Source organism: Pseudochaenichthys georgianus, chromosome 3, assembly GCF_902827115.2.
Source record: "Pseudochaenichthys georgianus chromosome 3, fPseGeo1.2, whole genome shotgun sequence".
NCBI classification, from domain to species: domain Eukaryota; kingdom Metazoa; phylum Chordata; class Actinopteri; order Perciformes; family Channichthyidae; genus Pseudochaenichthys; species Pseudochaenichthys georgianus.
This window is the reverse complement of record NC_047505.1, coordinates 22248629-22320717: the sequence shown is the minus strand read 5'-3', so window position 1 is coordinate 22320717 and position 72089 is coordinate 22248629. Positions and strand designations below refer to the sequence as shown.

Genomic DNA, 72089 nt, shown 5'->3' with positions numbered 1-72089 from the left:
ACTCAAGGCTCCAGGATGTCCTCTTCCCTCCACAACTTTGTGTGAGGATGCTATGTTGTCATATTGTGTTAACCTATCATCCACTTTAGCAGACATCCGACGTCAGGTAGCCGCAGCCTTGCCTACTCCTGCCACTGGTCCGCTTCACCGCCTTCAACCCGGCGACTTCGTGCTGATCAAGGATTTCCGGAGAAAGAGCTGGAAATCCAATCGTTGGCAAGGTCCCTACCAGGTGCTTCTCGTCACCCAGACAGCGGTCAAGGTCGCCGAGAGAGCTACATGGGTCCACGCCAGCCACTGCAAGGTCGTAGTCACAGGAAAGGAGAAACGGTAGAAACAGATGACAACAAGTGACGTGTCCGAGTCACCAACAGATGACAACAAGTGACATGTCCAAGTCACCAACAGAAACAGATGACAACAAGTGACGTGTCCGAGTCACCAACAGATGACAACACGTGACGTGTCCTAGTCACCACCAGATGACAACAAGTGACGTGTCCTAGTCACCACCAGCACCACACTTGCACTACATACACCAAAACACACTACACACAAGGTGTCACGAGCGAGTGCCAGCTGAGCGGTTTCATATGCTCTCTGGTTCCTCGTTTGTGTTATCAGTGTGCGAAGTCTGACTGTCCGTGTCACGAAATCGACCGAGAGAATACACTCACACACACCATGGAACATTTCCCCCTCGTGATGAGGGCTCGCCTGGAGAGACGACAACGCAACCGTGAGCAATGTGAATACTACTGGAGAGCCTGGACAATCATAGAATGGTTCCTCTGCATACTTGCCATGATAGTTGTGTTAGGACTAGTCCTATATTTTATGTATCCAGGGTCAGCACACAGCATGTCAGCCAAAATCGAGGTATCTAAGAGGTACAGCGGGAAAGGAGGGCAAACCATAAGGGTCGAGGGGCTGGGGAAAGCAGGGCGAACCACATGGGTCGAGGGGCTGGTCAAGACAGGGATTGGTAACATTACTCTAAGGGATGGAGAAGATAGCACAGTGCAGTTAGACCCGTGCAACGACATGCATTGCCCCGACCCTAAGAAACTGGGGGGGGCAGATGCCTACATTTGCTATGTCGAGAGTGACAGTCACACCGCCACTCACTGCTCGGGGGGCTGGACTTTTGTTTTATGGACCACCGCGCACACCGATTGGGGTTATACCTTATGGGACGACAAAACAAACATCAAAGGAAGATTGTCTATCTCCAAGGTCAATTCATCGAGCCCCGTTATCCTGTTGCAACTACAGGCTGCCCAGATATCCGACAAGGGTTATTTTGTTGTCTGTATGTATGTATCCGGCGCCGACCCGTGTGGCACATTTACATATACATCGCGCCCAAAACTCAGACCCCGGAAAAGCGTAAGCAACCTTTGACGCCACTGTTGACATCCATAGGTACATCTACATTTAATCTATACATAGACGACCATAGCAACATTGATGTGGGTCAGACCAGTAATGGGATCACCGGTAACGTCTGGTGGCACACTCTGAGATCATTCTTGCAGGCCGCAGGACAAAATGGGTCATGTTATGCATGCACTCTTTTCCCCCAGGACTCATCAATGTCCGTGCCAGTTCGTCCACGCTCTCTGACCCAGGTTGAACACCTCTGCGCGTTTATGGCTCTGACAAGGCCTATCAAGGGTGAAGACAGCGTAACCGAGTGGCGTTATGCTAGGCAGCTTCCCCCACCATGCAGTAATCGGTCTAACTCCTCTTTGCGTGCATCCACGCTTGACACCACATATGCAAAGTACCAACGCGTCAGCCATGTGCACCCCAGTCATTTGAGAGGGATGAAGCACAGCCTATGCATCCAGAGAGTTTACCACAAAACGTCTCTTACACCACCTTATTTTTTCCTAGGCACTACTACTGGTTGTACCCGTATCCTACGGAACACGTGCAGTTACGGTGCTTACAAAATCTCGTATTGTCACATATCTGGTGCCCCTGAGAGAATCCTTTCTAACGTAGCATTCCCTGATGTTAAACATATTTCCCTCCAACTGGCGTGGCCCAGTGATGCTGGGTTTAGCGCGCCACAAGATTACGTTTGGTTGTGCGGCGACAAGCTCTATCAAGTTCTGGCTCCCCTCTGGATAGGTACATGCACTCTAGTGGATTTGAATCCAGCAGTCACTGTACTCACGTCCTTAATGCACACAACACATCATTACCCAGAGTTCCAACACCCCGACCACCACAAGGTAAAAAGAGATCTGACGTCCGCTGGAGCTAAATTCATGGGTGGCCTGTTCCCATGGTGGGGTACAGTAAACAATGCCCATAAAATAGATACCTTACACGTCCGGCTAGAGAATCTCACTTATGAGACGACGCAAGGCTTCCAGGCATTGCCCCCATTCATAATAGCCTCTAGGAACATGCTCATGCAGCACCAATTCGCTCTTGACCTTTTGTTCGCCTCAAAGGGTGGCCTGTGTCATGTGATCGGTGACTCCTGTTGCACTTACATTCCCGACGCCACCAAGAACATCACTGACACCGTGCTGCATCTTAACAACCTGTTAGCTGACATGAAAGCTGATGACATATCCAACGCAGGTGGCTGGGACTGGTGGTCCTGGCTTACATCAGGCGGGTGGGAAGCATGGCTGGCTAGGATAGTGACACCCCTGGCGATCATTTTTGGCCTATTAATCAGTTGTACCTGTTTGATTATCCCAATACTGAAGAAGTGCGTTTCCAGCATGGTGTCCTCAGCTTTCGTTCAGTATACTACTATTCCATTACACGACAATCCTTTGCGCCACAGTGAGATAGACCAGCTAGAATCAGAAGAGTCTGATTCCGATTTATCAATATAATCATGTGTGTATCTCCTCTCTTATGCTTACATTATATTGGAGTCTGTCCTCCACAAAAACAGCCAGTTTTCTATGATATATTTGTGATGTGTTTACTTAAACCAGCGATGGAGTGTATTCATTGATGTGTTATATCAGTCTATCCTGTCATTGTTTTTTTTATTGATCAAGTATGATCAAAAGGGGAGAATGTAGTGGACATTTTTATTATATCGTTCTTATTATATCCTTCATATGCTTAAACCAAATGCTTCTTATTTCCTGATGTGCTTTTACTATTATTATTCTATTATATTCTCTTATGGGTTTATTCCCAGGCGCTGCAAGGTCACAGCTGTTTTGGCGACTGGGAGACTCATACACAGTCACGCAAGAACCGTTATGCTATCTGCTCAAGGCCAGAAGGTGTCTCATAACAATTTCGCCGTGTGAACACAAGAGTTATAACATTCCCACTCTTTTCATATATAACCTCTGCTTTTTCATTGTACTGCTCACTCTCGGGCAGACTATTTTATACTCCGTTCGACTTGTGACATATTTAATTATTCTATCGTGTATTTGAAGCTTCAAATAAATAACCAAAAGACAGCTTTTCTCGATTCACCATTTATTTGTTTTGATCACTTTGACTTGTACTCTCCAGCCGTGTTTGGGTCCTAGATTTCCATAACAGGCCGAAGAGGTGGAGGGCGCCGCGGGCACGGGATCTCCGTGACTGCACCTCTCCCTTCGTCTCACTTCTCTACTGAAATCTTTGAACGCACCGTGGCCCGCCCTCGGGGGAGGGGGGCCGCGCACGCCGTCACAATGCCGTCTCTTTGAACCGGACATTATGGGGGAAAGTGGAATTGTGGAGAGAAATGACTCTTACTCTGGGATAAATGCAATAGTCTTTACTGAATGCATTTTTCCCACACACACACACCTCCCTCCAGAACTAGAGTTTACAAACGTAAACCACCGTTCTCCTGCGGGGGTCCCTGAACGCACCGCGACCACTCTCACGAGGGCCGCGCGCCCACGTATTAACGCTGTATTTCCCATTGCAACGGTGAAATGCATTAATCGGAGCCATTATACTAGGCAAGGTGTGTTTTCTGACAACAGCACGTCGGCAATAGCGTCTCTTGAACCCGCACAGTGCTTTGACAGCACTCGGTTTATTCCACTCACGTGCACACGCCCACCTGCTGGCTCCCTATACTGGGGTTTACAGCAGGGGCGGGAAGTGTAGGACAGTGTTTCTTCCTCTGGGAATGGGCAAGAAGCAGCTACGCTGCGACTAATCCTCATCCCATGAGCAAAGACCCCTTCCGTAAACACAGGGGCTCCCAGGAGATCAACACGATCCTCTTTGGAAAGTGCCACGCGGCGTGATATCCCAGGGACATCACACAGCGGGCAGCGGTGGCGGCCTGTGATGAAGTAGGGGCGACCCTATATCACGTGAAGCCACCGAGCACCGGTCTCTGGGGGAACCGGGCCTGGGGCAAGGCCCATGGACCAAGCTACTTATTCGGCCTTGCGGCCCAATAATCGCTCTGACCTGGTGAGGCGGGGGCATCTCTCGCAATAAGTGAGTAGCCCACACATCCGCCGCCACGATCATCATCCAGGGAGAGTACAGCCCTGGGCGGTGGACTTCCATGGACGCCAGACCCGGAAGGAATGGCGAACGTGAATGGCACCGCCTCAGCCATATCCTGGTCCCCCAACCACTCGAAGCAAGGTGGTGGGGATCGGCGCTCGCTATTTCAACCAGGGCACGAAGGACAGGCCCGGGTCTCTAGCAGTGGCGACTCCCTGGAGGTATGATAACTCTTTCTTCTTCTTTCAAACGTCTGCAGTCTCTCGTGGAATCACTTCCGCTGCTGAAGAGAAAAGGATGATAGTCAGGAGGCGAGGCCTCCTTTTATACGGTGTGATGCGCGCGCATTCAGGTAGGCCCGCCCAGGGCCGGCTACGTCTATAGAAGTCTCAGTGGGAGAATGCTTGCGGGGTAAGAGAGTACCCATAGAGTCCAGTAGAGGGCGGAGCCTGTGAGAGATATAACATATAATAATAATAATAATAATAATGAGTTCCATTTATAAAGCACTTCATATTCAATGCAAATCCCGAAGTGCTACAAGTAGTGAGCATGAACAGTATAAATAAACATTAGACAACACGGTAGAATTAATTAAAAAGCAATACAAAAATAAAAATAAATAAAAATAAAAATAAAAGGGTGATAAAAATGTCTAGGCAAAGGCTCTTTTGAAGAGATGGGTTTTGAGGCCTTTTTTAAAAGCCTCCACGGTCTGTGGTGCTCTCATTTGGTCGGGGAGAGCGTTCCACAGGCTGGGAGCAGCCGAGCAGAAGGCCCGGTCACCCATAGTACGGAGCTTAGTCCTGGGGGGTTTGAGGAAATTGGAGTTGCTGGAACGGGTGGTCCGCAAGGAGGTAAGGGGGGTGAGGAGTTCCTTGAGGTAGGGAGGGGCAGTTCCATGGACACACTGGTGGGTGAGGACGGAGACCTTGAATTCGATCCTCAGTTCCACGGGTAGCCAGTGTAGTGCTTTAAGGATGGGGGTGATGTGATCATATTTGCACACCCTCATCAGGATCATATTACTGGACCGACTGGAAAACTGGGTGGGACTTTCGGAAACGGTTCTAAATTGGTTTGAATCCTACTTAAAGGACAGAAACAACTTTGTTTCTATAGGTAAATAAATACACATTTGAGATGACAAATATGACATGTGGGGTTCCTCAAGGCTCCATCTTGAGGCCTCTTTATGGGCATAGATATGTCTCATAATTATTTGTGTGAACATAAAAATAATTTGTGTGTAAATATGTGATTTGTAAATGTAAAACAACATCCACAAATGCATTTAAAAGATTTGCAAACTCACAAATACATTTGCAAGTGTAAAACGGATCTGCAAATACGCTAAATATGTTCACAAATAAAAAAAAAGATCAGTGAATATCTCTTTAACATTTACAACTTTCGATCAGGCATTTGTGAATCCATTTTGTATTTGTGGACCAAAAATGGGCTCGCGGATCTCAACTCTCTGTTCACGGATCTCAAATCTCTGTTCGCGGATCGTCTTTTTACACACACGGAATTTTGAGACATATTTTCCGCCGGTCTCGGCTAAAATCTACTCGTGTCACTCGGTTATTTTCGGAAACCACGTGATGGCCCGCTGATGACTACATTTCCGCATGATTTCAAAGTAAGAGCATGATGGTTTGTTTAATGCTCTGTTTTTGTATTATAATGAACAGCGGAACGTTAGATGCATTCTTCATCACCATCACCCTCATCATCATGTTATAGTGATACAGTTAGTTTGTGTTATTGGTTCAATACAGCATATCTCGAGCACCTTCGTTGATGTTGAAGTGCAGGCTATACGCCACTTCCGGGTCCCGGGGGAGCAGCTGGCAGCGAAGCAGCCCAGATAAAACTCTTTCTTCATTGTTTGTTGTGTATTCAGTCAAGCGGGTCAAAGTTACAAAGCACTTCACATCTTATTAATCGGCCTAATTTTACTTTACCAGTGCAGTAATAAAGTAATCTGTAGAAAAGCACCGTATTTAGGTCAGCCTTCATAGTAAGGCTCCATTACATGTTATAATATTCATCGTGTCCTTTCTACTGATATATTCCTGTCTATTGCTTTCATTTGTATTTAAAGTTATTGTGTTTATACTTGTTTCCACACATTTCACAATTTGGGATGAATGAAGTATCTATCTATATATGATATCCATCTATCTATATCTGTCTGTCTATCTGTCTATCTGATCTATTATTTTATTTTTCACATACACATTAATGCAACTATATAATCAAAAGTTTTAACACATACAGAGAACCTTTTAAAGCATAATGAGTACTTCAAATGTAAGTCCATTTGGCTAGTACTTACATACCTTTACTTAAGTAAGACTATAAAGGCAAGACTTTTACTTCAGTCAAGTATCTGAATACTTTGTCTGCTACTGGTAGTCCATGGATCCATTGCTCTTAATTTCCAGTCGTAAAGAGAACCAACTGTAATGTGTTCAAGTAGATGTCCTTTCCAAATGAATCTGATGGTAACATTGGGTCAATATTAGCATTAAGGTGTTCCATCTGTTGATCACTCAGAGGACTCCGGGTGACAGGAACAACTATTCCCAGTGTTCCTCACGCAGATGACCACTGGCCTCCCAGTCAATGTAGGGGATCTGTAATCTCTGTCACAAAAAACAAAACCGTTTTTAAAAATATGTATACTTTTCTTCCGCTGTTATGTACCGTTATAATTGTATACAAAAGAAGAATAAAGAAGTATCACTACATTCCTATGCATTAATATAATTACTTATATTGACTGTGCGTGGGCCTGGCAGTGGGAGATTAATTTCAGGCAAAAGTGTGCACAATCAACGGTAGGGCATGTATTTGAATTGTTTTAATAATTTATATGGTTATAAAATATAACATTGAAACACTGACGCAAAGAACAAGTATGTGGAATGTGTTATTAAGTACGTTTGCTTGACTACAGTCCAGTTCTGTATCCTACATAATAAAATATGACAATCGTTAATTTCTTTGTCAATTACTTTTATCAAATGAATATCCCACATTTGTTTTAAGCACTTTAAATGTTAGAAACAAATATTATAGGATTGATATAATATGTACAATATTTAAGTCCTGTACTCTGCAGGTACAGATAGATAGATAGATAGATAGATAGATAGATAGATAGATGGATATCATATATAATAATAATAATACATTACATTTATAAAGCGCTTTTCCTGGTGCTCAAAGCGCTTACGAGCAAGTAAAACAAAATAACAACAAAAGTAGAAAGTGCTAAGCTCGGAGGAATAAGGGCAAGGGGTTATATAGATACTTCATTCATCCCATCCATCCATCCATCTTCTCCCGCTTATCCGTGGTCGGGTCGCGGGGGTAGCAGTTCCAGCAGAGAGCCCCAAACTTTCTTTTCCCTGGCGACATCAACCAGCTCTGACTGGGGGATCCTAAGGCGCTCCCAGGCCAGCGAAGAGATATAATCCCTCCACCTGGTCCTAGGTCTACCCCTTGGTCTCTTCCCAGCTGGACGTGCCTGGAACACCTCCCTAGGGAGGCGCCCAGGTGGCATCCTAACTAGGTGCCCGAACCACCTCAACTGGCTTCTTTCGACGCGAAGGGGGAGCGGCTCAACTCCGAGTCCCTCCCTGATGACCGAACTTCTCACCTTATCTCTAAGGGAGACACCAGCCACCCGGCGGAGGAAACCCATCTCGGCCGCTTGTATCCGCTTGTATCCGCTTGTATCCGCTTTCATTCATCCCAAATTGTGAAATGTGTGGAAACAAGTATAAACACAATAACATTAAATACAAATGAAAGCAATAGACAGGAATATATCAGTGGAAAGGACACAATGAATATTATAACATTTAATGTAGCCTTACTATGAAGGCTGTGTATGTGAAAAATAAAATAAAAATAAACATTGATTGATGTGTCATTTCACTAATGTAAATGTTTATGGTTAATATTGACAAAACTTTTGTAGTGCTTTGTATACTGTTGGCTAGTTTAATATACACCAATGCATTATATTCTCATAAGTGGTTATCTACGTCTCTCAGAGAAACAGCCCTGTTTCCAGCATTGTGACTATGTATTTGCAAAGGATGATACAAGCAAAACAATCTAATCATAACATTAAATAAAGTTGTTGCATAAATGAAGTGGAGTAAAAAGTAAGAATAATTCCAGTCCTGTATCCTACATAATAAAATATGACAATCATGAATGTCTTTCTTTTTATGAAATCAGGATCCCACATTTGTTTTAAACACTTGCAAATGATATATGCTAGAAACCAATGGATTGATATAATATTTACAATGTAAAGTCCTGTACTGCAGGTGCTGGTAAAGAGCAATACAATGACAAAACCTTTCCAAACAAAACAACTAGTTGGTAGGTAGGTACGTAGGTAGGTAGGCAGACAGATAGACGGATAGATAGACGGACAGATATAGATAGATGGATATCATATATAGATAGATACTTCATTCATCCCAAATTGTGAAATGTGTGGAAACAAGTATAACACAATAACATTAAATACAAATGAAAGCAATAGACAGGAATATATCAGTAGAAAGGACACGATGAATATTATAACATGTAATGGAACCTTACTATGAAGGCTGACCTAAATACGGTGCTTTTCTACAGATTACTTTATTACTGCACTGGTAAAGTAAAATTAGGCCGATTAATAAGATGTGAAGTGCTTTGTAACTTTGACCCGCTTGACTGAATACACAACAAACAATGAAGAAAGAGTTTTATCTGGGCTGCTTCGCTGCCAGCTGCTCCCCCGGGACCCGGAAGTGGCGTATAGCCTGCACTTCAACATCAACGAAGGTGCTCGAGATATGCTGTATTGAACCAATAACACAAACTAACTGTATCACTATAACATGATGATGAGGGTGATGGTGATGAAGAATGCATCTAACGTTCCGCTGTTCATTATAATACAAAAACAGAGCATTAAACAAACCATCATGCTCTTACTTTGAAATCATGCGGAAATGTAGTCATCAGCGGGCCATCACGTGGTGTCCGAAAATAACCGAGTGACACGAGTAGATTTTAGCCGAGACCGGCGGAAAATATGTCTCAAAATTCCGTGTGTGTAAAAAGACGATCCGCGAACAGAGATTTGAGATCCGTGAACAGAGAGTTGAGATCCGCGAGCGCATTTTTGGTCCACAAATACAAAATGGATTCACAAATGCCTGATCGAAAGTTGTAAATGTTAAAGAGATATTCACTGATCTTTTTTTTTATTTGTGAACATATTTAGCGTATTTGCAGATCCGTTTTACACTTGCAAATGTATTTGTGAGTTTGCAAATCTTTTAAATGCATTTGTGGATGTTGTTTTACATTTACAAATCACATATTTACACACAAATTATTTTTATGTTCACACAAATAATTATGAGACATATCTATGCCCATACCTCTTCTCTTTAACATCTACATGCTACCACTGGCTCAGATAATGAAAAACAACAAAATAAGTTACCATAGCTATGCAGATGACACACACATTTACGTAAAACAATTTCACCAGGAGACTATGCTCCAATTCAAACACTGAGTAAGTGCATTGAACAAATCAATGACTTGATGTGTCAGAACTTTCTCCAATTAAACAAAGATAAAACTGAGGTAATGGTCTTTGGAGCCAAGGCAGAACGTATAAAAGTTAGCGCTGAGCTTCAGTCTGCATTGTTCAAAACAACAGATAAAGCCAGAAATCTAGGTGCAGTCATGGACTCTGACCTGAGTTTCAACAGTCACATTAAAACAGTTACTAAATCAGCCTACTATCACCTAAAGAATATATCTAGGATTAAAAGACTAATGTCACAGCAGGATTTGGAAAAACTTATCCATGCTTTTATCTTCAGTAGACTCGACTACTGCAATGCAGGGCCGGATTAGTACCTGCAGGGGCCCCTGGGCACTGAGCGCTCATGGGCCCCCCCCCCCCAACCCAACAAGTAACACCACGCCTACCCAATCCTACCAACATGACCAATATTTAGAATTTTCAGTCAATCTGGCATGTCAAATCGCACACCTATTTGTCAAAAGCAGGGACGCAGCCACATAGTTCAACCAAAGTATGTCTAGCCTTTTGCCCTTTTAGTCAAACATCACAAGACAAAATACAATGGATAAGATTCCAAGACAGTGTATGGCTCAGGAATACCTAGGTAATATCACTCAAAACCTCAGAGTACCACCCGACTTAATGCCAAAATATGACTGGCTGGCTGTACACGTACACGAGGAGTTTTATTAGTTACAAACATTGAGAGTTACAAAAGTATAATATGTAGTGAAATGGTGTGGTTGCTCAACTAAGTGATCAGTATATGTGATGGAAGATAGTGTGTGTGTGTGTGTGTGTGTGTGTGTGTGTGTGTGTGTGTGTGTGTGTGTGTGTGTGTGTGTGTGTGTGTGTGTGTGTGTGTGTGTGTGTGTGTGTGTGTGTGTGAGAGGGAGAGATAGTGAGCGTGTGTGAGAGAGAGAGAGTGAATGAATGAGTGTATGAGAGACAGTGGATCTTACCTTTTAGAAGTGTTTCTTCCTTGCCTTTCTCTTTGAAAAGTCTGTGATTAGGTCATCAAAATCCAGATCCCTCACAAGATCAGACTCGATGGCCATCAAAGAAAGTGCTGAAAGTCTCTTCTGAGACATGGTTCTCCTAAGTTCATTTTTGATGCGTTTAAGCTGTGAAAAGGACCTCTCACCCCCGCAGTTGGTTACAGGTAGTGTGAGAAAAATCCTGAGCGCAACAAAAACGTTGGGCAATGTTGTCTGTAGTCCATGTGTTAGCGCCACCTGCAGTCTGTTTGCAGGAGTTTTATCTGGCTCTGTGCTGACAAAAGCCCTAAACTGGATCAGCTCATCTCCTAATGACTTATCCAAGTCAGTAGGATATGATGAGGAGAGAATATTGGCCCGTCTGCGGAGATCAGTGTCATCACAGCACATGTCAAATAGCACTCCAAAGTGATCATTTATGACTTTGTATGCATCTAGGCGTTTGCTAAGTCCTGAGAGCAACCTGTCAATAATGACATTGAATGTCTCAACCTGGAATTTTGTACTGCCAGTCAGTACCACCTCGTGCTCCACTGTCTCGTCATCAAATACTCGTCTTTTACCAACACGAGTCTCGTGCTGGTATGTCTGTGTCACGCCGGTGACGGCCCGGGCAGATGTCTCAAAGTCCGAAAATGTCCCTCGTAGTGATGCAACATAAGTGCGCAGCGATTCCAAAAGTCGCACAGCTGTCATTAGGTCAATGTCTTTCTTTTGCAAGCCAGTGCTGGTAAGCTTGAATTGGTGCAGTACAGTGTCCCACAATATTGTCAGCAGAGCAGTCTCTAGTTTCCCAAGTTTGCCACACAGCGCAGAGGCCTCTCACCGTGTGTCCTGGCGCTCTTCGTCATCAGCCGCCAACATTTGTAAAGCCCCTCTTATTGCAGTGTAATTCTCACAAAGAGCTCTTGTGGAGTCTCCTCTGCAGCTCCATCTTGTACAGGAGAGAGATTTTAGCTTCAGTGTGATGTTTTCAGTGAACACTTTATTCCATTGGTGGGTAGAAGCAGAGCAAAAAGCATAAAGTGCTTGAAGTATATCAAAAAACTGGCTTGCTTCCCGACAACTACTTTCAACACAGTTGACACCAACCAAATTCAAGGAGTGTGCTGCGCACGGAATGTAATGTATGAGTGGGTTGCTTTTCTTGAGATGAGCTTGCAGCCCATTATATTTTCCTGACATGTTGGATGCGTTGTCATAAGCCTGGCCACGGCAGTTTGAGAGATCCAGCCCCATATCAATGACCATCTTCATCACGCAGTCAGCCAGACTTGACCCAGTGTGACTGTGAATGGGTTCAAATCCAATAAATCTCTCAATGACTTTTCCTTTCTCACTCACAAATCGGAAAACGAAAGTTAATTGGTCGACGTGAGACATGTCAGGTGTAGAATCTACGATGACAGAGAAATACCTTGCTCGCTGTAGTTCTGTTGCTATTGCTTCCTTTGTTCTGTCACCCATCAAACCAATAAACTCCTCACAGATAGTTGATGACAAGTATGAAGTCCTACCACGTCCCTTCTGGCCAAACTTCTGCAAATGATCCTTTAAAAATGGATCAAACTGCGCGAGCAGCTCCAGGATTCCCAGGTAGTTCCCGTTATGTGCGGATCCTAAAAGTTCGTAATTTCCCCGGAAAGGAAGCCCCCTCTCACTCAAGAATTTAATCACCGCAACTACACGTCTCAATACATCCTTCCAGTACTGACTTTCTGTGTCGACCTGCATCCCTAGAGAAGCATCCACAGTGCCCATGAGTTTAGTGCGATGCATAAGTGAAAGTATGCATTTTCTGTGCTCACCACTCGTCTCATGTTCCGTTATCCTCTCGGGATGCTTCCAATCACTAAAGCCGAGAACAAATGCATTACTGTGGCTGTGTGTGGATACAAGTTTGCAGGCAAAACAATAAATTGCTCCTGTAGATGGAGAATAAATAATCCAATCGCGTTGAACGATTTCTCCATTGTGAAGCTGTCTGGTCAGCATATCATCGGTCAGTGAGCGTGTCCGACCGCTAGCATCGGTCTCCCTCCGAGATGCTGGATACTTCGTTGCCCGATTATGAAAGTATGAAACCTCTTTCATCAAAGTCTCCTCCCGGACATTTCCAGCAATTAATCCCCATTGTGCAGGGTCCTGAGAGACACAGGGAACTTCCGATGAACTCGAACCTTCACCCTGCTCTGTGACGTCCTCGTCAGGCTCGTCTTCATCTTTATCTTCCTCTTCTACTCACTGCTGCGTTAGCATGCTAGGTTCAAGGCTAACATTGCTCGCTAGCTCAACAACATCCTCCGTGACCGCCACCACTGTTCCTTGTGGTTGTTGCTGGCCTATTTCGTCACTTTTTGCTTTTTTGAAAAAGCTATTTATTGTTGGCAAATGTTTTAATGCAGCCGCCACTCTCTCTTCATTTTCTATCTTTTTCTTTCTTTTCGCAGCCCCGCTGGGCGTTTGGCTACTGGCACCATCCATTTTTTCTGCTCACGTGACAAAATGTGACATGAGTGAGGGTGGGGCTGTGATTCGGCTATACACTGCCGCCGCATAGTAATACATTTGAGCGCATACATAGTGAGACCTACAGTACAGAGACGGTTTAGAAAATATATTAATTTGACCCTATAGAAAAGCTGTGTTATTTATAGCGAAGAGTGAGTGTCATTTAAAAACAATGTATGATGAGTGAGGTTGTGCCCGAAAAAAATAAAATAATAATAAATATATATATTTTTTTAATCTTGTCACTGAGGGCCCTCTTTGCTCAAGGGCCCCTGGGCACTTGCCCAGGTTGCACATATGGCCCTGCTGCAATGGTGTCTTCACAGGTCTCACTAAAAAATCTATTAGGAAGCTGCAGCTGATTCAGAACGCCGCTGCTCGAGTCTTCACTAACACTAAGAAAGTGGATCACATCACTCCAGTTCTGAAGTCTTTACACTGGCTTCCTGTGTGTCAAAGAATAGATTTCAAAATACTGCTGCTGGTTTATAAAGCACTGAATGGTTTAGGCCCAAAATACATTTCTGACCTCCTGCTAAATTATGAACCATCCAGATCTCTCAGGTCTTCAGGGACTGGTCAGCTTTCTGTCCCCAGAGTCAGAACTAAACATGGAGAAGCAGCGTTCAGTTATTATGCTCCAAATATCTGGAACAAACTCCCAGAAACCTGCAGGTCCGCTGCAACTCTTGACTACTTTTAAATCCAGGCTGAAGACTTTTCTTTTTGTCGCTGCTTTTAATTGAACTATTCATATCTTAGACTGCACTGTAACTTTTATCCATGTATTTTTTCTTTTAATGTTTATTTTATTAGCTTTTCTTTTTAATGACTGATTTTAAATGCCATCTTCTTAATGTCTTTCATTTTTTGTAAAACACTTTGAATTGCCTTGCGTTGAAAAGTGCTATATAAATAAACTTAACTTGCCTTGCCTTGCCTTGCCTTGCCTTGCCTTGCCTTGCATGTCCGTGTTCATGATTGACATGTGGGTTGTTAAATATTTCAGCATTAACTATATGCTTTCCTATAAAACATTCACTTTGATCAATTTAAAATGAGACGTTAGCGGCCATTGCATCGTGAATGGTGAATGAATGATTTATCCATTTCTATCACAGAAAGCTTTGGTATTTTTTCATCTGGTTGCATGTTATCCCGTCAGCAGCTTGAGGACTATTTTTCTGAGTGAACATACAGTATATCTATAGAATAAGATATGGCCTATGCTCCGATGATCAAAACCTGCTAATCCAAGTAAAGCCTCCTAGATGTGTCATTCAGTCTGAGCCTGGCTACAGGATTCAAGAGACAGAATCACATTTATTCCATCAACATGGCAAATATATTCGAATCAGACTGTAAGGAGACATATAACTCAATTAAAGCGGTTGCATTTTATTTGTAAACTTTCACAGGAGATTGCCTTAACTTCGGTGACCTTCAAATTAAAAAAAGTCAGCTGCTTTGGGAATCCACAGTCACATACAAACAGTCAATCTTGCAGTCAACAATTAAATAAATATATTGCATATTAAAAGTTTGACAAAGAAATTACGCTAAACCCATAGACAACATAAAACATAAAACTAAAAGAGAGCAGCATTAGTCCTTATTTTTACTGTGATGATATATTGGAATTCATGCCACACATTTTGAAAGAGTTCAATAAGTTAAATAGGCTGGAGAGTCATCCCAAGAACTAATTTGAGGTTTTATATAAAGTGAAAACATGAAAATCATTAACAAAAATGTAATCAGGCAGTTTCTGCACAGCTAAACCAATCCACTGCACACATATCATGGAAATGGATTCCAGGTGCTTTGATATCATATAATCTTTCTTTACATTTCCAAAATGAAAGCAAGCAATTGCCTTTTAAGCCCGGCAGCTGATAGTTAATAGAAATTAAAGGTGAAATGTGAGCTGGAAAGTACAAAATATGAAACTCTCCTTCAGCAGTGAGGTAATTATTTTAAACTGCCTGAGACACCATTTTTTATTTCATGAGTTCAAAACATGCAAGCACCTGAAGGGTCCATCATAAGAAAATAAATAATTGGAGCTCCTGGGGATGTGAGAGCAAACACAGAAATAGATGCTGGGTGTTTGATCGTTTTGTAGATTGCCTCCTCTTGTTTTATCTGACCGGTTAGTTAAGACATGAAACAGAGGCTGACCTTTGCAAAACACTCTTCAACTACTCTATGTACATGTACAAACCATTTGGGAATGTATAACCAATTTATTATTGTAGTGTGCACAGACAATCAATATATTCATGTTTTCCACTCTACACATTTGACTGCCCAGTCAATTCTGCGGCTGATGCACATGCAAGGTTATTTTATTTAGAAAACATGATCAATGAGTTTCTGTTTTCAAATGCAATCAGGTTTAGTTCTGGGACATAATGCTTTTAAATAAAAAACAAAACAACAAGAAGACATGTTTCATAAATGATGAGTGGAATTTATTTATTTGTATTGTTCTCAATAAATTAGCTCCATGACTAAACTGAATAATACAGTATATGATAGGTGTCACACATGTATTTCTTGACAAATGGATTAACCCCTAATATGGGCAATCACCTGTAAATATTTAGGAAATTAATTGATTTTTACTATTTTCTACATTACAGTCATCTTACACTGTTATTACACCTTATTACATGGCTTAGTTGAATACTCAATTCTGATTGGTCAATTCAAAACATGTGACACATTATTATTCCAGTAGTACAGACAGCTGTCAAGGACTTATTTTCCGTTGTTAAGGACGCTCACATCTGCAGAAAGAAGTCCGGTCGATTTAACTGCAGTTTGGTTTCAAACTGTTAGCTTGTCTTTAGTTTTCCGTTCTCTACCGTCTGAGAGCAACATGGAGGACGTTAAGACGGACAACATTATGGGCTATGAAACTATTGAAACTGGCTGATTGAAAAAATAATAATCCATTAATAAACAGGTGTGTGATTAACTTTCTAGGATTGACTTATTGTTATAGCACCACCTTGAATATATGCAAAATATCAGAACATACTCTGCAATAAATTAAGGTATATTTCATAGAGAAAAACACAGCCATGTTTCCAGGTTTTGATCATGTTCATTTTTTTTACATGCATCATTGAAAAACCTGCTTATTCATATCCCTGCATACAGTATGCTTCTAATATTAACTAGACCTCTGATCATCTGAACAGGCTTCTCTTTGACTCCTCCACATCTAGAAAATGTCATATCTCTACAGAATGAATTCAACAGTCGAGGATGAGCCCACACTGGTCTCTGATTGCATGGACTGCTTCACTTACAACTCTGCAGGATTTAGCGGCAATGTATTTCATTCGTCAGACTTTTCCTTTCATTGTGGTATCTAATAAAATATTTCTCTTTTAAGTATGAAATAATTAGCCTTTTTAACTACAGTACAAGTGAAGGAGGAAGCTGCACCCAATGGCAGCGACTCGACAGAACAATAAGTCCTTATTCAAGTTTCCAAAAACAGGATCTAATGTTTAAAGGAATAATACAAAAACAGTATACTATAACAAACATAAAAAACACTGATGACCATCTCTAGTTTTAAATTCTGGCCATGACATGCTCTTGACAGGTCGTTACATTCTCTGTTAATGTCATTTGTAACTCATAAAATGTAAATTGATTATCATTATATTGCAGTTATGCCACCACTAATTGTCACTCATGACTTCAGTAACTCAAGACAAACACTATAAATCTGTAATTCTGTGGAGTGTAGAAGACAGGCAGAACCTGTTCATCACTTATTCTGTTTCATAGTTTATGTCGTATGCCTCTCCTTTTTCCCCTGTCTGGAACAAACACAGTAGCACCCCACGCACACACACACTCATACTCCACGATGATTGTCATCAAACATGCTCTCTCAGCCATCTTTTATTTTTCATATTCACTGTCAAGCTTCCATGACAATTGTCTGGTACAATGCACTTTAAATATGCATTTCACAGGCGTCAAATTGAGTTCAGCGTGTGTTTGTGACTTGAGAGCTGCGGCAGAGACTACGGGGCATGAAAAGGTACAGTACAAACTAACCAACAACCTTGAGCTTTAATGGATGACAAGGACTACAAGTAGTGAAGGCACATGTGGCACACAGCACCGGTTCCTGTTCTATTCCGGGAGAAACAATAGATTCACTTTTTGTGAGACTCTGGGTTTGTGTTTCTTTTTGATCAGAGTGCAGGTTTTCTTATAATCTACGGCAATTCAGTAGCTGGGAATAGTAATGGAGCAGGTGTCATGCTTGGCTGACAGCAGGTTAACTCCACTGATCTCTAAAATCCATTCAACCCTTTTGTGTTTGACATCTAATAAGCCCAGACTTAAATTAAAAGCCCATTAATGCCACCTAATCGGGCTTTTTCATGCTCTCTGCACCACCCCCATCACACTTCCTCCATCAGGAATTAGACGAGGCTGTAGGAGTCTACCTTCCCGATCATACTCCCAGCAACATGCCCCAGTTCAGTCTATTAAAAAAGTTTCAGGACTGGATAAAAACAAAGATAAGACAGTGCTAGAGCTACTGTATAAAGAAGAAAATACTTTATTTTCTTTCAATAATTGTCTATCTTATTAAAGTCTGTGGTGGATTTTGTTTTTCATTCAGGCATCACGGATTTCTCACACATCTTACAGAATAGGTAACATTAGCATGGTTAGCGGTTTACAAAAAAAGTAATCATATTGAAGTCTTTTGACACTCCCCCTGCTCCCCCTGACAGTAGTTTATCCTAGGAAACTTTAGCATTTGTGGAAGTCCGATGCAGATGTTTTTTTAAATAAATTGCTTCTAAACATTACATATACCCTGTAGTGGCCGATTATGCATAATAGAATATTCTAAGGACACTTAGCCTGAGCAGCGGATTTGAGTATTGACTCGCATAAACTCAAGAAATCCAAATACCTTGCATCGTTCCATTCAAAGTGCTTTATTCGAAAGTTCAATTGATCAATTGGCGGCCCACTACTGACTTGCAACTTTTGCACGACATTTAAATCAACAGGCGTGCCGTTGTGTGCAAGGGAACGATTGTGGTTATTGCAAACCATCTATAGTAAAGGTATGTTTAATAATAGTCTCCTTAAAAATGTTGTTGAAATTCTACAAGAGTTTTAAGCAACTCAACTGGTAAAGGTTTCGGAAAGTTTGAGTTGAAGGGTAATTCAAATTATACTGTCCTGCATCAAATTTGGATTTACTATACACCCATTCACCAAAATAACCATAACATTTAAAAACAATATATTTAGGGCTCACTACTGCCAGGATTGACACTATTTAACAGGTTTTGCTATTCCCTTTGTTTCATTTCAAACCTTTATTTATGCAGGTGAATCCCATTGAGATCATTGATCTCTTTTTCAAGGGTGACCTGCTGCAAGTAGGTTCCACATGAATACATATAAAACAGAAAACAACAGAAAAACAAAAAGGACATCATACAGCATATTTACAGCAACTACAGTTTACATAGCTAGTGACATTTACAGGTTCCAATAGTTTCCGACTGCATAGCATCCATCCGTGCTTTAAAAACATTTAGTGGAACTAAATTGCTCAGTTTCCATTCCTTTTGCAGACTATTCCAAGTTAGTGTAGCTGCTCATCTGAAAGCTTTTTCCCTAAGTCAGTCCTAGCACTTGGCAAATTTAATAAAACCACATCATGAGATCTCAGGCAATAGCTACTTTCAATTAGCCGAGAGATCAGAGAGCAGATGTAAGAAGGTAGTTTATCCAACATGGCTTTGTAGATGAACATGTACCAGTGACTGAGCCTCCGTGCAGTTAGTGAAGGCAAACCTGCTCTGGCATACAGGGTACATTGATGAGTAAGTGCTTTACAGTTAGTAACAAATCTCAATGCACTGTGATAGGCGGCATCTAACTTGATCAGATAATTGGCAGGTGCATTCATATAAATCAAATCACCATAGTCCAGCACAGGTAAAAAGGTCACAGTTCCTGGCCTCAAGCGAGAAACAGGACTTGTTCCTGTAGAAGAAACCTAGCCTAACACTCGGTTTTTTAAGCAGGTTATTGACCTGAAGTTTAAAAGAGAGACAATCATCAAGCCAGATACCAAGGTATTTGTAACAGGCAACAACTTCAAGTTTTATTCCTTACAATATCTAAAACAGGCTCTGGTGTCTTTTTAGCTTTTGAAAAGAGCATTACTTTGGTTAATCAACATTTAAAAGAAGCTTTAGTTCAGAGAGCTGAGTCTGAATAATGTTAAAAACAGCTTGCAATTCAACAACAGCCTCCTTAATGGAGGGACCTGCACAGTGCATCACGGTATCGTCCGCATAAGAATGTAAGGTTGCTCCATCGACATTTTCACCTAAACTATTGATGTAGATGGAGAATAAAAGTGGACCTAAAACAGAACCTTGTGGTACACCATTAGTAATGTCTAACCACTCAGAAGTGAGCCCATAAAACTTAACACATTGGGACTGTGACGCTGACAATTAAGCGGCCAAGCAAGGAGGCAGAGGCAGAGAGTTCACATATAACCCGGTGTGGGCATTTATTCCTCATGGGCACATGATTCACAGCCTCAATATGACTGCCCTCCCTGAACACAGTGAGCAGCCACAAGGATCTCACACACACCCTAACAAGCAAACAGAACCTAAATACACACAGACAAATGAAACCAACAAGACACAGGTGAGGGGGGAGGAGACAACACAGGGCACCAGGTGACCACAATCAGCAGCAACAGACAAAACGGGAGGGGGAACACTTTTCAAACACAAACAGGAAACAGAGACAGACAAACTAAAACACAGACAGATCGCAACAAACGGATGCACAAATTACATACACTTCGCCACCAACAAAGCTATACAATCCGTAATGGAGGCCGAGATCTATGGCCCCAGAGATCACCTCCGTTACAGGGAACTTTCAGAGAGGTAGTTCACAAACCAACCCACTGCATGGCTGGATATGCCTACACTGAGTAGCCTCTGCTTCAAGATGCGATTATCGACAGTATCAAACACTTTGGAGAAGTCAACAAATAGAGCTGCACAACTCTGCTTATTATCTAAAATACTCGCCACATCATTCACCACTTTCATTGTCGCAGTGATGGTGCTGTGTTGCTTTCTGAAGCCTGACTGATGTTTAGACAGGATGTCATTTGTACATAAAAACTCCTTTACCTGTTCACTCACTAGGCGTTCAAGAACCTTAGCCAGAACTGATAATTTAGAGATTGGCCTATAGTTATTTATAGCCTCCCCTCCTTTTAGCAAAGGCAGGACATACGCTGACTTCCACAATTTTGGAATTGTGTTAGTGCTGAGGGAGAGGTTAAAAAGAGTAGTGAGAGGAGGAGCAATAAAATCTGCAGCTATCTTTAAAAAGAAAGGTTCTACGTTGTCCGGACCAGCCGGTTTCTTAGGATCTAACTTGGTTAAAGCTTCACGAACAACATCAACAGTAAAAGGAGTAAAACTGAAAGTGTTTTCCAAAACACATTGTTCAGAGTCACGGACTGTGGTGTTCACAGAAGCAGAGTTAGTGACAGAATCAAATAGAGAACCACAGGACACAAAATGCTCATTAAAACAATTTAACATAGTGGCCCTGTCCGATATAGTGCCAGATGCTGTGGTAATGCAAGGAGGTGGCTCATTACGGATTTCACCGGTGGATATCGATTTTATGGCTTTCAAAAATTTTCCAGGATTATTCAGGTTCTTTGTGGAAACTGACAGATAATACTTAGACATAGCACTTTTTATTTGTGATGTGAAGCTATTTCTTAGCTGCCTAAAACGTAGCCATTCTACCTCTGAGCCTGATTTCCTAGCCTTTGCCCAGGCCTTGTTTCTCTCATGTAGGAGACTAGACAGTTCAGCATAAAACCAAGGATTGTCTCGTCCCTTCACTCTAAATGTACGCAGGGGTGCATGTCTATCTATAATTTCCATAAAACCAAGATACAAATAAGACCATGCGGTTTCAACATCATCACATTGATCGATTTGTTCCCAATCAAAATCAAACAGATCATGTACAAAACCCTGCTCCACAAAATGTTTTTTGTCTCTCTTACTGATAATGCGAGGTTTACCGTTTTGGACTTGTGTGTCCCTAATTGTGGCTACAACACAGTGATCACTCAGATCATTAGCAAATACTCCCACAGATGAGTATTTATGGGGAACATTAGTTCAAATGAGATCAATTAAGGAGGATTTATTTGGGAACTTAATGTCAGGGCGAGTAGGACTGTCAACAATCTGAGTAACATTCAATGAGATACAAAGGTTATTAAAATCCTCTGATACTGTAGTTAACCAGTCCCAATTAAAATCACCAAGTAGCACTGTTTCCTTGTAGTCAAGTTGAGCTAAAAGATTTGCCAACAAAGACAAGGAGTCCTTGACAGCTGAGGGGGGTCTGTAACAGCCCACCACCACGACCTGTTGACCCTTTGCCACTTCTATATTTAAGGCTACAAATGCTAGTTGTTTACTGATAGATTTGGAAACCATCTTGGTTACACAAAACTTATTTTTCACATAAATGGCAACGCCACCACCTTTATTAGGTCTGTCGGTACGATATACACTGTAACCATTTAAGGATATGTCAGAGGCCAATATGGATTTATTTTGCCACGTTTCTGATAAGGCAATGACATCAGCATCATTGCTCAGTCCGAAGTCCTCACCAAAGGAAAACAGCATTTGTCGTATAATCAAATGATTAAAGAATGTTTAGTGTGACATTTTTATGCTGCCATGAAACCATTCAAGGTAGATATTTGGTTGCACAAATTGTGTTATTTTGACACTTCAGATTATGGTGTTCCAACGGTGTATTTAACAGACCAGGGGTGGCAGGAGGGAAACACTGACAAACAAGCTATTATGTCATTTAGGTATGAGTAATTCTTGCCTCTGTTATATCTAAGCACCTGAACCCCAAGGACGATACAAGTGAAACATCTAAAGCTGCTGATGCTGAAGTAATGTTTTCAAGTTTCAAGGACTCCAAAGATTTAGAGTATCTCCCATTAAATCATGGCGTTTTACTGGGACATCGTTTTTACATTAAAGTGAAAGAATTAGCTAGTTTTAACATAGACTCAAGATGAATAACAAGTAAAAATGCTAAATATAATATCACAAGATTCTGTCAGACAACATTAAGAGGGAGCAGCACTTACATTCGTCATTTCACTTTAGTGTAAAGTATGAACGAATAAATAATGCAATTATTAAAATATGAATAAAACATTGTGCAGAACGTTCTCTCTACTGTTTATGTCACCAACAAATCATGTCCAAGGCTAGTGGTGTACCCGCTTTAGCTTAATGCATGTCTTCCCTTTGAATCTCATTCATTTGTAAAACAATAACCTTCAATTCTCTAGGAATAACATTCCATAAAAGTACATAATTGTGATTTGGTGTACTTAGTTATTTCACACCTAGGTCAATGTGTATATGCTTCAAACAAGCAGATTTATCAGGAAATGAACAGCAGGCTGAGTATGCTCTTTGGTCGTGAGCATGCAGAGCATCCTTAAAGAGATCATGTGGCAACACCAGTAGAGGGCATGTTTTCTGTCAAAACAACCAAGAGGGAGACATGTTTGCCCCCTAGGGCTTAGATATGTCTCATAATTATTTGTGTGAACATAAAAATAATTTGTGTGTACATATGTGATTTGTAAATGTAAAACGCCATCCACAAATACATTTAAAAGATTTGCAAAGTCCCAAATAAATTTGGAAATGTAAAACGGATCTGCAAATAGGCAAAATAGTTTTACAAATTAAAAAAAAGATCTTTGAATATCTCTTTAACATTGACAACTTTCGATCAGGCATTTGTGAATCCATTTTGTATTTGTCGACCAAAAATGCACTGCTTGTGGATCGTCTTTTTACACACACAGAGTTTTGAGACTAACTTTCTTCCGGGTTGCGTTCCAATAGTCCATTTAGCTTAGGAACCTTCCTAAGTGAAATGACCCCGAAGTACGTCAGTGGCAGCCATGTTAAGTACCGTTCCAATTCTCCAAATGAAAGGAAAGGAGGTTTCAAACTTCCTTTATAACCTCCTTTAGCTTAGGAACCACTGGACCTCCCTTGACGAAAGGAGAGGAGAAAATGCTGCCCCACAATGCATTGCAGCCGCAGCATTTGCCGTCACTCAACAGTCGGTCGTTCACGGAAACTATAGGTTACTTACGTAACCCCAGTACTCAGAGTAACATGAAGTGAGATGTCTCACTATGGATGCGCCTCATCGCGGAGAAAACAGAAGCATCAATCTCTTTACGCCAATCCTGATTGGCTGGTGATCTTGACGTCAACGTCAGGGGAAATCACCCCCTATAAGTAGCCTGCGCCACGACGCATGCGTCATTCAAAATAAGCACCTCTTCTCGCTTCACCATAGCAAGGAGGGCCGTCTGGTGAGACATCTCACTTCATGTTACTCTGAGTCCTGGGGTTACGTAAGTAACCTATAGTTCTCATTCATAACACTCCGTTCGATGTCTCACTATGGGAAATTGTAGCTCCCGTATTGCCAGACGAGCTTATCTCGAAGATCACCGATCAACCAGAATTTAACAGGTGGAGTCCCGACTTAACAAGGTGCCCAGCATTGCTCGGGCCACGCTTGGAGCGGAGACGTCTAGCCTGTAAAAGCGGAAAAAAGTGAGCGGCGAAGACCAGCTTGCCGCTGCACAGATGTCTTGGATGGAAACACCCTTGAACAAAGCCCAGGATGTAGCCAGGCCCCGAGTCGAGTGAGCCCGCAGACCCGAAGGTGCTTGCAGATTCTGACTCGTATAGGCCAAAGCAATCGCCTCCACGATCCAGTGGGAGAGCCGTTGCTTAGTAACAGGCTTACCCTTGTGAGGTTTAGCCCAGGACACGAAGAGTTGGTCATTAAGACGAAGCTCTTTTGATCTGTCCATATATGTGTGTAAAGCCCGGACTGGACACAACAGATCCTGCTGCTGCTCCCCGGAGGAAACCAGCTGCGGAGGAAATGCCTCAATGTCAATCGGGGTACACGAACCAACCACCTTTGGTGTAAAGGCAGGGTTGGGTTTCAACAACACTCTCGTTTGCCCTGGGGCGAACTGAGTGCATGAGGGATGTACAGACGGTGCATGGATATCGCTGACCCGCATGGCGGATGCCAGGGCCAGTAACAGCACTGTCTTGAGTGACAGATGTTTCATGTCAGCTCCTTCCAGGGGTTCAAATGGGGTCATTTTGAGCTCATTTAAAACCACTGCCAGGTCCCATAAGGGCACCAGCGACCTGGAGACAGGGAGGAGCCTGCGAGTTCCCTTCATAAAACGGCAAACCAAAGGATGTTGGCTAGCCGTCTTACCCTCAAAGCAACCTGATCTCACCAGAATGCGTGACTCCACCACGACTTCTTAACACCACAATGCGTGGTGGAGTCACGAACTTTGTTACATTTACGTGTCTGCACCACGCAAACAACCCCAATGTAAAGTGAATGAGGCTCCTTTGTCGTGGTGCACACACACGTTTTTTTTAATCTACTTTATAGCTTGTAGTAACTCACGGGAGGCTTCTTTTATTTTATTTGTATTCATAATAATTAAAAAAAATCGTCAGAATGTAAAAATTACATTAGTTACGAATTTGTGTTCTCAAAGAACAGTGCATTGTGTGTAATGCAACTGTGATTTTTATTAAATTAGTTAGTTTTTAAGGAAGGCCAGAGCTTCAGCTGTGTCAAATAGATTGTTCCCTTTAGTTAACGTTATTTAAAAGATAATGATCATGTCCCCTGTATTGTATTACGAGCGTCCATTCCCATTGGATAACGGAGAATTGTACACCCGGAAGTAAGAATTATCCTTACTGTCGATTGATTTTACAGTGATATCTGCACTACTCATCGACTAAAAAACACAAAATTGTCCTTGTTAATTACACAACATTGATTGGTTTGAATTGTGTACAATGCTTTTGTATTTTCCCCCTTCAATTCGGAGAAACAAAGATTTTTTTCGGAGTTTTTGGATGGCAGAAGACACTACACTACCCAGAATCCTCAGCTATCGTTTGGGACTACACCATGTGCTTCGCTTGACAAACCCCGTGATCAGTCCTCAAGCTCTTTGATTGGTTGACCTCCAACTGCATTCCATATAAAAAAGGTTTCGTAAAAGAGAAAATCATACTTTATTCAGCAGTGCTTGCTTTACTCTTTGAAAGTCATCACATGAATGCATTGTAATAAATGGTTTGGCTGCATTAAATATTACACATCTGTCATAGTTCTTTATTTATCTCCAGAGATCGGGCATCAGAAATAGACCGGAAACTATTCTTTTACTGTTCTGTTTTAATTTCACAATAAATTAGTAGTCATATTTTGTTTTGATATTATTGTTTTTTATTAACTACTAGACCGCTGGGTCATGTTAAGACCATCTTTTCTGTGTTGCTGTGGGGTTTTTCCATCGCTTTTGTGTTACAAATATCAAAACAATAACAAAATAATATTCGTCGTAAACTAAACCAGAAACAGCAGTATATCTTATTTTGTTAACACTGTAAACTTGACAGCTTTTTAACCCAAACCACCTACTGGTTAAAGCACGTTATTACACGTTTAGAGTAATTGCAATGCAGGAAGATTGTGTTGCTTTTTAACGACTGTTTAAAATGCCTTTTTCTTAATGTCTTTCATTTTTGTAAAGCACTTTTGAATGTGTTATATTTTATGAAAACATTTAAATATTAAGAGTACATACAAAATAGTGGGAAAGTAGAAGGTCAATGATATAAATATAGAATAGAAAATATCAAGAAGATACTCAAATGATATCTAGAATAAAACAGTTTAGTGCCTGATAGGAGGATGTGCTAACTAATAAGGCATTATTTAAACATTAAAGAATACTTTAGGTTAAGGTCTTCATTTAAATAGGAAAAACACTTTGGGGGTATCTAAATATTAAGCCTGACAAAGTCTAAATTGCATGGTTTGTTTTGGAACATGACAATCAACTTTCCTGCAATGTTAACTATGTTGAAGCACTTATTTTAACTGATATTAGACACATTAATTATAATCTTATGTATGTAGATAGTATAAGAAATGTGCAGAATACAACAGTGTAATGGTGGAAGTATACACACATATTGATAGATGTCTTGTAATGCACTGTTGAGGAACCTGTGACTCAAGTTTTTCATTCATTACATAACTACACTGTTGTGTATATGTTATGTCAATAAACCTTAGAAAATCTTGAAATCTTGAAAGGGATGTGCAAAATAGCAATTATACACAATCTTTAATTAACTATTAGAGAATAACGAGTAATGAATATGCTTTAAACGGATCTGCAGATAAATATTTAGTCTTCTCAAGCACCAACTATCAAATATCTTGCCTGATTGTTGGCACTTGACAATCACCTTCACTGAATTTCACTCAGGTGTAACTAAAGTCTGATTTAAGGGCTGTTTATATTTCACATCATTAATCCAAATCTGTAAAGTAACTAACATAAATGTAGTGGAGTAAAAATACCAGGTTAACCTTAAAGAAAGCCCTCAGGATTATAAAAGACCCCCATCACCCCAGCCACAAACTGTTCTGTCTGCTGCCGTCTGGCAGGCGGTACTGCAGCATCCGGACTAAAACCACCAGACACAGAGACAGCTTCATCCCACAGGCTATACGATTATTAAACACCTGAACTTAGAAACAACATCCATAACATTCATCTGGCTGCTACTTAGAAATTATTTATCTAATATATCATATTCCAATCACTTGTAGACTCTTATTGCACTATTTCACTATTTTTTCTGTGTAGGCCTATCTGTTTTATTGCGTAGCACTGTTGGAGGAGCCTGTGACCTAAGGGGGGGGGGGGGGTAGGACACGTTCGATTCCTGTTTTGAATAGTGTGCCGTCGATGGGTTTCATTCCATTTCAAAGTCCTTTTTGACGCTCTGTGTAAACTTTGCGCATCCAATCACAGAGGTTGAGGACTGATCACGGGTTTGTCAAGCTAAGCACATGGTGTAGTCCCAAACGATAGCTGAGGATTCTGGGTAGTGTAGTGTCTTCGGCCATCCTAAAACTCCGAAAAAACATTTGTTTCTCCGAATCGAAGGGGAAAAATACAAAAGCATTGCACACAATTCAAACCAATCAATGTTGTGTAATTAACAAGGATAATCTGGTGTTTTTTAGTCGATGAGTAGTGCAGATATCACTGTATAATCAATCGACAGTAAGGAGAATTATTACTTCCGGGTGTACAATTCTCCGTTATCCAATGGGAATGGACGCTCGTAATACAATACAGGGGACATGATCATTATCTTTTAAATGACGTTAACTAAAGGGAACAATCTATTTGACACAGCTGAAGCTCTGGCCTTCCTTAAAAACTAACTAATTTAATAAAAATCACAGTTGCATTACACACAATGCCCTGTTTTTTGAGAACACAAATTCGTAACTAATGTAATTTTTACATTCTGACGAATTTTTTTTAATTATTATGAATACAAATAAAATAAAAGAAGCCTCCCGTGAGTTACTACAAGATATAAAGTAGATTTAAAAAAACGTTTTATAGAATAAAAGCTCACTGCGGGATGTTGTAGAAATGCGTGTGTGCACCACGACAAAGGAGCCTCATTCACTTTACATTGGGGTTGTTTGCGTGGTGCCGACACGTAAATGTAACAAAGTTCGTGACTCCACCACGCATTGTGGTGTTAAGAAGTCGTGGTGGAGTCACGCATTCTGGTGAGATCAGGTTGCCTCAAAGCCCACATGGCATGCAGCAATAGCAGCCAGGTACACCTTGATCGTGGAGAAAGCTCTGTGTTTTTCGATCAAGTCCTGTAGAAATGATAAAATCACCCCGACAGGACATTGAAAAGAGATGTGTCCTTCTTGAAGGCACCACTCCTCAAACACCCTCCACTTACAGTTGTAAAGAGACCTGGTGGAGGAAGCTCTCGCACTCTGAATAGTGTTTATCACCTTCTGAGGGAGTCCCACTGTATTCAGATTGTACCACTCACCAACACACTCTCACTCCCTAAGCGTCCAATAGCGACGTTTGGTCAGTGTCCGTGGCGTCCAATTGTGGCGTCATAAAGGGACGCAAATAGCTTTCAACTGATTGCAATGTATTCCCATCTGCGTCGGGATTTGACGCTCATGGAAGCACGGCATTCGTTTATGCCGCTGCCCTTAAAGGCAATGTGAGCGTCCATTCCCATTGGATAACGGAGAATTGTACACCCGGAAGTAAGTATTCCTCTTACTGTCGATTCATTTTACAGTGATATCTGCACTACTCATCGACTAAAAAACACCAGATTATCCTTGTTAATTACACAACATTGATTGGTTTAAATTGTGTGCAATGCTTTTGTATTTTTCCCCTTCAATTCGGAAAAACAAATCTTTTTTCTGAGTAAAGGATGGCAGAAGACACTACACTACCCAGAATCCCCAGCTATTGTTTGGACTACACCATGTGCTCTGTTTGACAAACCCCGTTTTGTTCACCATTCATTCCATGGCTGGCGTCTATGTCACATGATCTTCAAATTTCTCCCTGCAGAAAAAGAAAACATGGCCGAAATTCGTTTTATTCTCGTGGAAAATGCCTATTTTAAAGTTAGTTTGGCCATTAAAATGCATTTTGATGTCATTTGATGCGAGAAATATGAGTTGTTATTTCAGATTATGTGTGCAGTGGATGTACATGATCTTTAGTTTGCTAGTTATTACGAAGATTACTTCAGGAAATCGCGACGTTTTCATTGTTACCAAGGTGGTTGCTAGGGACGCTGTTATCGATATTATTTCTGTTATGTTGTGTAACTGTTTAATGGTGTTATCTTTATTGCTACCCCCTTCCCCGTCAATGTATAGTGTTGGTCCACAGCCTAAACATATTAGTTTAACAAAATCCGCATCAAAAGATAGCCTACGTTATTTTCCCCCTGTGCAATTCCAGTCTCACATCTCACAGCAGATCGTCATTAACAAATACCGGAAACAGACCGAAAACATTTAAAAAAAAAAATAATAATACTTTATTCCGAGTGTGCTTGCTTTTCTCTTTGAAAGTCATCACATAACGGCATTGTAATACACGGTTCGGCTGCATTACATATTACATATCTGCCGTAGTTCTGTATTTATAGAGCCCTAATGAGAAGACAAACATGAGGAACTGAAAACGTGACGTGGATCATAAATATATCAGCCATTAAACAACATCTTACATTTATTTTCACACAATACGTCTCCTTGCAATATCAACACTAATTCGGCTCACTTTTATATTAGATCCAATTGGTAGATAGGCTGTATTTACACCATAACGGTGCACAGCTGATATAAAGGGACACCTGGTGGTTAAAGCATGTTATTGAATTTAATTATTTTTATTATTAGATATTAATACGATCCCTATAAAGTATATTCATTACTCGTTATTCTCTACTAATAGTTAATTAAAGACTGTATATAATGACTATTTTGCACATCCCTTTCAAGATTTCCAGATTTTCTAAGGTTTATTGACATATCATATAGGCCTAACTGTGGTGTAGTGCACTGAATGAAAAACTTGGGTTGCAGGTTCCTCAATAGTGCATTACAAGACATATATCAATATTTGTGCATACCTCCAGCAATGTTAACTATGTTGAAGCACTTATTTTAACTGATATTATACATAATGTATTACACTCTTATAAGATGTATGTAGATATTTCATCTCCGGCCTTGTCAGGTATTGAACAATCAATAAATAAAGAACACAGAATTGTTGAATATAAAACACAGAATTTGTGTGATTATACTAAATGATTTTCAAATAAACACAACTGCATATTTAACTGTTACACATGCTGATGTAACGCAAATGTTCCAACTTGGGATCAATAAAGTATATCTTATCTTAAGCTGATCGATGGCTACTGCCATATTTGCAAAATGTGCCTCTGAACCTTGACAAGTGCATGTTTCAGGCTTATCAATTAATGTAATGTAATGTTATCACAGGGGTCACACACACATAAGACCAGCTGTTAAATAAAGCTCTTCTGACCTTAGCTGGCATGTGGGTATATATATTAATGCTGCCCATAATGGGCACAAGCAATTTTCACCCATTTATTAATTATATGTTTTAAATGTGAGTGTTTCCTGTCCCCTAAACCTCCAGGGATGTACACAGTTTAATACTGGCAACTTCTTATTATGGGAAATACGAAAACGTCTTTTAAAACTACAACTCCCAGTAGAGACGTGCCATAGAGAACATGTTGCGAAACAGAATAGCCAGCATGTGTAGTTCTGGGGACGGGGTGGGGGAGGGGGGACGCGGTGGACCCGTTCAAATCCAGTTTTGGACAGTCTGCCGTGGTTCCATCCCATTTCAAGTGCTGTTCGAGGCTCGGTAACCCTCGAAGCACACTCTCCAATCACAGAGCTTGAGGACTATCACGGGGTTTGTCAAACAGAGCACATGGTGTAGTCCAAACGATAGCTGGGGATTCTGGGTAGTGTAGTGTCTTCTGCCATCCTTTACTCCTGGGAATGGACGCTCACATTACCTTTAAGGGCAGCCGACACAAACGAATGCCGTGCTTCCATGAGCGTCAAATCCCGACGCAGATGGGAATACATTGCAATCAGTTGAAAGCTATTTGCGTCCCTTTATGACGCTGAAGGAGCCTAGGAGCGTCACAATTGGACGCCACGGACACTGACCAAACGTCGCTATTGGACGCTTAGGGAGTGAGAGTGTGTTGCACTCACGGGTCAGGCCCATAGTGCCCCGCACTCTGGGCGTGGGTAAAGGATCGCCCCCCCCCCGCCTGAGAAAATCTGTCCCTGCGTGGTGGGGGCTGCCATGGCTGCCCGCACAACAGCTGATATATCTCCGCCAGCCCGTACATTACGGGCTAGGGCGGAAACATCAGAGTAAGTGTGTGGCGTTGCTCCTTCACTCTGGCCAGAGTTGGGGGTAACAGAGCCAGGGGTGGGAACACGCACAGAGGACCCGGAGGTCAATCGTGTACGAGTGTGTCCCCGCCTAACAGTGCGTTTAAATCGTGCATTAAAGAGAACAGCTGTCATTGAGCATTTTCTCCTTTTGCGAACAGACTTAACGCGGCTCCGCCGTAACGCACCCACAGCGGACTCCCGATCCTTGGATGAGGAGTCCAGTCTGCATAGAGTGGTGTACCTCTGGACAGTAGTTCTGTCCAGAGGTGCATAACTCCCGGTACCTGTGTCGCTCTCAGAGAGAGGAGACGTCTGCCGCTCCAAGGGATCAGTTTGTGTGCCAGTGTGTGTGACTGGAGACAACGCAACCTCCCCTGGCGGTTCATACACGATATTGTGTTGTCTGTCCTCATGAGGACATGGTGTCCTCTGAGAGAAGGCAGGAAGCGTTTTAGGGTAACTACCCGGAGCTAAAAGCTCCGGGTAGTTTACGTGTGCCCGCTGGAGGTCTCTGCTCTAGGGACCTCTCACCGGAGAGAACGGTGAGAGGTGGAGAACTGAGAGAACCTCTCTCTCCAGAATATGGGTTGACTCACTCTGGGTTTGTGAAAACAGATAAAGTATAACTATGAGGGGCCGTGTAGGCCACAATTCAAACTCACCTCGCACACACACTACTGGAAACATCTGGCCTTGCACACACACTACTGAAATACTCTCACGTTCACTACTGAACACCTCACACACACACACTACTGAACACATCTGGCCTTGCACAAACACTACTGAAATACTCTCACATTCACTACTGAACACCTCACACACACACTACTGAAAATTAAGCCTCACACACACACTATTGAAATCCTCTCACATTCACTACTGAACACCTCACACACACACACACTACTGAAAATTAAGCCACACACACTACTGAAAACATCTGGCCTTGCACACACACTACTGAAATCCTCTCACATTCACTACTGAACACCTCACACACACACTACTGAAAATTAAGCCTCACACACACACTACTGAAATCCTCTCACATTCACTACTGAACACCTCACTCACACACTACTGAAAACATCTGGCCTTGCACACACACTACTGAAATCCTCTCACATTCACTACTGAACACCTCACACACACACTCCTGAAAACATCTGGCCTTGCACACACACTACTGAAATCCTCTCACATTCACTACTGAACACCTCACACACACACTACTGAACATTAAGCCTCACACACACACTACTGAAATCCTCTCACGTTCACTACTGAACACCTCACACACACAATACTGAAAATTAACCTCACACACACACTCCTGAAAAACATTTTACTGAAAGGTTCTCAGTAGGGAATGTGCATGTGTTTCACTTATGTGTGTGTGAGGGGATTCTTGCAGTAACGGAAGTCATTCTAATGTAACGGAAGTCAGTGGTCTCTTTGCTAGCCCCGTTAGCTTCATTAGCTCCAGGCTGCTACTCCGACGCGTTTGTTGTGTTGATGCCTGGTGGAGTATTCTCCATTGAAATATCGCACTTATCTTATGGCTCTGCGGTTCAAACAGACCGTCCATGAATGCAGTTTATTCGGTAAGTGAAATTCAAGCACTTTATTTCTTACTTGTCTTTTATTTAGCTAACAAGCGAGACGAAGCTACATCTGTGCTAACGATGCTATCCGTAGCATACAAGTTAAAACATAATAGAGAAGTGTAAAACATTAAGAAGGATTATACTGTAAAACATAAGGCTTCTCGGTGAGGTTGGTAAAATAAGGTCATGCTTGTACATTAGTTAGTTTGCTAGTTAGGTAACTGTATGCATTGTTATTGTTAATTTAAAATAGCTATGCTTGACGATGCAGACAGCTAGCGTCACATTAGTGTTGAAGAGCAGAGTACTGTATGAGATTAACCTCACTATAAGATCTGTGTATCTGAAATATATGAATCTCACATTTCCAGAAATAACTTTAACGTAGATATTGCAATATGGTTTGTTGAGCTGGAGTTGATTATTGAAGCTTACTTGTTAACGTTCATCATATTAAACGAACGAACCCAAACGTTGTTGTTTTTATTAATATTATTACCAATACTTACTTAGCATTTTATTACCATTACACTGGAGAAACCGACTTTTATTGTGGCAGCAGAACATGAACATGTAACTTAATGCCTGCATTTGAGGACGAAAAATAGCTCAGTCAATGCTTTAGGGACAAGGAAATGATTTGTTTAAATATTAGATATGACGTTATGTGTGCTTCTGTGACAATGAAGCTTATTCATTGCATTACATTTGTTGAAGATGTTTGTCTTTTACCCTTACGTGTGTGTTACAAATGATTGTGAATATGGCATAGGACAAATATTTAAATTGACTGTCTCATGAAAAACGATTCTAAAATAAAAAGTACCACAACTATACAATAATACACAATCCAACTGATACGTTGATACAGTAAGGGCTTTGATATCCAGCACTTTCTTTAAGGATAACAAAAATATTATCACATGACATTTGCATGTAAAAAAGTCTGTGACCAACACATTGTTACTTTACATATATATATGCCTATATATATGTTTATATATATATATATATATATGTATATGTTTGTTTAAAGTTTCCAGGTGATGCAGACAGACCAGAGGATGCTGACCACGAGAGACAGACCTATTCCTAACATTAGTGAACTTCAGCATGGACTCAAAGGTACAAAGAATCGAGAAACGTTCTGGTTTAAATAGATAAAGTAACAACTATAATCAGCTTTCACATTTCAATGTATTTAAGGCAATTATTATTTTACATTGTGAGAATTGCTACCATTTGTCTCTACATATTGTCTGTAAAAGACGTGGTAAAAGTGGTTCTTGCAGTGAGACAACCGAGCAGTTGAATATTATTTAATAAGATATTTTAATGTTGATTAACTGCAGACTGTTCATTCATAATCTGATTATCTTTGTAGTACAAAGTGATGAATTAAAAAAACACATTAACATTTAAAAAATACATTATTTCTACAGCCGCTAAATAAACAAACGTTTCATAAATAACACACTTGCTCTGCAATAATGTCATATGTTTCTTGTCATTTCTGTTAGGAAAGGACATACCTGAAGGACACAACTGCCTCACCGTTTTCTCAGAGGGGCAAGAAGAAAATGAAAAGCTGATTTCAGATTAAATACCCCCACGTTTTACCAAGCTGGGGCTCCCGGCTGGACCTCACCATGGTTTCACCCGCGGAAGATGTCCTAGAGTTAGACTACATGGAGGACGAAGAGGATACCTCTGAGTTCCTCCTGTCTGACTCGGATGAACAGTCCTCTGCCCAAGCTGCCTCGAACTCTGCTCGGTTTAAAACACCGAAGACGCAGAGGTCGCAGCCCACCCCGAGTACAGGACATTCACTAAGAAACTACACTTTTATTGTGAACACAAAGTCAAACAGGACCATCATTTGTTTGACAGCTGAGCCCAGTATGGGCTCATCCCAGAGAAAGACCTCTCCACCTTCTCCAGCCAAACCCACAGACAGGACATCCGTCATACTGAGGTTTCTCCCAAAGTCTATGCACGCTGTCTCAATTGATCCACACTGTGAATATGAGGGGGAAATGTGTCATAAATGCTTTAGACAATAATAAATATGAAGTTAACTGTAAGGAATGGCTCATTCTTTTTTAAATAGACAAAACTATTACTGTATTTCAATATCTCATGTCTGAAAGTTTAATTTAAAAGAAGAAGAGGCCCCAAAAATAAAGATTGGTATATCAATAAATGTAGTTGATTTTGTCTTTTTAATTGTTTAAAGTAGATATAACTGGTACTTAAGAGTTTGAATACAGTCTGGTTGTGGAGGAGGCACACAGGTAAGAGCATATAGCTACCATCATATGTAACTAAGCTTGACTTGAATTTATTAAAAGTATAATTAAGTAACAGCAACAAATCAATAACAAATCGTGCAAAAATGTGAATCTTTGCTGGGTCCACTGTTGAATTTATCACATATTGTATGTTTTAGAAACCTTAAGGCATTTATAGATTTGTATGCAAGTAATATCCCAAAACTCAATAAATAGGCTACCGTAGATTATTATTGAAAGTTATGCTGAATAGTTTCATGTTCACTTACCTTAAGCAACGTAAAACGTGCAGACCGGGGGGAATACAAATACTTGTATTTCTCTTTTTTGGTTTGCAAGGGTGTCACCTTCCGCGGAGCCCATTTTCTGTAGTATTATCCTAACAGATAAAAGTGACAATATCAGCTTGCATTCATCCGACACAGGGTATTGTCTAATTGCTGGTTGTCTTGTGTTTTTATGGGATTTGGATAACGGATTTATTCTATAAAATATTTTTGAATGGTTTTCACTTAATACTGTTATAAAGCCGGCTGCAGACAGCCGGGCTGTAGTAAATAGTGCAGCAGATCTACACAGCTAGCTCGCTAGTTAGCATTATTAACGTCAGCTATTTATGTACATTTTCAAGTTCTGCTTGAAAGCAAGTTCCTGCAAACTGTTCAAACAAACGCTTCAACTTGGACCATTTATAATCTGTATGTTTGAATATGGATCTTAAATCGGCGTGACGTTGAAGCAGCTGCAGTTCCTTTAAGCATAACGTTAGCATTTTGCTTCTGGCAACTAGATTTATGATTTGAAAATTATAAAAGTAGGGTAGACATGTGGATATTATCCGGCTGAACAAAACGTGACCCGTCTCTTAAATGTGTCTCAACCACAGACCTTATTTCCAGCTAGTTTCAAACGATATTGCAATATCTACGTCAACGTTATTTCTGGAACCAACTGGAAATGTGAGATTCATATTTTTCAGATACACAGATCTTATAGTGAGGTTAATCTCATACAGTACTCTGCTCTTCAACACTAATGTGACGCTAGCTGTCTGCATCGTCGAGCATAGCTATTTTAAATTAACAATAACAATGCATACAGTTACCTAACTAGCAAACTAACTAATGTACAAACATGACCTTATTTTACCAACCTCATCGAGAAGCCTTATGTTTTAAAGTATAATCCTTCTTAATGTTTTACACGTCTCTATTATGTTTTAACTTGTATGCTACGGATAGCATCGTTAGCACAGATGTAGCTTCGTCTCGCTTGTTTGCTGAATAAAAAGACAAGTAAGAAATAAAGTGCTTGAATTTCACTTACCGAATAAACTGCATTCATGGACGGTCTGTTTGAACCGCAGAGCCATACGATAAGTGCGATATTTCAATGAAGAATACTCCACCAGGCATCAACACAACAAACACTTCGGAGTAGCAGCCTGGAGCTAATGAAGCTAACGGGGCTAGCAAAGAGACCACTGACTTCCGTTACATTAGAATGACTTCCGTTACAGCAAGAATCCCCTCACACACACATAGGTGAAACACATGCACATTCCCTACTGAGAACCTTTCAGTAAAATGTTTTTCAGGAGTGTGTGTGGGAGGTTAATTTTCAGTGTTGTGTGTGTGAGGTGTTCAGTAGTGAATGTGAGAGGATTTCAGTAGTGTGTGTGCAAGGCCAGATGTTTTCAGGAGTTTGTGTGTGAGGTGTTCAGTAGTGAATGTGAGAGGATTTCAGTAGTGTGTGTGCAAGGCCAGATGTTTTCAGTAGTGTGTGTGTGAGGTGTTCAGTAGTGAATGTGAGAGGATTTCAGTAGTGTGTGTGTGAGGCTTAATTTTCAGTAGTGTGTGTGTGAGGTGTTCAGTAGTGAATGTGAGAGGATTTCAGTAGTGTGTGTGCAAGGCCAGATGTTTTCAGTAGTGTGTGCGTGAGGTGAGTTTGAATGTTGGCCTACACGGCCCTTCATATATAACTGTTTTGAGAAGCCCAGGCAGATGTCGTGAGTATCTCCTGCTGTATGCTCCTTAGAGCCAGCTGAGATGTCACGCTTACGGCTCCGGTCGGCACTGCGCATGCGCGTGACGGAGGTGCCCTTTCAGCTCCAGCCGGGACTGCGCATGCGTGTGACGGTGGTGCCTTCACAGCTCCAGTCGGCACTGCGCCTGCGCGTGCCGGTGGTGCCCTTACAGCTCTAGCCGGCACTGCGCATGCGCGAGACGGTGGAGCCTTCACGACCCCAGCCGGCACTGCGCATGTGCGTGGCGGTGGTGCCCTTAAAGCCCCAGCCGGGACTGCTCATGCGCGTGGCGGTGGCTTCACGGACCCGTCAATAATCCGCCTCTTGAGAGATGCCGTAGCTGCTCTCAAAAGGGGAAGAATTGGCGTGCTGTCCTTTACAGCTCTAGCCGGCACTGTGCATGCGCGTGACGGTGAAGCCTTCACGACCCCAGCCGGCACTGCGCATGCGCGTGACGGTAGTGCCCTTAAAGCCCCAACCGGCACTGCGCATGCGCGTGGCGCCTTCACAGACCCGTTTATTATCCGCCTTTTGAGAGAGGTCGTAGCTGCTCTCAGAAGGGGATTTATAGTTAACGGACTGTTTATTGTTTTTCTTTTCATTTTTTTGAGCTGCGCCCTTGGCTGAAGCCTGGATGCGTCAGCGGAAAATGGTTTATTTAAACAACAAAGATGTGACATGTGTTTTATGCGGACTTGAGGATGACGTTGAGGCATCTCTCGAGGCAGCGGGGACACGTTTAGAGCCGGGGAAAGAACTTCCAGCTCTGTCACAGAGGGGAGAAGGAGGGGCTGTCAGGCCGCTCGCTTCTTCTTCCTCGACTGCTGGCCGAAATTCTGGGTTGGCTGAGCCTGAGCTGCAGCCGGAACCGGAGATTTTCTCGGCCAACTTGCCCTCGTCTCCAGCCTGGGCTGGGGACTCGGGATGGGCTGCGACCTCTGCGTCTTCGGTGTTTTAAACCGAGCAGAGTTCGAGGCAGCTTGGGTGTCGTGAGTCTCTCCTGCTGTATGCTCCTTAGAGCCAGCTGAGATGTCACGCTTACGGCTCCAGCTGGCACTGCGCATGCGTGTGACGGTGGTGCCTTTACTGCTCCAGCCGGCACTGCGCGTGCGCGTGGCGGTGGTGCCTTCACAGAACCGTCAATAATCTGCTTTTTGAGAGATGCCGTAGCTGCTCTCAAAAGGGGAGAAAATTGGCGGGCTGCTTATTGGTTTTATTGATTTTCTTTTCATTTTTTTTGAGCTGCGCCCTCGGCCTGAAGCCTGGATGCGTCAGCGGCAAATGTTTTATGACAGAGGAATCAATCAACGTGTGACATGTGTTTGTGCGGACTTGAGGATGGTGTTTAGGCATCTCTCGAGGCGGTGGGAACACATTCACGGAGGGGAGAAGGAGGGGCTGTCACGCCGCTCGCTTCTTCTTCCTCGACTGCTGGCCGAAATTCTGGGTTGGCTGAGCCTGAGCTGCAGCCGGAACCGGAGATTTTCTCGGCCAACTTGCCCTCGTCTCCAGCCTGGGCTGGGGACTCGGGATGGGCTGCGACCTCTGCGTCTTCGGTGTTTTAAACCGAGCAGAGTTCGAGGCAGCTTGGGCAGAGGACTGTTCATCCGAGTCAGACAGGAGGAACTCAGAGGTATCCTCTTCATCCTCCATGTAGTCTAACTCTAGGACATCTTCCGCGGGTGAAACCATGGTGAGGTCCAGCCGGGAGCCCCAGCTTTGTAAAACGTGGGGCCCCGTTCCCGCGTCTCTTGCCGCCACCGGGTCTCGGCCTGATATGGCGCGGGATTCCGGTTCTGCGGCAGCCGCTGTCGATGAGCCCCAGACCGACCCAGTGAGGGGCTCCATCTCTGCGGCGGACGCCCACGTGTCTTGATTGCCAGCCGGCATACCAGTGGACATGAGGGAGTCCCGTCCCGACAGGCTAGCTTGTTGTACTAACCTTCGGCGGAGGCTCTTCATAGTGAAGCGGGCACAATGCCCGCACGAGCCGGGGTTGTCGATGGCCTCCTGGGCGTGTTCCAGCCCGAGGCAGGATGAACAGATCTGGTGTGAGTCTGTGCCTGACACTTTCAACCCGCAGCCGCAGAGCCGAGCCTCCGAGTTCCTGACTCCTCTGGTGTGAGGGAGAGAGGCGTCCATCTCGTTCGCCGCGAGGCGTGGAGAGGGTCCGCTCATGACAGGTACGTCGAGAAAAAGGGTGTTACCAATCTGTCTTTAATCCGGAGAAAAAAGGACAGTATGGGTATTTTTCCTCAAAGAATATTACCTGGTGTGCAATATTCTTTTAATCCTTTTCTCCTCCGTGAGAAGAGAAAAGAAAAAACGTCCTCGCTACCGTGGTGTCGGCAGTGAAGGAAAAAACACAAGCTGGCAACGGGTGTGTTGCTAGCTTGAGAATCAAAACCTTACCTTAATTCCAGAGGAAGAACGGCGAGGTTGATTATAATACTAACTGGTGTGTTAAAACTATACTCTTCTGCGAGGCAGAATAGGGTAGCCGGCTAACGCCCGTCGACCTAAATTAGCTTTTGGTTCAGTCTGTGGACTGTTAAGCTAGCCCGGCTACCATTAGAGATGTGCTCTGAAGCGAGAAGAGGTGTTTGAATTAAGCAATCTTAAGCACTTTAAGCACTTTCTGCTTGAGTTAATCTCCGTCAGAAAATAGTTCCCTTGGTAACGCTAGCCGATCAATCGAACACTCCTGCTTCCCCGCTTACAGTTATTGATATAATTATAGTAAATAATATATTATTAACCAATTTATTGAAAACAATTTATTGACAACAATTCTTGAATTAGGCTATTTATTTATTTGTTTACATATTTAACATTTTGGCTTCAGAATGAAGGTGGATGTTCATGCTGCCATTAAAAGTGCAATTTTTGAAACAGCTCTCCATGAACTCCATGCCAGACTTTTTTGCAGGTGGTGCTGTGGTGTTCACGGGTAGGTTATCGGAAGAGCTTTCCTCCAGTGGCCGTTTCATGGCGTGTCCCGGACCGGCAAAAAGCGCGTTGCTCCACATATTTCTGTTGTCCAGAGATGGAGCCCAGTAGCTGCGAAGCGATGACTCATTGTTATGCCCGCTAACGGACATGGTTTCTCTGGCCTCCAACCCTGCCTCCGCCAGCCGCTGTATGCAGGTGCTTCTGACGCAATGGTTTGTGTAACGCGTAGCAGTGCCAGCCTCTTCACTAATGCGGGTCATCATGGACCCCAGGCTGTTAACCCCCAAGGGCTCCATGCTATACCACACCGCATCCCCAGGCTTCACCGACTTCCTTGGATGGTGGTAGAAAGCCTTTGCTGATTCGGGCAGTGACTGCAGGCAGTTTGCTTTTCGGCCCAACGGTATACCGTTTTTCTCAGACGCGGAGGGATACTGACTTGTTGTGAAAAGGCACATTCTATTTGACCGTTGTTTGATCGTGGAATCAAACACGCCTATTGACCAATCAGAGAGCTTGCTCACACCTATGTGTTATAGAATGACGCATGCGTCGTGGCGCAGGCTACTTATAGGGGGTGATTTCCCCTGACGTTGACGTCAAGATCACCAGCCAATCAGGATTGGCGTAATGAGATTGATGCTTCTGTTTGCTCCGCGATGAGGCGCATCCATAGTGAGACATCGTGTTATGAATGAGAACAACCGATTATGACCGAGAAATTATATCATGAACGTTACGCTGCTTATTAAGCATTTTAAAACGTAGGTGGTAAGTTGCCAAAGTGCTTTGTTCTGAACGTTCGTCAGTATTATAATCAAAAAGAGAAATATGAACGTTACTTTTTACTGAAATGATCAAATAAAGTCAACATTTCACAGTGTTTACTGAGCTGTGTGGGGTTTGTTCAACTTTTAAAAGATGTTTGAATGGTGATGTACACAGTGATAGATGTTAAGGACTAACGTTTATAATAAATACATTTGTATTGATTTTAAGATCTTTTCATAGTTCATACAATCATACGTATTGGGATCATTTGTATTAATGTGGACCGGAGGGAGAGGGTGACGAGCATAAATTTCACTTTCCTTTTTTTATTTAAATTCCAACTTTGGTCATGAAGAATATGTTTCTCTGTTGTCCACGTTCATAAAGCAAAAAGCAACAGCATCAGAGCACGGTGCAGAGTCTCTAGATGAGTTTACAGTAGTCCCTCGTTCTTATTAAACATCCATCTTGTAGTCCGCTGTATAGAAAACTGTGGTTTCCATAGTTTCCACACAGCAGCAGACGCACATTCATGACATCCGCTGGCGCATCATAAACACGTCGGATAGTGAAAGTGCATTCGGATTCTCTAAAGTACCGCAGTCTCTTCTCCTAAGTCCTTTTGAATTCTCCTATCCACTATCCCTTAACCCCGTGACGTTTCACTCAGAGGTCAAGGAATAGGAGATAGGGTTAGAATTTAGGAGCTGATTTTTGGATTATCGTAACGCAACCCCGGTCTCAGCTAAAATCTACTCGTGTCACTCGGTTATTTTCAGAAACCACGTGATGGCCTGCTGATGACGACATTTACGCATGGTTTTCAAAGTAAGAGCATGATGGTTTGTTTAATGCGCTGTTTTTTTAATGAACAGCGGAACGTGAGATGCATTCTTTATCCACATCATGATCATGTTATAGTGATACAGTTAGTTTGTGTTAGTTTATTGGTTCAACTTTCTTCTTTGTGCTTTGTGTATTCAGTCCAGGGCTCTCGACTAACTCTTTCCCCATCCTCCCGGAACCGTCCCGAAATACAATCTAAGCCGTCTCGAAATTAATGTGGACCGTCCCGAATTTAAAAATGTTAATTTTTCTACATTATCATTAGTTAAAATCATTCAAAGTGACCTTTAACATAAATAAAATATCATACAAATCATTAGATGATAATTCATCAACCTTTTTATTTGAGTAAATCATTCAATCACATAAACAAAGGCCAAATATATTTAAACAAACACACAAACGAGAAAATTACTCTAATATTGAATCCAATCAAGTCCCATCCAATTATCAAAACAAATCCAACACTCCGTCCTGAAGACAGAACCCAGAGTAACCACTAACCAGGATGAAAGTCTGTAACACAGTCAGGAGACCTTACAAACGTCCCCGACCCCTCGCACACAGACGGGAGAGAGAGATCTCGTCTGGATTGGAAAGCTCGAAAATACATCATAGACGCATGTTGTAGTCTTATTGCATATTAGAAACGGAGTTGGTGAAACTAAAACTGCGATATAATGTGTATAGTAGGGGTGTAACGGTTCACAGAAGTCACGGTTCGGTTCATACCTCGGTTTGGGGGTCACGGTTTGACTAAAAAGAATGTCTTGAAAATATTAAAATAAATAATAAGAAAGTGTTTCAATCACAATCAATAAAAGGCAATACAGAACTGTATGACATCTCCTGATGTCAACATATAAAATAAATACAATGATAAAACAAAATAAAATCTGTACCTTTAGGAGCAATGTCTAACATATGTAATTAACTTGTGAGTGTGTGAGGCCATTATTCCTAAATAAAGGTACTCAAGCTTTACTCTATTTTCAAGTTTGTCTTCAAAAAGATGAGTTTGTCTACGTTGTCAGTAGTGAGGGCAGATCTGTTGGCAGTAACGATGTCACCTGCCGTCGAGAAAACCCTCTCGCTGGGGACTGAGACTGACTCGGATGTGCTTGAGCATGTTTGACGTGTTACCACTAGCATAACAACAACGCCGACACACCGTCCTCGTCCGATCCACAACTCGCACCCCATCATTGTTGTAGTCCACAGGGAACCCGAAATGTTCCCACACAGCTGATTTAAAAGAAGCAGGTGGGTCTTCTAGCTCCTGTGTGTTGTGTGAACTCGCCGTAGCTACTAACTTTTCTTCTTCATGTATTGTGTTCGTTTTGTTGTGTTTTGTTCTTGTTCTTCATTTGTTATTTACGGGCGGCTGGCTTTTAGGCGCAATACCGCCCCCTGGATTATATATAGTGTAATACTGCCCTGAGTGACAGACTTTTTTCCCACTCGTAAAAAAAGGCATATTCGCTGTGTGACTGCATGTGCCGTGTGACTGCATGTGCCGAACCGTGACGTACGAACCGTGACGGTACGGGACGAATACGGATACCGTTACACCCCTAGTAGCAATAATACATATGACATATTTTTTAAATGTCTTCAGTACCGATAAAAAGTCCGATAATATCGGAGCTTAACGTTACCACTGTCTTTAATAATTCCGGCCCGGGGCCCGTTTAATACCGGGGCTCGGTACCCATCCCTACATGGGGGGAGGCGCAGTATATTGCTAAGGACTAAATACGATGGAGAGTTCTCTTCTCAGCCTTATTACCCATAGGGGATGAAGAGGAGTAAGTAAATAAAGAGGCCGGCGCTCCAGGGTCAGGTTCTGCTGTGCGTTTTTGTGATGTAATGGTAAAACATTTCCGAATTCCTCCACGGGATGCCATTGTACATCACTCAACCCGCAAAATACACACACTCAGTACATAGCTGAATTCGCGAGCACAGCCAGCAGGCCGGCTGGCTGACAGCCAGCGGCACAGCAGTAGCTACATGTGTGTATTTCGCGGGTTTTTAAATGTTTTGTGCGTGTGTGTTTATGTTGACAAGGAGGTTTAATAACTGTGTGCAGTCGGTTTCATTTTCATCGCCGTTTGTAGTAGAGTTAGCAGGGTATTTTTATTTTAACTCTCGTCCCAAAATAATTTTTTATCCTCCCCGACACTATTTTTTCCGGCCCCGGGACGACGGGACGTCCTTAAGCTCGAGCCCTGATTCAGTCAAGAGGGTCAAAGTTACAAAGCACTTCACATCTTATTAATCGGCCTAGTTTTACCTAGCAGCTGGAAGTGAGTCTCTCTCTGCATGAGTCAACACTTATTATACTGCTGTTTAACAGGATGATCTGTCATATACATTTTTTTGTTGTTGTACAGGTGTGAAGTGTGAACAGTTGACACAGCCAGCCTCTATGACTGTGCAGTCTGACCATCACCTGTCATGTCTCTTATTCTGTTAGTTAATAATAATAATAATAATAACATTCAATAACGTGCTTTAACCACCAGGTGTCCCTTTCTATCAGCTGTGCACCGTTATGGTGTAAATAGAGCTAGATCTACAAATTGGATCAAATATAAAAGTCAGCCGAATTAGTGTTGATACTGCAAGGAGACGTATTGTGTGAAAAGAAATGTAAGATGTTGTTTAATTGCTGATATATTTATGATCCACGTCACGTTTTCAGTTTTGGCGGCAGTTCTTCCTGTTTGTCTAGAAGTCTTCTCAGCAGGGCTCTATAAATAGAGAACTACGGCAGGTTATGTAATATTTAATGCAGCTGAACCGTGTATTACAATATCGTTATGTGATGACTTTCAAAGAGAAAAGCAAGCACACTCGGAATAAAGTATTATTTTATTTTGAAAAAATGTTTTCGGATTTCACATCGCATAAACACCATTTCCCAACGTGCATTGCGGCTAAACCATCGAATTACGAGCTGAGGATGTTTCCGGTATTGTTTATGACGGATGTATTTTGTTATACACACATTCCTTCACATTTAAATTTAAATTTACATTGAAGTATTTCGTGAGGCCTTCTAAAATGTTTTTAAATAGAACTACGGTTCTAGTTGAAGAGTTTGTAAATTAACATGAACCGAAGCTGTTGCCTGGCAACGCAATCGCACAATGTCACGTCCGTTAATTCCACAAACACACACATGGATTAACATCGATTTAATACATTAATGTAGCCTTTGTTTCTGCTAAAAGAGGTGTCGACCAGCTGGGGCAACAAGAAAATCGGCGTAATTGAGTGTGACTATTAAAAATTAAATCATTATTATCAGGGCTGCCAACATTTGAGTTCAGCTTGGAGTGAGATTTTTTTTTTGGTGAACCGAAAAAAGAAACGTTCATGTGTAAAGTGTTACAAATGTATTGAACATGTACAAACTAGGGTTTCCCATTTATGTACCGGGCGCAACAGTGGAATACGCACATACACAGTGTACCCGCGACTCTTACAATGAAGGCTCGATAATCAGCTCACAGCATATAAAATGGCATATAGGTGTAAGCAGAGGTAGAGTGCTATTTTATAAATGGGGGGGGGGGGGGGGGGGGGCTCCTCACCTCCTCTAGGGGGGTCCGGGGGCATGCTCCACTTGGAAGATTTTTCTTTTTTTTTAAATATTGAAGTTAAATGCATCAACCTGGTGCATTTTGAGAGCAACATTAAGAGATCTATGGATACATCTCTCAACACCCATATGAAACAGAACTGTAAACAGATTTTCTTTTTCTTTATGGATATTTTACAAATCACTCTCCTTTTAAACTGTATTCTTGTTTTACTGTCATATAGTATTTCATAACTGTTTTTAATTTATTCTCATAAATGGTGACCAAAACGTTTGAGACCCACTGAGATAACTAGACTAAAGTTAACTATCTAAACACTCAGAGAGTCCCTTACCTCACTGAGCTGCATCTCTCTCAGTCTGACAGGACAGAGCTCTCCCTTTCCTTGTTTTAGAAACACCTTTAATATCCGTTAGCACAGCTAGCTAACCAGATGCTAACAACAACAATGCAAATAGTGAGTTTGGTAGAAATATACTGTATAATAATAAAGTTATTGAAGATGATGCCATATTTATTGAAGATTTTACATTATAAATATTCCCCAAAATTATTCAAAAGCATATTCTTCCAAACTCCTTGCTGTAGTATAACACACAGGAGACCATTGATGTGTGTAGTGAGTTAGTAATAAGCTGTATAATATTGATTGAATATTATTGTATTCTCTTTTTTTGGAGTTGCACTTTGCAGACGGTCCCTGAGCACTCGTAGGTAGGTAGGTGGATATAAAGATAGATGGATATAGATAGATAGATAGATAGATAGATAGATAGATTGATAGATAGATACTTCATTCATCCCAAATTGTGAAATGTGTGGAAACAAGTATAAACATAATAACATTACATACAAATGAAAGCAATAGACACGATGAATATTATAACATTTAATGTAGCCATACTATGAAGGCTGACCTAACTACGGTGCTTTTCTACAGATTACTTTACCACTGCACTGGTAAGGTAAGACTAGGCTGATTAATAAGATGTGAAGTGCTTTTTAACTTTGACCTGCTTGACTGAATACACAAAAAACAATGAAGAAAGTTGAACCAATAAACTAACACAAACTAACTGTATCACTATAACATGATTATGGTGATAAAGAATGCATCTAACGTTCCGCTGTTCATTAATAAAACAGTGCATTAAACAAACCATCATGCTCTTAATTTGAAATCATGCGTAAATGTCGTCATAATTTTTTTAATTTGTAAAAATATGTTGCATATTTGCAGATCCGTTTTATATTTGCAAATTTATTTGTGAGTTTGCAACTCGTTTAAATGCTTTTATGGATGGTGTTTTACATTTAAAAATCACATATTTACACACAAATAATTGTTATGTTCACACAAATAATTATGAGACATATCTAAGCCCATAGCCCCCTACCCATTTATTTGGTTCTTTGAAGCTCAGTGTAGATTGAGTCAACATACATGTGAGTTTCAAGGTTGGATTGTATTATGCTCTCATGAGCATCTACAGACACATCTCGTCTCCAATGGCACCGCAGTGCAAGCATACTTTACTCCACGGAAACAGCTCTACAGTATCTGTTTAATTATCCTCCTCTGAGGCATCAACACATCTCATCTGCCACCCCCACCACTCATGAATTAATGATGCACATCTCTGGTTGTTATTAGTAAGCTGCACTGGGAAACAGACTGGTCAAAGTTAATATCAAATTCAACTCTAAAGAAAACCTGATGGTTGTTGTTTTCCACTGTAGTGACTGTTAAAACAACAGTTATTCTTCTTCATTTGTTTCAACAAGACATTCAGAACTTCTGGGACCGTAGGGCACACTTTATACAAGACCAGTTGGCTGGTGATCTCGTCTTATGAGTTGTCATGCTGGATGTACGTGTAGTGTGAATGAAAAGCAGAATTAATTAATATCACAATGGAAGCATTGTGGTTCAAAGCTGGCCCTGAGTGAATTGAGGATTATTTCTGTCAGTGTGTGAATTTATACATGATTTAGTTTGACAATAGCTATAATTAATCCATGATGATCATATTAGTTTCCTATTAAAACTATTGAAGATAATGATATCAGCATGCCGGTCAGTTCCTTCTTTTACATTCAATACAATCAGTACTTTTAAAGGAAATGCACTCTTGCCGAGCTTTAGTTTTCAAGGGCATAACAACATGTTATCCATTCTTCACGGTAAGCTGTCTCACAAGTGAATCCTTAAAATTGTCTTTATTTGAAATTCCAGTTTGGATCCTACTAATTTTTTCAGCTGTTTTACATGGTCTGTCGTGCATAAGGTAATGCATTCTGTGGATGTGAAGCAGAAGAAGAAATCTGGCGCTACACTCCTTTATTGAACAGCAGAAGACAAAGTGCAGATCAAACATTGTCGATTGTCTTCTTTATTAAAACTGTGATAGGGTAAATCCTCTAAGCTCACCATTGGTTTTGCTGGACTTTAAACACATGCGTGTAAGTACACACTATTTCATGTCACAGCTTGGAGAGCAGCAGCAGGGGACCCAAACGCAGATAACAGATGAGGAGGCAGCAGGAACAATCAAATGATTTATTGGAAATAGCTTACAAGCTGTGAGTACAATAGGCAGGAGAAAAACAAAAGGCAATGTCACGGGCAAACAGGTTACATGAATCTAAACTCAAAATGAAAATGTAGACGTAGTGACAAAGAACAAAAGGTACTGTGTGGGTCAATGGTGAGTGACTAATGTTGGCGTGAGACCAGTGGAGCAGGAGGTCTGGACAGGTGAAACTAGTCAAGGGTACGTAAGACTGTATATAGCACTTACCCTGTGGTTTCTAGAGTTTTACGATTCTTTTTTCTCGTCTTAGACAGGATGCTAGTGGTAGCCATGTTGTTAATGTCATGAACCAGAACATATGTTATCACCATTTCTGTTGTGCAGTTTGTTTGGAAATAAATGCAGCATGTCGAGTGTTATTGGTAGCTTTGAGGGAAACAGCAATATGGTTGTCTTTATGACCGCAAAGCTTACAACATAACCACTTGAAGAAAGCCAAGGGAGGAAAGTTTAAACGATATCTGATTCCACTTTAAGATTTGAGGCCAGTTCCTTTGGCTAAGAAGACATTTGGAGATACATGAAACCTGTAATTAAAGGGACTTTTTGTAATGTTGTTAAAAAGCTATTACTTGATACATTTTTATCTTGTGTGTTTTGCCTTGTTCATTCTGCTAATGTCATTGTTGGTGTGTTTCCTTGTTGTAATAGCTTCAACACAGCTCACCATCAGCTCTACCCAGTGCATAGGTATTTCTACCAATGTATTCACCATATGACAGAGACATTGGCAGAGTTGTATTTCCAGAAAGCACCATAGTGTTCCATCAGGATTACGTATCAATGAGCGCTACAATAGAAACGTCCATTCTTCTATCATCTTGATATGGCACAGCGCTTGTGAGAAAAACGCCCTTGGCTGATGAAAAGGTGTGATACACATCTCATGATTACCTCGTAACTCTTAGCTCAGGCAGATCTGATTCAGATATTTTTTAAAGGGGCCCTATCATGCAAAATGCACTTTTGTACGTCTTTTATACATGAATATGTGTCCCCGGTGTGTCAGAAAAGTGTCAGAAAACACAACCCTCTCTCTTTTCCTCCATACCCAAATCTCTAAAAACGGGGCTGCAACGGATCTGATACAGACTGATACAGATTTGAAAATTCTCTGACGTCAGGAACGAGGAGCTCCGCCTATATGGCCAACTCTCCCCCTATCAGGGGAATGGGGGGTTGGGCCAAGGCCGGCCATTGTCGCTCGAAAGCGCTGGAGACGCTGTAGTACATATGCCAGGCCTGTAAGTGGCGCTGTAGTCTGCCACAAAAGCAGCGAAGAAGACTTCCCGCGAATGGTTGCCATGGTTGCCCTTCTGTTTATTCTCCGCTGTGGCTCTTTTTCTCCCTCCCGAGGCAAGCGTTTGCTCCCGCTGCTGTAATTCAATGCAATCCCTCCCCGTCGAGGCAAGCACTGTAATTCTCTCCGGTAGTGCACCAGCAGATGACAAACACCCACCTCTCCGCCTCTTCCAAGGAACGAGGGGACCGTGCGGCAGAGTTTCAGTTAGATTTTTTTTCGCCGGTCAATATGTCCGTTAAAGTTGAGATCTTCCGGACAAAATTAAAAAAGTGCCGGTCAAAGGTCTTGTTTGTTATTTATTGAGCTTTAAAACAAATGAATAATGACTGTTGAACTTTCCTGTCGGCTCCCAGATCATAGTCGAGGAAACAGGGGGGGGATGACTCTCTGTCGTCTCCCAGGGCAGAAGCAACACGCTTCGAGTTCAATAACCCACTTTATCGGAATGACTGCAGAGAGGCGAGCTCTTCTTAGGAGGTCATTGCATTTATGTAGCTCTTCTGTTTCACAAGATATATCACAGACCTATCCTTTTTCTGCTGCCTCGTTTTACTTCTAGAAAACATATATCCCGCTCGCTCACTCTCGCTCTACCATAGAGTGGCAAAGTCATGCCCATCTACTACCATGGGACCTTATTTCGGAAAAATAATGTATTGAAGTCAATGGAGAGAGAAAACTTATCTTTCGATCCCGTTTGAATTGTGCCATGAATTACACATATGTTGTTTGTCAATCTTAAAAAATAATTTCCATGTCAAAAAGTCACAGTTTGTCGTAAAACTGTTGAAATATAAGACTATGAAAAATACGCAACTAGAAAGACCACAAATCCCAGAGTGATGTCACAATTGTTTTCCTCCACTAAGAGATAGCTAAGATCAGCGCCATATAGATATCATCTATCTATATGGCGCTGGCTAAGATAAGATAACCTTAACAAGATGCCTGTGTGCTTAGTACCAGGTTGTTATCATACCAGCAATGGGTCTTGCTCGTTCTTTCGCTTCCCGTCTGATGAAAGGACCAGGAGTGGCTGGATCAAGTTAGCTACCTAGCTAGTAGCTAGCACGTTAGTTAGCATTACAGCCTTGTCATTTGTATTAGCCTTAATATGAAGTAACATTAAGTATCCCAAAATGTTAAACAGTAAGAGTAGTAGTCATATTTCGTGAACCCTTTGAAGAGTACTGTCACCGGTGTGATCATTCTATAATACACAATTGAAGCCCGGGGGAGAAATGCGAACACTAGCATCGGCGATCGCCGATCTTTTCTACTTCATGCTATCTGCACAAATGGTTGACATTAAACATTAAAAAGACCAGGCAGTTCAGAGAGAATCAAAGGAAGGCAGGCAGCTTTGCATGACATTCTACTGGACGTGTTTCATTGTGGTGATAGTGAGGGTAGTCAATCGTTTTGTTGACAAGACAGTAGTGACGGCCATCTTGGTGACATATGTTGTTCTGCGAGACCAGAGATGTAGTTCATTGAGCGTTTCACACAAACAAATGTGTTACTTCACAGTTTTACGACACTTTTTTTTTTTACTTGCAATATTATCTTTTAAATTGACAAACATCATACAGTATGTGTAATTCATGACACAATTCAAACAGGATCGAAAGATAATCTTTCTCTCTCCATTGACTTCAATACATAATTTTTTTCGCAATAAGGTCCCATGGAGGTCCACCGGAAGGGGAGGGACTTCGCCATTCTATACCCACACACACATGCACGCCCACACCCCTCTCTTAAAGGGACAACGATCTCACTCTGCGTGACCCCAATGTCATAACAACTCTATATAATCATATGATATAAGAATAAAACACGGAGGATGGAGATATCTTTTTCTCCCCTTCTTCTGACAGCCCAGCAGCTGATCTCAAAGCATGCTCCCCTCTCCTGCAGGGGGGCGGGGTCAGCTGCAGCTCATTTGCATTAAAGTTACATCACAGAATCAGCCCCTGCAAACACAGGGCTGGAAAGAGCAAATGGAGTGAAATGAGGCATGGCTAAAATGCAGGATCTGTTTGGTATTTTGAAAAAATATATATATTTATATAGGTATGGCCCTACAATATATTGTTCAAATATAGCATGATAGGTCCACTTTAAGGAGAAACTACTCAGGGCTTTGATTTCAGATTTTCCTGATCATCAGTGTCAATGCACACTTTTTCAACTGATACCTAGATTTGTTTTCAATATTGGGACATTTTATTGAAGAGTTCTGTTTATACGAGGTTAAGCTGCTCTTACTGTAGTCCCCGAGTACATTTCACACTGATACTTACAGAAGAGCACTTTTTTTTGTTTCTATGGCAGTGTTGCCTTGTATTATGTGATGAATGTTTTCTAATTGTGAGTCAGATATGATTAACAAAAGCAGATGGACATTTTGCTGAACAGTAAGTATGATGTCAGAAGTCACATTGAGTGATTGTCTATAACGCTACTTCAGGTAACCAAGTATCCATTTACTCAATATAAAAAGAAAATCCATCTTGCTATCTTGAACACATTGCAGATAAAGGATTAGGCTAGCATCATTATCTTTTTCCTACTGTCAACAGTTGCGGAAAATAGCCGAAGAAACTTCCACAAATATATACTTTATTTTACTAAAGTTGAACTGAAATTTGAATCCTACTCAGTTTTTGTGCAAGTAAATATACACTACTATGAAGCTGAGCGAAATCTTGTGGAAACAGTGTCTAAGTTTCAAGTCTCCTTGTGGGCATTTCCCAAGACAAGGGTTGACTGACATCTGAGGGCCGGCATTAGGAGATGGGCTGTCAACTTCGACGATGTGCAACCAACTGTCCTGTATGAATATTAATACAAGAAAACAACATGTTTCCACATACAGAAACAAACCGACAAAAAACAAAAACATATGGATTCAATTTATAGTACTTACTGTTAATTTTATATTCCACTCAACTATAGTGTTTTTGTAGAACTGTCTTTTGTGAATGCCCACAAAGACATAGACAAGTCAAATTATTAGTACTACAATTGTGATTAAGCCTATGGAGAGTACAAATATAAAAGCAAAATCAATAGGACTTCACCTCCGACTAGCGGTGCTCAGGCCCTAACAAGGGCATTCATTTCAGGAAAGTACTATTCAAATAAGGAATACAAAGGGACTATTTCAGCTGCGGATTTATACACATTTGGTGCTCCAGTGAGGATTAACAGCAGCAGACCTGTTTATGTGGCACTGGCTGAAAATAAACTACATTGTCAGTGTTTATTGGGATGAAGGATGTCATCCAGTAAAAGTTTGGGTTATTTATGTGTTTTTAAAGGTTTTTTGGACAACAGTGGTGGTGTATGGAAGAGGGGAATACATAACTTTTTTCCAACACCGAATGATTTACACTCAGCTGTTCTATAGCTATATAACACGTTTTGTCATGGGTTGGAAAAAACAACTAAAAAAGTTCTATAATGAAGATGGATTAGCTATACATTTCGCATTGCAAAACTCAAGAAGTAGTATTTTACTGTATTTGAGTTCAGTGACTGTGGGGCAGTGAGACAGTTTTAACAAATGAGGGGTCTTTGGTATCCAATTAGGTTTAAACTGTCCCTGCTACTGATCTTCAAGGGAAGCTTGAGTGACTTGGCCTTTTTCCCCACTATTAATTCTCCCGGATACTGTAGAAGAATTAGAGGAGCAAAAAGGCTAAATCTTGCCTATCTATTTTGCTGTGTGCAAAACACATTACAATTCAAGTCTGCACTTGAAGCCTGCATCCTTGATAACTTGTTCTCATTTAAAATACCCGGCAAAACACATCAAAATTAAAAAGTTGCACTTCAATATCAAACAAATGGTGACTTCTCACCTCTGCAGGTTAAAAGAGGATATAAATCAATGTCTTACCACTTGGCATTTCTTTATTATTCTGTCTGGGTAATTTAAACATTTTTGTATTGATTTTTTCCCCGCTCTCTTTTAATCCCTGAACAGTGACATTCACACATGTAAAAGTAAACACACATGACCTTTAACCAACAAATTACCCCGATGCAGATCATCCAGAGACAGCCTGTTCCTGTGAAAGGATGGGTATAACAGTAAAGGTCAAAGCTAATGTCTTTGCTACAGATTTCAAACTACTCTCCTGCTTGTCGTTATAATGAAATTCACCTAAGTTAACTCCCCACACTGTAGACTTCTAAGGAAGGAAAAAAATCCTATTGATCGAGAGAGTGGTGGGGATTCTCCCATAAGCATTTTCACAGCACATTTCACCGCATCAGCACTGCCTCGGGGCATCACAGTAAAAGCAGAAGACTGGTGTAGCTCTTGAGGAGCAGGTTGGAGGAACTTGATACAGGTGAAATGAATATAATGACTTAGCTTTTGACATACCAGGGAGGCTGGAGCACTTCAGGGCTCGGTAAAAACATCCCGATGCCTTGATCCCTTGTTATAGACTATTGATCCGATGCCTGTGCTCATGGTTTTTGAGGGCACAGGGTTTAAAAGATGCCAAAACACACTGCTCATTTTCTAATGTCTCAATTCTCACTGTCACAAGTTAGACACTTATATTATTGTTTGTTTGGTGGCTCATCTAAACTCTCCTGTCATTTCAGATCCTGCCTTCCTCCAGGCCCTTGTAATCAGCTCACTTCCCTCACCTGGTCTCCCCAGCCCTTCCCCTCACCTGTTACTCATTCCCTCATCACTCCACAGTATTTATACCACCTCACTTTCACTTGTCCTTTGCCAGATTGTCTTGTCGTTTCCGCCAAGCTCTCCAGTGAGTGTTGATCTCTAGCCTAGATTTTTGTCCTGCCTGGTTTTTGATCCCTGCCTGCCTGTTTACGGATTTCGAGTTCCTGCCTGCTCCCTGTCTGGTTTTGGTTGCCTGTCTGACGGATTTCCTGGTTTTGACCCTGCCTGTCCCTGACCTGAATAAACTGAACATTGCATTACACTGGTTGTATCTGAGTCGTGCTATTGGGTTCTGATATGTACCTGTGATTGTGACACTCACCACCCCTGCGAGATGGAGTTCATGACTTTATGAGCTGTTCATGAGCACTCATGAAACATTCATTAACAACTCATTATATGTTCACTTGTCATGTTCATGAACCAAAATTCTTAAAATGCTTATGAACCATTTTAAAGAGCAGTTCATGACATTTTTATGAACATTGTTCATTCATATAAAGGTCCTGTTTTGCTCATGACAGACTTTTATGAGCAATTTATGAACTTTTCATGATCCAGCCAATCACAACATTATAATTAAAACCCCAAAAAGTGTGCATGAGTATTTCATGAACTTTTCATGACTATGAGCATTTCATGAATTGTGGCAAGTTCAGAATATTTTGGAATATTCATGAGCATTTTATGAACTTTTGATGATCAGTGTGATGTTTTTAAAGACCTCTTGAATATTCATCTACTATTTGAACATTTCTTTCTTTTTTAAAACTTTTAATCTTAAAACAAAACAATAGTGAATTTGAAACTGAACATTATCTGTATTTATTTTGGTGACATTCATATCATTTTATGGTTTATCTGTACTGTTTGAGAAGCAGTACGAGTAAGTAGCGCCAAGGTGGAACCTTTGGCAGGTGAGCGGTGACATCTGGGTTACCTTAGGGGGGACACTTCCGCCCCCTCCTCAGAAGCAATCCAGACGATCAACCGGATCCTGTGTATAATTATTGCTGCTCCACTTTTCTGTTTTCTACAGGTCAGTACATAATGAAAATGATCGATGTTAACTTGTGTGAATTAGATATGATGTTGGAGATGTTTAGGAGAGTGTGTCAGAAAGTTTTGAGCATGTTTGACATAGTAACGGTATTTTAAAAATACTAAACTGTCGGCAACAATAGATGCCATTTTCGCGGGCTTCAGCCGCGCCTGGGTTAATGTGACCTGAGCGAAGGCTCGCAGGCAGGTTAGCTGCTGCGCACGGGTAATATGTTTTGTTTACCTGAGTGCAGTCTTGCAGGCACATTGCCTTGTTTTTTGTTTATTAACATTGACAGTGTACTTTTGTGATCTCCATAATATGTTATATTTGGTAAAGATAGATATATTGATAGAAAGTATTATTTGATAGCGTTATGTGTTTATAGATTACAACCTGTCCTTCACTGCAAACATAGCTGCTACAACCCGCTGCTGCAGATACACGCTTTACAACATCAGGAGGATGCGTCCCCAGCTGACCCAGAAAGCGACGCAGGTTCTGGTCCAGGCTCTCGTCATCTCATGCCTAGACTACTGCAACTCCCTCCTGGCTGGTCTACCTGCATGTGCCATCCGACCTCTGCAGCTCATCCAGAATGCAGCGGCTCGTCTGGTCTTCAACCTTCCTAAATGTTCCCACACCACGCCGCTCCTCCGCTCCCTCCACTGGCTTCCGGTAACTGCTAGAATCCACTTCAAGACAATGGTACTTGCGTACCATGCTGCGAATGGATCTGGCCCTTCCTACATCCAGGACATGGTTAAACCGTACACCCCAGCACGTGCACTCCGCTCTGTATCAACCAAACGGCTCGCTGCACCCTCGCTGCGAAGGGGACCCAAGTTCCCATCAGCAAAAACATGTGGGTTTGCTATCCTGGCTCCAAAATGGTGGAATGAGCTCCCCATTGACATCAGGACAGCAGATAGCTTACACACCTTCCGGCGCAGACTGAAAACTGTTGAATTTCTCCTTGAGATACAGTAATTGACTGTGACAGACAGATAACTTAAATGGAGAAATGTGATGTTTGTAAAGTTCAGCTATTTGAATGTAACTGTGTACTTTGAATTTTGAATAAGAAGCATTCCAGACGATCAACCGGATCCTGTGTATAACTATTCCTGCTGCACTTTTCTGTTTTCTACAGAAATCATTTATTGTTGCTGTGGTACCCAAGCTTTTGGGACCCGTAACAACATTTTTTGTGCAGCTGAGTGTCAAGAACTGCTTAAAATAGTGATAGGATTAATTGTAGTGCTCTACCTGTATACATGTATGTTTGTTTGTTAATTTGAGTAAAGTTCCATTGTGATTGACATAATTGTTGTTTTCTATGGTTGCCAATTGACCCACAGTCAATGGTTCATGTACAGTTCATGTACATGAACAGTTCATAGCCAGCCATTGAATTATATTCAGTGACTGGGTATGAACTGTTCATGAATGGTTCATGAAGTTGTTATGAACAGTTCTTGATATGTTCATGAACAATTCTTGAAATGTTCTTGGTTGAAAACTGAATATCCCTACACACTCACTGAAAACTCCATTTCATGAATTGTTCATGAACCTGCCTAAAACCATATTCCATGAATTGTTCATGAACCATTCCAGCACAGGAGTTTCATGAGTAGTTAATTAACTGCCCTAGTGCCATTTAATGTTCATGTCACTTTCATTAACAGTTCATCAACTTTGTTATGAGCTTTTTATGAGCTGTTTATGAGCTGTTCATGCATATGGTTCACTGATATTTCATGAACTTTTCATGACAAGTTCATGAACAGTTCACTATCATCTCACTGGGGCATTAAGGCATCATAATGCTTCTGCTTATTTTATATTTATAACTTGAATTCATAAATTATAAAAGCATGATGTGTGCTTATTAATTAATTATAGTTACTGCTGAATCTCCCGCTTCAGTCTCAGATGTTCTTCCTCTCCAAAGGGATGATTCTGACCTAAGGTCCTTCCTGCACACCTGTCCCCATGAACAAGCCCTGTGTATACAAGCCTACCTCTAAACTATTTCTGGTTGTTTTGGCCTGCTTGAAGTTTTTGACTAGACTTGCCCAGGGCCGGCACTGACCAATATGCTTTTAGCTGAATGATTATTGTTTATCATTCAGCTATAAGTATTTAAAGGTACTCCATAAATGTAGTAGAGTAAGTACAATATTAACCTCTGAATTGTTGTGGAGTACAATTACTGTACAAAGTTGCATACAATGGAAATACTCAAATAAAGTACAAGTATCTCTGAATTGTTCTTAGGTACAGTACTTCAGTAAATTAACACCACTGCACATCAGTATATTTTCACACACCTTAACCAACAGTTATGTAATAGAGTAGACAGAACAATTTGATGTTTCAAAATGAACACTTTTATACTTAAGAAAAACTATTAAGAAAACAGAGAAACAAGGTAAATAACATTAACAATACAATGAAATCTGTAAGACCTGAATTTGAAGGTGCTGTTTTTAGCAGACGGGCTAACAGTCTAACATTCAGCAGGGAAGGCTGGGGGCCATGGCTCCTGGAGGCAGGCCCGCCTTAACCTGCCATCAGGCCCTGGGGCTGATAGTTTTTGTAGGCCCCCTATTTAAACAACAAATCAAAGTCATGTATAGCCTCAGCAGGCTCTGTGATCGCACTTCTCCACTCTGCTCTACGCGCGCCTGGTCCTCTCCTCCAGATGAGTGACGTATCGGGCCTCCCTCATGTATTTGTCCGGTTGCCGTTGGCTCCCCTCCACGTAGCAAGTCCTCGTTGTCCTCTCCATCTCCTCCAACGGATAATGTCCCTCCTGTCTGTTTTTCCTCTCCCGCTACTCCATCGCTATCAGAACCAGACGGCCTACTTGGCTCCGAGGCCCCGCGGCCGGCACCGCTGCCGCTCGGTACAGAACTCATCTGTCCTTCCTCCTCATCCCGGCCTACAGGTTTAAAATAACCTGTAGGCTTCAGCATTTTTTGTAATAGCTGCTTGTCTCGAAACTCCTTTTCCCTCAACAATTTCCTTTTCCGAGCGCCACTCTCAAACTTTTTCTTCTCAAACTTTTTCTCCTAAACAACCTTCATCTGTCACTCAATCACTCACAATTTGAATACATCACATGTGAAACATATTCTCATTCTGATTGGCTGTTAAGTGGTGCCCACTGACTGTTTCGAAGTCATCATTTTTGAGAAAAATCTCTGGAATCCATCGATCTGATTGATTAGCAGAGCAAATGATCAAAATACTACGGAGGGAAGATATTTTCGTTTGGTTTACTGGTCTGGGGGAAGCTCGCGAGTGTGTGTGTGTGTATACGTGTGTGTGTTTGTGTATTTTTGCATTTGTGTGTATTGTGTTTGTTTCCCGGGGAAAACACTCTCGAGAAACACCGGCTGTTGTTGTGCCTGCTGTGACGTCAAGTTACTCCGTTCTCCGCTTGTAATTATGCCGAAGCTTCAAAGTTGTATTTATCATCTGAATTTGCCGAAACAAGTTTAATATTCTGAAAGCCAAGACTTTGTTTATTTGAAAACAGATGAAAACAAACTGTAACGGACCCTGCCGTGTTATCTATGATTACTAAACGCCTTACATTCATAATGTCAGCCGGAGGGAGGGGGAGTGAGTGGCGAGTGAGAGCTGTCATCTTCCCTTTACAAGCTTCAAAAATGTATTTATCGTGTGATTTTGGAAATAAAAGTTTCATATTCTGAAAGTCAAGACTTTGTTTATTTAAATGTTTTTAATAAAAAATTAAAAAAATTAATTAAACTTTTTTTTTTTTAACTTTTTTATTGGCTCATGATAGGCCCCTGATCTCCGTAGGCCCCTGGGCTTCAGCCCAGGTCAGCCCGTGCATTAAGGCGGCCCTGCCTGGAGGCGATGTATTTGGCGCGTTGAGCCTCTGCTTTCAGCCGGCGTTTCTCCCGCTTCTTCTCGTGGTTCTGCTGGTACTTTTCAACCCAGTGTCCAACTGACAATCTGTCCTTCTGCATGGACTGCAGGGTCTCTCTGACCTCAGCTGTTTTTCCTTCAGATAAAAGATGATAAATGTTTACTTGCATGTTAATTACAAATCAAACTCAAGGCCACAGTAAAGGAATATGACACACAGGCTTGTGGAGTATTGGATTACACGTAACGACATCAGGACTAAAAAAAAAAATTAATAAACTGTAATCAGAATACTCTAACATTTAAAACAAATTGAGATTATAAGAAGGATTAAAATGTTACAATACATTTTGAAATATTGTATATATTATAGGTAGATGTACTGAAATAATTTTTCTTCATGATATATATTTAGGCTACTTGAATTCTTATTTGACAAACATTTATTTTTGAATGCAGTAAGTAGACACCTGATTTATTAAACAGAAATACATTCTATGTTTTTGATGAATGTATTAACTTAAAAAGCTTTTGTAAACTTTGACTGTTACCACATTTTATATGAAATATCTTGGTTAAATAAAGTAAACGTTTCAGCTTTTTCAGTGTAACGGATTACGTTTTAATAAGTAACCCTCCCAACCCTGATGATACATACCATCAGACTTTGGGTTTGGTTTGGCAGCAAAGAGGAGATAGGTGGCGTCGTCAACGACAGACCTACTGTTAATTTATTTTGACCCAGTTGTTGTAGAGGGTTTTATTTTTTCTCTCAGGTGAATTCAGGTCGGGGGCCACGCTGTCAGTCTCCTCTCGTCTCTTCTCTTGCCCTTTATTCAGAGCAGTGACATTGTGAGTTGGGCTTTTGACCCCCTTCAGCATCACCTGTTGTCACTGAAGCCTCTCTTGCTCCAACTGGTTCTGCTGTCTTTTCTCTGGGGCCTCCTGCCTCCTCCTGTATTTCTCCATGGTTGCTTTCTTGAGACTTTCTGTCACTGTTTTAGTCTCTTCTCTGTCTCTCTCTTTGCCAGGGTCTCAAGAGCAGCTGTTGGTCTGTGCTCCATCTCCACTGCTTTTAGCTCCACACACATTTGTCTTCCGACCTCCGCCTTCCTCTCCTCCGGGGTCAGTTTGGACAGGCTTTGTAAAAGCTCCATCTGAGCAGTGTTGTCTAGAAGAAATGCAAGTGTTCATGGTTTCAACATTTTCTCTCTGTAGGTTTTCTAATGCTTTCTCTCCAGCAGGTTTGTATGAAATGACCAGCAGAGAGTATTCCGTTGGTATGGAGATTCCATGGTCATAATTACATGTTACTTGTTAGACGCTTTTATCCAAAGCGACTTACATACTGATTACTGTGGGCAATCCCCACAGGAGTGAAGTGTCTTGCCCAGGGACACAACGACATGCTGACTGCAGTGGGGTTTGAACATGTGACCTCCTGATCCCAACACCAAGGCTCTATCCACTGCACCACACGCCCATTGTGAACATTCCAAAGTTCTGGAGCAGAATTCTTTCTCCAGAATTCCAAATATGCCATACAAGGTAACACTTTGTAACTATGTACTTCAGCTTCTGTGTCTATATATTAATGTTAAATCACTTTTTAATTTCTTTTCTTTTCTTTCTGCAATAGTTTTTGAGTCTATTCGAAACAAATATATAATTATAGTCATTTTGAACCTTTTCCTGGTGAAGGTGAAGGGTCCAAAAGTGTCACTCTCCCCATGGTCTGTACCCTGCAGGTCCGTTCAGTTATTCATCTTAATAATATATAATCCCAGTGAACTCAGCTTCAGACATATAGGCTACAGTCCCCATTAAAGGACACTTTGGTGATCCCTCGACTCTACCCTAACTGGGGTTGTCATTTTTAGGGTTTAGTTAAATATATTGATGAATATCAAATGGATCAATTAAATGTAATATAAATAATCCACCTTAAGACATATTAACCTGAGAAGACACTGTATGTTTTCAATTAACTTCATGGTTATACAGCAGTTCTTGCCCTGCATATGTGCCAAGAAGGAGCTTCTGTTTCTTCCCTGGAAATATATTGTTGTCAGTGTCTCAGACAGTGTAAGTTGAGTTCAGGATCGTGATGTAGAGTTCTATTTCGTCCCTACTGACCGCCAGAGGCGGTGCTTTAGCACTGGATATATCCATCGCACGCATGCGCAGTTCGAGTACCAATAATAACAAAGTCACCTGTGACCCACGTGACACTGGCTACGTAGGCCGGCTTCATCAGAGGATCCGTTCCTTTTCATCTTCTCGCTGCGCGAGAGTACCGCGGTTACATTCTTGTAGCCTACAGCGTTTGAACGTTTGATCTGAGGGATTTCTCTGCAAGCAGCTGGCCGCGTGCAGCTTCGCGACTGACAGTCGGAGCTGGGTTGTTAACGCGTCCTCCAGGAGATTTGGCCGGCATAGGCGGCGCGTGAGGCTCAGGTTTGGGAAGGCTAAATAACTTTTTTTACCTGACGCTGCCCACCTCCGGCGTCTATAGACAAGAGATCCACTCAGTGTGCGGAGTTTAAATCTCTCAAGTCATATTACAGGATAAAGGAAATACAGTTTAAACTGCCGTATGCAGAGAAGACGCCGACGTGTCGCACTTATCATTCATATTACATCATCAATCAGATCATCGATCATATAATATCATAATATATCATATATTTCCTTATCTGAGTCAGCTTCTCGAGCCGTATCTGGCCGTGCAACACTTACAGTGTCACATACTGTATGCAGAAGTATTATTTTAAGCAACACATTATGTTGACGAAACACTCGAGTCAAATGTAATTAAAGTCAGATCCACTCGTGTCTTAGACGGGGCAGTGATATCATAAAACTATACGCTTTCAAACACTCTGAGTTTATTTATTTTTTAACCAGTTGTTCTGTATTCACCTTGCAGGTGCAACTATGTGGCTTGTATCCTGGATTATATGTTTAAGTCATGGATGTTTACAGCTCATATTTGTCTAATATTAGTTAACTTTTCATTAATGAAGTATGACACTGCGCTGTCAGTACACTTGTCCCTGTTTGTGATTGGTCAAATGTAGCTAACCCCGCCCCTTTCACGTGAACGCGCTCTCAGCTGGTGAGAGAAACCCTGGCTTGATTTACCGAGTTGATAACCAGCGTCGTAGGACCGCTTAGCGAAATCTCGTTTTTTAGTTTGTTGTTGTTAGTTTGTTTGTTACTCAAACATATCCTGGGTATGTTGAACTGGCTTCGTAGTACATGGCACAGGTGGCTAGCAGTGCTAATGTCAAAGACACAGACATTATACATTATATTTGTATTTTACCAGGATGTAGTGACACACATATTTGGGAAGGCTTAGCCTTCCCTAGCCTACAGCACCCGCCGCCCCTGGTGGCCAGCTGTGCGCTGTGCAGAACCTCGACGGACAGGTTTGTGTCAACTTGTTGTTGGTGATAGCTGTGTCCCCGCACCCTCTCCCAGCTAAGTTGTCCAGGGGGGTATACTACGAAGCAGGATTTTCGCTTAGCCGGCTAAATTCAGGGGAAACTCCGGCTTTCAGCTCCTACGAAGCTGGTTCTCTTTTTAGCAGGCTAGATCTCCATGGTAACTTATGCTTAGCGGCTAACCTGGTCGGGACCAGGTTAGGTTGCAGGCTAAGAGCTCAACTCAGTGAAAGCACTGCCTGCTGACCAATCAGAGCTCAGTGTGCGGAGTTTAAAGCGATCAAGTCATATTACAGGAGAAAGGAAATACAGAAAAGCTGCCGTTGCAGGAAAGACGGTCGGCAAAAATCACTGACTGTGTGAATGTGAACATGAATAGAATATCACCTCCCATCTTCAGAGCAATCTGACTATTATAACATTAGCGTTAAGAAAGCTTACTGAAATATCTGCCACAACATAAGTAACCGGATCAGAGTAACATTAAGTAGAGTCCGCAGCATATCACTTCATAATGTATCATATATCTCCTTATCTGAGTCAGCTGAGCCGTATCTGGCCGTGCAACACACACAGTGTCACATACTGAATGCAGAAGTATTATTTTAAGCAACACATTAAGTTGACGAAACACTCGAGACAAATGTAATGAAAGTCAGATCGTGTCTTAGACGGGGCAGTGATATCATGAACCTGTTAATGTACACATTCAAACACTTGTTCTGTTACCAGCTGTATTCACCTTGCAGGTGCAGCTCTGTGGCTTTGATCCTGGATCAAGTGTTTAAGTCATGAATGTTTAAAGTTTAACTTCTTCATATGTCTAATATTAAAGTTCACTTTTCATTCAGGAAGTATGACGCTGCGCTGTCAGTATGCTTCTCCATGTTTGTGATTGGTCGAATGCTCCAGATACCACCCCTTTCATGTGAACGTGCAGCTAACTAGATAGGAAACGGCTGGCTTGAGCGATCCACTTGATAACCAGCGTCGTAGTACCGTTTAGCAAGAGCGCGTATGTTTTGGATTAGGCCAACCAGCTAACTCAAACATATCCAGGTTAGGTTGAACCAGCTTCGTAGTACAGGCCCCTGATTGCTGTCTTGTTTATTATTTGGCTTAGACTTTTTGGTGACGACAGTGTTCCCACTTCCTCTCCCATAAAGTTGCCCTTATTATGCTCTTTTGAAAGTTCTGCTTGTGGCGTTGTGCCCGAGCTATTATTAGCATTTTGAGTTCCCAGCTTTAGCTGCGTCTCTTGTTCAATTTGGTATGGAAGGCCCAGGGTGCCATATTTTGCCCGTTTTTTGTTTAGATGCAGAGTAGGGTAAGTACTGGCCATAGTTACTACTGTAACCAGGCCATGTAAGCACTGGCCTACGGTTCTAGGCGGGCTGTTCTCTTCCTTAGAAGCTAATTATCTGGTCTTAAAATGTGTGTTTTGACTTGGTCGCTTGATTGTTAGCAGCAGCCGCTTGGCTAACACCTTGCATGTACTGTTAAGCTTAATTATTTAACTCAGCTGGTGAAGGCAGTGCTCTCGCTCCCGCTAACATATTGTTTTGATTGTTAGCAGCAGCCGCTTGGCTAACATCATGCATGTTTTTTAAAGCTTCTTTATTTAAACTCAGCTGGTGAAGGCAGTGCTCTCGCTCCCGCTCCCTGTAACATATTGCTCTGATTGTTATCAGCGGCCGCTTGGCTAACATCTGGCGTGTTCTGGTGAGCTTGTTTAACTCATCCAGTGAAGGCAGTGTTTTTCGCCCTGCTCCTGGTAGACGTGCTGCTTGATTCTTAGCAGCAGTCGCCTGGCTAAACTGCCCCGTTAAGCTTCTTTATTTAATCCAGCTAGGTGAAGGCAGTGCTCTAGCTCCCGCTCCCTCTGCTAATAACGTGGGTGTAAGTCATTTACATCCCTCTCTGTGTTCGGCGAGTAGGAGCATTGCTCTACTCTTTCCGTTCAGCAGGTAGCTGGGGAAGGCTGTGTTCTCGCACCCGCTCCCGGCTACACTGCATCTGGCTACCTATAGACTGGCACATTCATGTAGCGCCTGTATGGCTTCTCTTGAGCCCGAGGACGGCCATGACTGCTGCCCCCCTCTGCCTTGGCCTCGAGCATGTGAGGAAGGGTCTCACGCAAAGCACCTGCATGAGCTGTAGCTTCATGCCTCGGGCGCTCAGAGTGGCTAGAGTCGCAGAGGTGGCACCTCTCCTCGTCGCAACTTCCTCCAGCTCAGTCTGGCCGTTCCCGGCGACTTGATGGAGTGATGGCTATGGGTTCACCCCCCAGGTAGAGGACTAGAAACAGGCTGTCCTCTAAGGTGGGTCGGTTAACTGCCGTCATGGAGCAGATGAAGTCGCTCCTGTTGGCCCATCAGCCAGGGGCCAGTGTGGGGGCTACTAGCTTGCCGCCTGGCCCTTCTTTGTTGCCACACCTCTGCTTGAGGATGCCATGTCACTAGCGGCTTCGGCTAAACCTCTTGAAGGGGGATGGGACGGGGCCCCGCTCACCCCCCAGGAGGCTGGCTTCCCACTCCTCTGCTCAGAGCTCTCTGCAGGGCACATAGGACGCCTCCATGACGGCCATTATTCATGCGGCCCTGGTACGCTTGCAGCTTCAGGCATAACCCTGTCCCTGTCACTCCCACTGTTCCTCCTTCAGAGGAGTACCTGAGGGAGCTCCATGCATGCTGGAGAGACACCAGGGCCCTCTCCTACTCTGCTGCCATGCAGGATCCGGCAAGGGTGGGGCTGGGTCGCTTGCCATCCATTGAGCCTGCCATCTTCTCCCCGATTCTGGCTCCTGATGCCCTCGGCCTCAGTGCAGGGTCACAGACGAGCTGCTCTATAAGGCCTACGACACAACGGCACGCACAGGTCGTAACGGAACTCCCTCTCCCATCTGATGCTGGCTGTCTCTACCTCTCTGCAGCAGGCTCTGGCTGAGCCTTCTTTGCTGGGCCTCAGTGATCCATCACTGTAACGGCCGTCCACACGGCGGTGTGCGTTGAAGCTTCAATGCTTCTGCTCATTCACTTTGAATGGGGTGATGTCACGCTTTGCCGAACTGCATTGTGGGAGCGTTGCGTCGCTTTGCGCGCGTTGCTCGCTTCAAAAGTTGAGCAATGTTCAACTTTTGAAGCTTCGACGAAAGCGTCAGCCAATCAAATCATATGCCAGTACAAGCTCTATCCAATCAACCGCGTGCTTGTGTGTCCGGGGCGGGAGATTCATGTGATTGGTTGTTGGTCGTGCTTCAGACACGCCCGCCAGCAAGCTTCAACGCACGCCACCGTGTGAAGCCTGCGTAAGCCTTTGCCCTAATGTCTAGGGAGTTTGGCCTGCTCAGTCACCACTGTCGGAGTGTGCCAGTCAAGCCAGGGGAGCTGTTTGGGGCAGCTGCCCTGTAGGCACTGGAGCATGCTCCCCAAGCTAGGCGGACCAGGCAGTAGCTCTCTGGTCTTCATAGGCCTGTGCCCACTCCCAGCAGGCCCAGGGGCCCCTCTAGCAGACGCACTAGGGGGCTCCGGAGGCCGAGGGGGCTAGGCCCGAGACTCTTTGGGACGGTCTTCGGCTGCTTTCCCAGCAGCAGCTCAGTTACTGGGCTGTCTGTACTTCCGGCCCTTGGGTGGTTTTCACCTTAACCCAGGGGTACAAACCGCAGTTCCGGCCCCAAGCCTTCGGCCGGGCCAAAATGACAGTCATCAGTGATCCGGTAGAGGCCCTAGCTCTGGCCCTCACAGGGGGAGTGGTTCGCAACCGTGGACTTGAGGGATGCCTACTTCCAAGTGGGACGGGCAATATGGTGCCTTTATATTCAGTTCCTACGGCCTTTGGGCAGACTGACGGCTGCCTCGGCCGTTGGGCCCTTAGGCCCGCTGTCGTTGCACCCCATGCAGATGTGGCTGAACAGCCTTCACTTGGACGCAAAGTGGCACAGGCACAGGAAAGCCAGGGTGTTGCAGCGTTGCCTCCACTCTGTCACGCTGGAGGGGCAGGTCCTATCTCCTGATGGGCGTGCCCATGGGAACAATCCCATTCCATCCTGTCAGGAGATCGTCACCATAGGTGCATGTCTCTCAGGGTGGGGTGCAGTGTGGCAGGGCAGGACCGTTCAGGGCCAGTGGTCTGCGCAGGAGGGTGCACGCCATGTCAACGTGCTAGAGCTTCGGGCTGTGCAGCTTGCACTCACGCACTTTCTACCCCAACTTTATGTGGCTGCTATTTCTGCCCGACATGTTTGGGTCGACGGCGCCACAGCGGGGTGCCACAGGTCGGTGTCCCTCTTCCTGAGAGGGGCTTTACAGCAGCGTCCCCCTAGCACCCGAGGGCTCCGGCTTGGGACCTGCCCTGCTGCCGGATGCCCTATCATCTCCTCCCTTCGAGTCCCTGGCCCAGGTGGGGCTTAGGTAGCTGCCCACGAAGGCAGCATTTCTGCTTGCCATAGCCTCAGGGAAGCGAGTTGGGGAGTTGCATGTCCTCTCCATAAGTAATACATGCCCGAGGTGGGACTCTCAGGTGTTGCCCTTTGGGAAAATGTGGCATTCCTGCCCAGGGTGCTTCAACAAACCCACTTCAATCAGCCTGCCCAGCTGGCACGCTTTGACATTCAGGAGAGCAGCACGTCGAAGATGACTGCCAGTTTGAGTTTCCTGTCACTCAGAATTCTTGTGTGCTCGCGAGTTACAGCTGTGACGACCCCTCCCCCCTTCTGCCTGGCTGTGCTCCCTGCCTTGCTGTCTTCTGGCAGGTACTGGGAGTGTCGTCCTGTTTGTGCCCGCCCATCTAGAGGCGGAGCCACCAGAAGGCATAAAGGTTTCCCAGCTGCAAGGATCAATCTCTCTGATTCAGATCCTGGCATGCTGCAGCAACCTCAGCCTACAGCCTGTGTTAGGTTTGATGCACCCTCCAACATGCTACAACACCCTTCCACACACTCACACACTGCACACACTACTGACAGTCTGATTCTTACCACATTATACATCAGAGGTGTTCTTCAACAATCTGTTAAATAAATATATATTTGGCATTAAACTCTGTGTGGCCTCCCTGTTTGTTCCAGCCTTTGGAAGGTTGTAACAAGTGGGGGCTCGTCCGGGATCACTTCCGGTGCTGGATAAAGGACATGGTGACCTATTTCAGTCAGGGAGTGTTCACACAGCTGGTTGGTTGACTCTGAGTTTTGTAGGGGAAAATAGGTCAGGTTGATCTTACTGTCTAAGTAACTGGTCTTACTCACAGTTGTGTTTCTGTCCAAGGCAAGCTATGTTTTCCGGTATTGCTGTTTTGTGTTAAAGGCTGTCAAATGTTTGGAACCCTTATTCCTGTTAGGTATAAGCAATGAGAGACACAAGCTGTCTCCATTGAACCTTTTTTTGTTTTTGTTTGTTATTTTTGTGTAGTAAGTGGCTAGAGCATTTGCTCGGGTGCACTCCATGACTGCCTAGGTGATTTTCAATTGCTGAGAATTAACCGGGTCACTGGGCTTTTGTGCTTAAAATCCTACCACAATTCTACACGAAGACTAGGGGTGAGTGAGTCAGTAAGCATTTGGTAAGGCAGTTAGCCAGAGGAGTGGGATCTCCATATGTAAAACTGTCTTTCACTATCAGTTACTGCTGGAAAAACCTTGCCTTGGTCGGTAAACAGTTAAATGGCTTCTATTGAAGATTTTGTTGAGTCCCCAAATGAGGATTTGTTGGGTACTTATAAAAAAGATCAGCTTTTGAGAGTGGCTGACCATTACGGTCTTGAACTTCCCAAAAAGTTGAATAAAGAGGAGTTGTTGGTAGAAATAAAGGCACAGTTAGTGGAAAAAAGTATTTTGTCTGTCTTTCTGGGGCCTACCTCCCAACAGTCAATTGAGTCAGGTAATGTTTCAGGTGTGGCTCCAGTCCTGTCTGGACTTTGGGTTGGACTGTCATTTAAAGAACAGAAGGAGCTTCTCATGCTACACTTGGAACGTGATGTGGAGATAGAAAAGTTGAGACAAAATGCCCGTCTTCAGGAAGCAGAGATCGCTCAAGTTCAGGTTAGACAAAAACTAGACTTGGAGCGCTACAGATTGGAGCTGATGAGTGAAGGTAAGCTTCCAGCTGAGACCAGGAGAGCTGCAGAGACTGCAAATCAAGCATTTGATATTGCTGTTAATTTGAGGATAGTTCCGAGGTTCAACGAAAAGGACCCAGACATTTTCTTTGTGTTATTTGAGCGTCTAGCTGAGGCACGAGACTGGTCTGATGTTGAGCGCACCCTTCTGCTGCAGTGTGTCTTCACTGGAAAGGCCCAGGAGGCTTTCGCTGCCATGACTGCTGAAGACAGTAGCAATTACCAGTTGGTGAAAGCTGCTGTACTTCAGGCATTTGAGTTAGTACCTGAAGCATATCGACAGCGTTTTAGGTTACTCAGAAAAGAGAAGCAGTCACATATGGAGTTTGCTCGTGATTTAACCACTAGTTTCAACCGTTGGTGTGTTTCCTCACAGGTAAAAACTCTGGAAGATCTGCAGGAGCTTATCTTGCTTGAGCAATTCAAAGGTACCTTGCCTGACCGTGTTGTTACCTACATTAATGAGCAGAAAGTAAACTTAGTTTCAGAGGCAGCCAAGCTGGCAGATGAGTTTACTCTGACCCATAAGATGTTTTTTGGAGACAGCCGTAGTCGTGGAGATGCGGGATACAAAGAGAGTAGTGCGGGGGCTCACTTCAGTAAAGGTGTTTCAGAAGGAAAAGATAAGTTTCCAGTTAGGATTGACCGTGGGAATCGGGGTAAGTTTGACCCCAATCGTGTCTGTAATTACTGTTTTAATAAAGGACACTGGAGAAACGATTGTCCTGAGTGGAAGAGAAAGTCCAGGCCTGGGCCTGTGTCGGCAAAAGCGTCTGGGGCTGTAGCATCGTTACGTGCAGTAGAAAGGGAAAATGTCATTGTGGCTGTGCGGAAACACACTCAGTCCTCCTTATCTGAATCGGTAATTCAGGCTCTTGTCAGTGAACATGAGGAGATAGACCCTGGTTATAAAGCTTTTGTGTCTGATGGTTTTGTTTCACTGGTCGGGAGTAAAGAGAAAGTACCGGTAAAGATATTAAGGGACTCAGGGGCGTTGGACTCGTTTATTGTTGGTTCTGTGTTACCTTTCTCTCCTAAAACAGACACCGGTTCCAGTGTTGAGGTCCGGGGGATGGGATTAACCGTCTTCTCTGCTCCACAGCATAAACTAACATTAGTCTCCAGTCTGCTGCAAGGGAATGTGGTCATGGGAGTGCGTCCTTCTCTACCTATGGGGGGCATACAGATCATCTTGGGAAATGACCTGGCTGGTGATCGGGTATGGCCTGAGTCTCCAATCTCCCAGGTAGAAGGTGCCAAGTTCCCCAAAACCACTTCTTTGATGCCTGCCAGCGGCGCAGTAACACGTGCTGCCAGCCGTATTGTTTGTGACCTTACAAAAGATAAGAAAAAACAATCTGTATTTCCTGTGCCTACCTTTCCTTTGCCTTTGTCTTGTAGCGACCTTGGGAAAGAGCAAAATAACGATCCCACCCTGCAGGCTCTGTACAGCCAAGTTCTACCGGATGAGGAGTTCAGAAGTGCAGCCCGTGGTTATTTTCTCCAGGACGGTTTGTTGGTGAGAAAGTGGGTTCCCCAGGGAGATTGTTTTATGGGTGAGGAAGTTGTGCAAGTTGTGTTACCCAGTAAGTTAAGACTCACTGTGCTTCAGACTGCTCATGATGGCATTGCAGGTCATCTCGGTGTGAAGAAAACATATAATCGGGTTGGCCGTTATTTTTACTGGCCACTTCTGAAGAAAGACATTGCTGCTTTCATTAAAACTTGCAACACTTGTCAGTTGACTGGCAAACCGAATCAGGTTATTAAACCTGCGCCTCTGTATCCAATTCCAGTTGTTGGTAATCCATTTGAGCATCTGATTGTAGATTGTGTTGGACCATTACCACGCTCCAAAGCAGGGAACAACTTTTTGCTTACAGTCATGTGTCAGGCTACACGTTATCCTGCTGCCTATCCCCTTCGGAATATCACCACCAGGTCAGTTGTAAAAGCGCTGACACAATTTATAACTATTTTTGGTCTCCCGAAGATCATCCAGTCAGATCAGGGGACTAACTTCACTTCAAAGTTGTTTGCCGAGGTGTTACAGCAGTTGAATATCAAACATTCACAGTCAAGTGCCTATCATCCTCAGAGCCAGGGAGCACTTGAGAGGTTCCACCAATCCTTGAAGTCTCTCCTCCGTTCATATTGTACGGAGTTGGAAGGTGACTGGGAAGAAGGGTTACCCTGGTTGATGCTGGCGGCAAGGGAGGTTTCACAGGGGAGTTTGGGTTTTAGCCCTAATGACCTGGTTTTTTGTCACAATGTAAGGGGCCCGTTGGCCACCCTACACGAGGATTGGCAAGCCAAGAAGGCCCCGTCAAGTTTGATAGACTATGTCCATGGTTTCAAACACCGCTTGTATCGGGCTAATCAAATGGCAAGAGAAAAGCTACAGTCTGCTCAAACTAAAATGAAAAGCCTCTATGATCGACGTGCAGAACTTTGTGAGTTGAGTCCTGGGGATCAGGTTTTAGCACTGCTGCCTGTAGTTGGCTCCCCGTTTCAGGCCAAGTTCTCTGGCCCTTATGTCCAAGAAGTTGTCAGACCTCAACTATTTGATAGCGACCCCTGACCGGAAGAAGTCGGTGCAGTTTTGCCATATAAACTTTCTAAAACCGTATTTTTCCCGTAAACCTGTGCCAGGTGTGGTTTGTTCTGTTTCCTCAGATGCTGCAGTGGTGACAGTGGGTCGCCCGTCACCATCTCTGGATGTGGGGGCAGGGGTTAAGGTTGAAGAGGAGTATTCCCCAGATGATGGTCTGTTGAGAGGACGGCTTAAGAATTCGGAGTCACTGGCTAATCTGGGTGGAATGCTGGGTCATTTAACCGAACCGCGGCGCACAGAGTTGGTCGATCTAGTTAAAAACTACCCCTGCCTGTTTGGAGACACTCCATCTCGCACCCACCTTATAGAACACGATATTGAGGTGGGTGATGCTAAACCGGTACGACAGCGTTTTTACCGCATGTCTCCGGACAAACAAGAGCTAGGGAGATCGCCTCATTTATCACGTCCAGTGGGTTGTACTCATACACCGTAATGCCATTTGGGTTACGAAATGCCCCGGCCACGTTTCAACGCCTGATGAACCAGGTGGTGTCAGGTCTTGCTGGCTGTGCTGTGTATCTGGATGATGTTGTGGTATACAGTGACACTTGGGAGGAACA

The 72089-nt window shown here is 42.6% G+C and overlaps 1 long non-coding RNA gene across 1 annotated transcript; it reads right to left on the bottom strand.

Moving 5' to 3' along the window:
• Window positions 1-35291: 35291 nt before the first annotated feature.
• LOC117462101 (uncharacterized) lies at window positions 35292-37076 on the bottom strand. Its single transcript, XR_004553799.2, has 3 exons — window positions 36917-37076; window positions 35860-35969; window positions 35292-35316 (listed from the first exon to the last, which is right to left on the bottom strand). It is a non-coding gene; the product is annotated as an uncharacterized lncRNA (long non-coding RNA).
• Window positions 37077-72089: the final 35013 nt, after the last annotated feature.